The sequence below is a fragment of the Sorghum bicolor genome, chromosome 8 (genome assembly GCF_000003195.3).
Source record: "Sorghum bicolor cultivar BTx623 chromosome 8, Sorghum_bicolor_NCBIv3, whole genome shotgun sequence".
In the NCBI taxonomy this organism is placed as follows: Eukaryota; Viridiplantae; Streptophyta; class Magnoliopsida; order Poales; family Poaceae; genus Sorghum; species Sorghum bicolor.
Window position 1 is genome coordinate 19571886 of NC_012877.2, and position 72089 is coordinate 19643974.

General features: G+C 43.6%; 1 protein-coding gene across 1 annotated transcript; it reads left to right on the forward strand.

Annotated features, from left to right (window-relative positions):
* Window positions 16366-16962, forward strand: LOC110437533. Its single transcript, XM_021466004.1, has one exon. The coding sequence runs from the start codon at window positions 16366-16368 to the stop codon at window positions 16960-16962; it is 597 nt and encodes a 198-aa protein (XP_021321679.1).

The window sequence follows — 72089 nt, forward strand, 5'->3', positions numbered from 1 at the left end:
ACCTTACTTTGATTGCACCAATTATGCATATTGGAAGGTCAAGATGACCGCACATCTTAAGTCAATCAATAGAGAGGTTTGGAAGGTGACCGAAACAAAGTTTGAGGTTGCAAATGAGAATGCACCAACACCGGTTGAAGAGAAGAAGCTTCAATGCAATGACATTGCAATAAGTGCTCTTCAAGAAGCTCTTGACGACAAGACCTTTGACCAAATCAAGAACATTGAGATTGCTCATGATGCATGGGCAAAGCTAGAAGAAACATTTGAGGGCACCAAGGGAACCAAGACCGCCAAGGCATACATCCTCCAAGAAAAGTTCTCAAGCTTCAAAATGCAAGAGGACGAAAGTGTGTCGGAGATGTTTCACCGGTTGCAAGTCATTGTAAATGATCTCAAGGCAGTTGGGGAAGAACTGAAGGATAGTCAATTCTCTATGAAGTTATTGAGAAGCTTGCCCAAGAGATTTGACACATTGATCACCGTGCTAGTCAAGACAACTCTTAGTGAATCAACTCCCCAATAAGTCTTTCAAGAGGTGATGACCGACGATGCCTATAGAGAAGATGATGAAAAGGATGAGTTGATCAAGAAGAAGAAGGAAGGTTAAAAGAAGGATGATGAGAAGAAGAAGAGGGTGGCATTCAAATCCTCCACATCCAAGGGCAAAATCAAGCAAGAATCATCAAGTGAAGGAGAAACAAGCTCTTTTGATAGTGATGAAGATGAGGAGATGGCTCTTCTTGTCAAGAGATTTGGCAAGTTTATGAAGAAGAAGGGCTATCGGGCAAGAAGGAAGAAGAGCTCCTCCAAGAAGAATGATCATGCCATGAGATGCTTTAGATGCCATAGCAAAAATCATCTCATCGCCAAGTGTCCCTATGATAGTGATGATGAAGATGCTATCAAGAAGGAAAGAAAGAAGCAAAAGAAGAAGCAAGAAAAGAAGGAAGGCTCAAACATGAAGAAAGGTGATGCCCATGTTGCAACTTGGGATAGTGATGACTCCTCAACTGATGATGAGAGTACCAAGAAGAAGGGGCATGCTAGCATTGCCATTCATGGAAAAAGCTCCATCTTTGACACTCCATCATGCTTCATGGCTAAGGCCACTAAGGTATCATCCGATGATGAGAGTAACCACAGTAGTGATAGTGATAGTGATAGTGATGATGATGAACCAACTAAAGATAAACTAATCACTATGCTAGAAGATTGCACTCATCACTATAAAGAAACTAGAAAGGAGTGCAAGGCCTTGCTCAAGGATAAGAAAACCCTTATGCAAGAACTTGATGAGCTTAGAGCATCTTATGGGAGTCTAAAGGAAGACCATAAGAAGCTTCAAAAGGCTCAAGCTTGAAGAAGCTCATTCCTCTCTAGTTAACAAGTGTTAAAATGAGCCAACTAAAATTGAGAAAGCTAAAACTTGCAACATAGGCATAACATGTGATATCTTGTGTAAGCCTATTGTTATTGCTTCCACTAACCCTTCATGTAGCACATCTACATCATCCTCATCTAGTAGTGATAGTTTCACTTGTGACACCACACTAAAAGTTGAGAATGAAATTCTCAAGAAGGAAGTGAAAGAGCTCAATCACACCTTAGCCAAGGCTTATGGTGGTGAGGACCGCTTGCTTATGTGCTTGGGTAGCCAAAGAGCTTCTCCCTACAAAGAGGGATTGAGCTATAACCCTAAGAAAGGCAAGACCACCTTTGCTCCTCACAAGACTAGTTTTGTGAAGAACAATGGCCGGTATTGCAAAACTTGCAATCAAGTTGGTCACTTAGAGCTGTTGGGTATTCTTAACATCATTACTAAAACTAGACTAAGTTCTCTAAATCTAGTAACGGTGCCAAAAATGCCAAACCTATCCCTCACACCACTTAAGCCAAGTTGTCATCCCCAGCATGACATGAGAGACGCGGTATTGAAATATGCAATTGCTCTTCTAAATAAATAATGAATGGGATCTGCAAGCGCACAGATTAATACCGATGTAGCATTTTAACCGGGAAGTATTCCAGGTATCGTTATTTATATTTTTACCACTGGGAAGGGATTAGCAATCATCAATATTGATTACAGAATAGAATATGAGATTGAGCATCTATCATTGCATGTATAATTGAGAACATTATATCTAACTCTTCATACAGGGATAAGTGTCACATAAAAGATATATGAAATAATAATAGTGACAAGGATAACTAATCTGATCTAGCCACATAATAAATATGATAAGCACCTCAATTAGATACTCTAGAAAGTCATTAGCATGGTATTAGAACGAACTACAAGAATATTCCCTAAGTTATTCTTAACTATATAGTCTAGCATTATCATAGTTAGTGCAAGCATACTTAGCAATCATTGCGAGACAAGACTACGCCCATGCATAGTGATATTAGCAAAGAATATCAGAAACATAGCAATCACTCCCCTGTAATAATATTGCTCTGCCAGCCCAATACACGAGAGGGAGACTACATAAGAATCAATGAAGCTGTCACTATCACGAACCACCCCACGATCTGGCATATTGGGTACAATCGCAGATAAATACGGTATAAGCACCACGCTTACACAATATCTATCATTTACCCATGGATCCGATGGATAAACGCTATATGATCCTAAGCATGTATATAGATCTAATCTAACTAAGCCAAGTACATAACTATGATAAACTAAGAACAATATAATCTTGAATATAAGCAAGTAGAGCAAAGTCATAAGCAATATATTGAAGTAGAACAAAGTCATATTCATAACATTGAAGAACAAAGATAATTAGAAAGTAATTAGAAGCACAATTAGAGAATTACCAAAAATCCTCTTGACAGATCCGGAAACCAATCGAAGATTGACTCCTTCTAGTTCTAATCCTATGTAGCTATGCTAATCTAGATATCTAATTGATGTGGTGGCTCTAATCTTGATCAGAGGCTTCTTCTCCCTTGAAGAACAATGAATTAGGGTTGAGAGGCTCTCTCCTCCAGGGGCCAGGGGGTCTGGTTTTATAGTCCCTTCAAGTGAATATGGGCCGTTGGATCAAACCGACATAGATTGTATGGTTTAGATTCATCCTTTAGGTCGGTGGAGATCTCCCACGAAGCAGAGTCCTGATTGGACTCAGGGATAGGGCGAGCGCCCAGGGGAACAGGGCGGGCGCCCTGCCTCTGGCCCCGTTTCGTCTCCGCTTCGGTCTCGTGGCTTCTGGAGTCTTCTAGATGTAAGATAATTGCGCGGTACGTTAATATCTCTATGTAATCCCGATGTGTGGGCCTTTCTTCCATATTTCCTGATAACCCCCTGCAGAAATAGACAAACACCAAAACTCGTGGAATTCTGTCACATAAAACCCTAAGTCTAGATGTTGATTTCATTTGGATCCTTTTCTTTGTTTATTTGATAATTAAATTTGATACTTAAGGACCGTCAACAAGAGCAACAATGCATGAACAACAAACCCAAAGCTAATGTATCCTCAATTAAGCTTAGTTCTTTCTATGTGCTTACCAAGGATACAAACGGTGTTCATGCTAAGTTCATTGGTGCACCATGGATGGGCTCAAAGAACAAAGTCATTTGAGTACCAAAGAGCTTAGTTGCTAACCTTGGAGGACCCAATCAAGTTTGGGTACCTAAAAAGAATTGATCTTGTCTTGTAGGTCAATTACAAAGCCGAAGGAAGGCATTGGGTGCTTGATAGTGGGTGCACTCAACATATGACCAGAGAGTCTTGTATGTTCAAATCAATTGATACTAGTCAAAATGGTGGCTTTGATTCAATCACCTTCGGCAACAACAAGAAAGGCAAGGTCAAGGGGCTTGGTAAAATTGCTATATCAAATGACATGAGCATATCAAATGTGTTGCTAGTGGAGAGCCTTGGTTTCAATCTCTTGTCAATCGCACAACTTTGTGACCTTGGTTTCAAGTGCATTTTTGGTAGTGATGATGTTGAGGTGGTTAGTGTTGATGGATCAAACTTGATATTCAAATAATTTAGGCATGGTAGCTTATACTTGGTTGATTTCAATGATAGTGACAATCAATTGACATCTTGCCTAATTAGCAAATCAAGTTTGGGTTCGTTGTGGCATAGAAGGCTTGGTCATGTTGGAATGAAACAATTGAACAAACTATTGAGGCATGACTTAGTTAGAGGCTTAAAGGATGTCACTTTTGAGAAGGATAAACCATGTAGTGCTTGTCAAGCCAGAAAGCAAGTTGGAAATGCACATCCTAAGAAAAGTGAAATGAGCACATCAAAGGCATTTGAGCTATTGCACATGGATTTGTTTGGGCCAACAACATACACTAGCATTGGTGGCAACAAGTATGGATTTGTGATAGTTGATGACTACACTAGATACACTTGGGTGTTCTTTCTCTATGACAAGAGTGAATGTTTGTGATCTATTCAAGTCTTTTGTCAAGAGGGTGCAAAATGAGTTTGAAACCACTATTAAGAAGATTAGAAGTGACAATGGTAGTGAATTCAAGAACACAAGAATTGAGGAATTGTGTGATGATCTTGGCATTGGACATCAATTCTCTCCAATATACACTCCTCAATCCAATGGTGTAGTTGAAAGAAAGAATAGAACCTTGATTGACATGTCTAGATCAATGCTTAGTGAATACAATGTTAGTCATTCATTTTGGAGTGAAGCTATCAACATAGCTTGCTATGGTAGCAACCGTCTCTATTGCCATGGGAAGCTTGGGAAGACACCATATGAGCTATTGAATGGAAGAAAGCCCAACATTGCATACTTTAGAGTGTTTGGTTGCAAATGCTACATTCTCAAGAAAGGCACTAGGTTGAGCAAGTTTGAGAAGAAATGTGATGAATGATTCTTACTTGGTTATTCCACCACAAGCAAGGCATATAGAGTTTGGAACTTGGCAAGTGGCACATTGGAAGAAGTCCATGATGTTGAGTTTGATGAAACCGAGGGATCTCAAAGTGAAGTTCAAAATCTTGATGATGTGAGAGGAGATCAATTGGCAAATGCAATGAAGAACATGGATGTTGGTGACATAAGGCCAAGGCAAGTTGATGATAATGGTGACATTCACATGATCAATCAAGAAGTGCAAATTGATACAAATCAAGCTAGTACTAGTGGTTCTCATGATGATGATCAAAATCAAAGTCCAGCTAGTGGAAGCAATCAACTCCCAATGCTCCAACCTATAAGCATAGCAAGGGATCATCCATTGGATCAAGTCATTGGTGGTATTCAAAGTGGTGTGCAAACAAGATCAAGGCTAGCATCCTTTTGTGAGCACTATTCATTTGTCTCATTTGAAGAACCAAAGAGAATAGAAGATGTATTGAAGGATTCCAATTGGGTAAAAGCCATGCATGAAGAATTGAACAACTTCACAAGAAATCAAGTGTGGGAGTGTGTGGAGCACATCAATCGGCTTTTAAGATGAAATGGATGATTAGGAGGAATGGATATTATTGGCCGACCATACTTGGAGATTGCTTTAAATACTTCAAAGGATGCCAAGGATGTCAGAAGTTTGACAATATTCAAAGTGCACCCGCATCGGCTATGAATCCCATCATCAAACCTTGGCCGTTTCGGGGCTGGGCTATTGATCTCATTGGACAGATTTATCCGCCATCAAGCAAGGGGCATAAGTTCATCTTAGTTGCCACTGATTATTTTACTAAATGGGTTGAGGTTATTCCTTTGAAGAAAGTAACATCGACTAACATGATTGATTTTGTGAAGAAGCACATTGTCTACCGATTTGGTATTCCTCAAACAATCACTACCGATCAGGGTACTATGTTCACGTCGGGAGAGTTTGATGAATTTGCAATCGGTATGGGGATTAAAGTGTTAAATTCTTCTCCCTATTATGCTCAAGCTAATGGGCAAGCCGAAGCTTCTAACAAGGGGATTATTAAGCTTATTAAGCAAAAATTGAAGAAAATCCTAAAAGATGGCACACATTGTTGAATGAAACTTTGTGGTCATATCAGATGGCATGCCATGGATCGACCAAGGTTTCGCCCTATCAGTTGGTGTATGGGCACGATGCGGTGTTACCATGGGAAATTAAGATAGGATCTAGGCGGGTGTCTTTCCAAGATCAATCGGTTGCCGATGACTATGCTACTTTGATGAAAGACGAGTTGGACCATTTGGCAGAGCATCGGTTGAGGGCTTTGATAAGTATAGAAGAAAATAAAAAGAGAGTTGCTAAATGGTATGATAAAAAGGTAAAAGTTAAGGAGTTTGTCGATGGTGATTTGGTATGGAAATTAATTCTACCGATTGGGACTAAGAGTTCAAAATTTGGAAAATGATCTCCTAATTGGGAAGTGTTGACGGTCCATAATGTGCTCACATTTAACCGTCAACTAATCATGGAAAAGGATCCAAATGCAATCGACACCTAGACTTAGGGTTTTATCTGACAGAATTCGACGAGTTTTGGTGTTTGTCTATTTATGCAGGGGGTTATCAGGAAATATGGAGGAAAGACCCACACGTCGGGTTTACATAGAGATATTAAAGTGTGCGGCAATTTTCTATCATGTAGAAGACTCCAGAAGCCACGGGAACGAACGGGAGGCCGATCGGGCCCGGGGGCAGGGCGCCCGCCCTCCCCCCTTGGGCGCCCGCCCTAGCTTAGGAGCCAATCAGGCTGAGTCTCGCGGATTATGCTCCACCGCCTTTGAGGATCAAGGAAAACCGTGCGATTAAGGTCAATTTGATCCGACGGCCCACATTCATTTGGAGGGGCTATATAAGCAGGCCCCTGACCCCTGGAGGACATACCTCTTCTACATAATCAAAGCTAGGGTTTCAATTATTCATCCAAGTAGAGAGGATCCCTCTAGTTCATCTAGTTCTAGTTCTAGTTCTAGTTCATCTAGTTCTAGTTCTAGTTAGTTCTAGTTGTAATCTAGAAAATAGGGAGAGAGAAGAGGAGAGCGGAGGAGGAGCCGGATCTGTCGGATCTTCCTCAACATTGTACTTTTGCAGCAACTAGTTCGTTCTTGATCGGTCTCCAAGTTCTTCAATTCATAATTCCTGAGTTCTTTAATTACCTATATTTACATTCAAGTTATTTATTGGATTCCCGCTTGCATCAAGTGCTCTAGTCTTTGAAACGCTAGAGTAGTAATTAATAGATTAGACGTGGTGTTTAGTCTTGCAATTACCTGGAATTACACCCAATCCTGCGGATTGTTGTGGTAGCCCTAGGGTAGTGACAGCCCTAGCGGTCGACGTATTCCACCTTGTTTGGATCGGTGTTTGTAGGACCGTAGTCAGAGCTTCCTAGCCCCCTTCTCATCTCTTTCTATGGTTAGTGTTCTGATGTCCCAAAATAAATAATATTTGAAGTAATTCTTGATTCTTAGATCAACTAGAGAACTCTCAGGAAACTTCCTCTCTTCCCACCAAAAATACATATATAGTTATCCTTGGGCGATCTTGAATCTTAATTAGTACACTCACGTTCCCTGTGGAAAATCTATACTCTGGAATACTCCCGGGTGAAAGCTACATCGGTATCCGTGCGCTTGCGGATTTTTCTGTTTGCGTTTAAAATACCCAACAAGCTTTCTGGCGCCGTTGCCGGGGAACGGTAGCTGTGCTAGTTTCGAACCAAGTCGTCCGTGTATCCTTTTTCTTTTCCTTTTTACCACACTCACCTTACCATTTTCACCACACCACATGGATTTCACTCCAAACATTAATGAGCATTGAATTTATTTCATAGCCACTTCGTTTACTCCATGCTCATATGCAACATCTTCCCAATCTATTGGTCTCTCCAACATCACCACATTTGAGATCTCCAACCCCCTCTTCCTTTCTATTTATAAAAACTTTAAAAGGGCGGTCGTCGATGCATATGTCTATAATAAATATTGCAGATTTTGTTGAGTTGATCTTGATATAGGTCAGCGTTGGAGGGGAAACCACTTCACTGACATAAATTGATGGTTTCCTAAGGACAAGCTTAGTGTCCTAAAATAAGCACTGATCAGATCGTAACATGAGCTTTTAATTATTTACAACATTACCTTGTAAAAAAAATTCCTTCTGGTATTCTTGTCACTAACCTTTCGAGGATTGGAGCAAGAAGATCGGATGAATGACAAGCACAAGGTATGTCCAACCAATCATCATACAACATTGAATTAAATTCATCCAAACTTGAATTTTGCAAAATTCAGGCTTAGGGGAGTACTTTACATAAAAACATCCTTTGCCATGTTGCTATGTTGGTTGTCCCTACCTTTGAAACATGCTCAATTTGTTAAATACTAATCACACTACTTCATCTCCACTTGAGTAGATCTCTATAAATGCTCTCATGCTACCTTTATTTGCTTTAGTATATGTCTAGGTTTGGAGTAGTTTCATTTATCTCTTAATTAAGCATGGTGCTTAGTTTAGGAATGATGATCTTACTTCCAAGAGATTTTAAATTAACCATGGTGCTTAGGTTAAAATGCCCTCCTAAATCAAAATAGACATGGTGTCTAGGTTGAATTTTGAGCCGATAGTATGCTATAGTAGATATTGTATATTTTGTCGGACTAACCCCTATAGGAAAACTTTCAATATCGACCTAGGAAGTCCTGAGATAAACCCACATTGGAGACAAAGAGAGAGACACATGAAGGTTAACAATTTACACAAGGAAGGCATAGCTCACAAGAGATGATCCATGGAGGGTGCCACAAACACGTTGCATAACCACTAAGGAAAGTTTCCACAAGGTGATACTGTACCATCACTCTTCAAGTAAGGTAACATCTTAAGGTACTTGACTATCACTTTTATAAGCTTCTCCTTGGTTCTGGCGTTCACATGAATAAAAGAGACAAACATGTATGATTTACAACTCTAGATTAACCAACCCAATCGATTCAACATGTCTAGTCTTTCCACCTTTGTGATCCCACACTCCTAATCATATGAGCTAAAATGTTGCACACTCAATCTTTGGAAGATATATAAAAAACAACATAAATATAGATAGATTATCTTTCCATTAGGTTGAGCGATCTGATCTGATAAATGTTTTAAGTGCTACAATCATGATCTTATTATCCATCAACTTTGTCTTGCTCACTATGCTTGAGGTTAGAGAAGAACAAATACACTTTTAGTTCTATTGGTGTTTTCACCAACAGGGCCCATGCACTTGATCTCTGCCTTGTCTCTATGAGCAGGTACACGTCGAGCAAAATATGGAGGAGTTTTACAACTCCCAGACTCCACCAAGTGAAGAACCTAGATCTACGAGCACAAACACACTGGAGATACTGGACACTCAGGCAATCACTGCCCTAAGATGCTTGAGGACGTAAACTACATCAACAACAACAACAGCAACAACTACAACCGTCCTCAACAAAATCAAGGTTGACAGAGGCCTAACTACTCATGTAATTATCAAGGTAATAATTCTTACAATAATAATAATAATTTTCTACCTCTGAGAGAGTTAGTGTCTAATCAAGGAAAGCTAATGGATAACCTATCTAAGAAATTAGCATCTAATGATAAAATGTTAGAAAATATAAATAATAAAATGGATAATTTCTCTACTGCCATCAAGAATTAAATTAGCTTTACTAAAATGATTGACTCTTAGTTAAATCAACTAGCTGCTGCTGTTCCTGCTACTAACCCCGGTATACCATCACAACTAGAAGGATTAGAATCTTCAAATCTTGTAGACATGTTTGATGCAGGTAACTACTGGAGTAACCCCGTTGTGGAAGTAATTACTGACCTTCTGCCGGTCAAGAGAGGCGATCCAGGACGCCCCGTCATCCCGATCTCCATCGGCATGGTGGACTTCCCAGAAGCACTCTGCGACTTTAGCTCCAGCGTCAACATTATGCCCAGGGTACTCTATGAGAAATTCTTTACACATCCTTTACTAGAAACAACCAAGCGTTTGCAGCTTGCAGATCGGACATTAAGTTTCCCAAAGGGTATATTGAAGAACCTCTACGTCCGAGTTGGTACCTTGTACGCCCCAGCAGACTTCATGGTGATAGAGACTGGTACTGACGAGAGGGCACCCATCATCCTAGGGAGGCCATTCCTAAACACCTCGAGAGCTGTAATCTACGCTAGTGCTGCCAAGATCAATTTCTACATCAAGGGGTAGAAGGAGACGTTTTCCTTCAAGAACAAGACTACACAAATCTCAGAGCAATCCCGACATGAACCAAGGAAGAGGACCAATAGAAGAAACAGGAACAATCAAATGTGGACCGAGTCAGCTAAGATGGTCACTACAGTTCAAGGAGGTCAAGATCGTCGACTTAAGTCACCGTTCCTGACCAAAAAGGACGACCCAGCTCCAGATGGCATATCAGACATTCCGAAAGGTTGAAGGTTATTGACATGAGAGAAGACGAGTACGATCCACCCATCATCCTTGGGAGACCGTTCCTCGGCACTGTTAAAGCAATCATCTACATTAGAACCAGAGAAGTCCACATGCACTTCCCCTCTGAGAACATATGTCGCTATTTTACTGACCCTAACTATATAGTTGGAGACTCTAAGCAGGTCAGGACAAGAAGAAGACGACGCAACCGCAACCAGAGGAGGCAAATCATCAAGGACAGATGGGCAGACTACGAAGGAGAAGTGGTAAGGTCTAAAGACATATAGCTTGAACAGAACTATCCTGAGGAGACCGTAGCATCGAGTCAGGTGTGGAGAGAGAAGATAGTTATACACGAAGAGGAGGCGCCGCCGGAACCACCGACTACGCCATCCAGCGAATCTCAGGACGACTGAGAAAATGGAGAGTCCCATTCGGAGGACTTAAAAACACTGAACGCCTTGCCAAGAGGTAAACTTGGTAGTTATCCTTTTCCTTTCAATTATTTAAAATAGTTTGCTTAGTTAATCAGGTTCATATCGTTTTGAAAAGAAAATAAAAATGTTAAAAATAGTAAGCCCCATGTGAGTATGCTCATGGCATAAAACCCATAAGTACATTCACTGTGGTGGCGTAAAAATAAAATAAATATATTCCTGTCCTATAAAAATAAAAATATAAAAATAAATTTATGATCCTACCAAAGAGAGTAATATTTATTAGAGAAAGCTCGACATGATAACGGCTAAGAGATTTTATGCTAACACTTAACCAGTTCCACAAAGCTTTGTTGTCTATTTGAGCTCCACAGAATTCAAGAATCAAAGAAGACTAGCAGACAGAGGACATCCTAATCATCCTAATCGCTGTCAGGGTGCTGCCGACATTCAAATACATCTTCGCCACCTGCTAGCTACATCAAAAGAAATTACGTCAAAATCCAGCTTGAGGGAGAGCACCCCCATTTATCCAGCTAAGTGTTCAACTCACGTTTATACTTTACTCAAATAATAAAAAGATACATAATCATAAAAACCCAAATAAAGATTTTGTGCTTATATATATCTTTGCTTAGTTTGCTAAATAAATAAATAAATAAAGTTTGCTATGAACCCTCATGATAAGCTCTCACATGGAAATGATGAATAGTTGCTCTGCCATGACTAGTTCTCAAAATTGAAATCTCTCTCAAGTTTAGGCATGACTGTTATTAATTAAGATTTGCTCTAAACCTGAACTTGTGGGAAGAGTACTTGATCTAAAGTCTAAGTCGTTAACGGATACGATATGGGAAGGTTGAACTGTTGTTTATCTGTTCCTAAAGATGCTAGAATTCTGGAGAATTTTATCTTTGAAAATCTTTAAAATGTTGCATGATGAGTTCCTGTATGATGAGAGTTTAAAATCCTACCACAGCCATATATACATGATTATTAGACTATGAACCATACATTTACTTTTTACTGCTTATGAGCATTGAGTGTGGTCAAGCTGTGTAGACCCTTAGGAGCTTGTCATGCGGTTAAAATCAAGATTCACTTGCACGTTCATTCATACATCTGCTTCTACTCCGGAAGTACGCATCCACATACATCCACTCTTTTTCATATCCAGATTCACCCAAAATTATTCTACTCCTATCTAGGAGAGAATAGCCAAAAACATTATCCTATCCCTGTTATTCCCCGTAAAATGAATGCTCGGGATATTTTGGTTACTACCACTTGCTATATTATTTCAGGAGGGTGAGTGCTCTGAAAAAAAAAGTGAATACGAGGAAATAAAAAGGGGCAAGTGCCCAAAACCTCAAAAAAAAGAGAAAAAGTGAGACGAGAGGTAAAAATGGACAAGTGTCCGACAGTAGAATTAGGGGTACAAGATACCCACCTAAGAGAAAAAAAGAAAATGTAGAGCATCTCATTCTCCTCAAAAAGTTTCAAAGAGCAAGAAAGGTATGTATCCCCTCAAAAGAGCAAAAGTAGAATTAGACTTTCACCATTGTTTTGACTTATTGACTTGTTTCTCTGGATCCATACACCATACACCATTCATTCGCTACACATTCACATCTTGATTTGACTTATTGACTTGTTTCTCTGGATCCATGGTTTGACTATGCAATAAATGTCTTGTAAGTATGTATACTTTATCTCCCACCTATGAGCTCTAGATATCAAAACCTTATTAGAGTAGGGTGAGAGACAAGGCAATGCCACTATGCCTCATACCAAAAATACCACATACTTTGAGAGAAGGCATACACCATTACTGCCTTAGTAAGGATCCAGAAATACCACAAAAGAGAGACTAGAGAGAGTCATACAAGGAATCTCTGAGTTTTATTTGAAAATCTGCAAAAAAAACTCCAGAGCTATAGTTAATCAAAGAACAAGAGACATGACGCTTGACCAGACCGTTCTATCTTTTAACTGCTCAAGACACAAGTGACGGTTGCAAGCCCCATGGTGAAAGGAAAAATGAGTAAGTTTAACTCTTAACAGTTTACCTAACCCAGAGATGAGATCTTGTTTGAACGCATGTGCACCTTTAAGGCATGAAACCACTGCAGAAACTCTTGAGTCCATCCTTGCTCAGGGACGAGCAAAGGTTAAGCTTGGGGAAGCTTGCTGACGGTCCTTAATGCTCACATTTAACCATCAACTAATCATGGAAAAGGATCCAAATGCAACCGACACCTAGACTTAGGGTTTTATCTGACAGAATTCCACGAGTTTTGGTGTTTGTCTATTTCTGCAGGGGGTTATCAAGAAATATAGAAGAAAGACCCACACATCGGGTTTACATAGAGATATTAACGTGTGCGGCAATTTTCTATCATCTAGAAGACTCCAGAAGCCACGGGAACGAGTGGGAGGCCGATCGGGCCCGGGGGCAGGGCGCCCGCCCTCCCCCCTTGGGCGCTTGCCCTGGATCAATAGCCAATCAGGCTGAGTCTCGCGGATTATGCTCCACCGCCTTTGAGGATCAAGGAAAACCGTGCGATTAAGGTCGATTTGATCTTACGGCCCACATTCATTTAGAGGGGCTATATAAGCAGGCCCCCTGACCCCTGGAGGACATACCTCTTCTACAGAATCAAAGCTAGGGTTTCAATTATTCATCCAAGTAGAGAGGATCCCTCTAGTTCATCTAGTTCTAGTTCTAGTTCATCTAGTTCTAGTTCTAGTTAGTTCTAGTTGTAATCTAGAAAATAGGGAGAGAGAAGAGGAGAGCGGAGGAGGAGCCGGATCTGTCGCATCTTCCTCAACATTGTACTTTTGCAGCAACTGGTTCGTTCTTCATCGTTCTCCAAGTTCTTCAATTCATAATCCTTGAGTTCTTTAATTACTTATATTTATATTCAAGTTATTTATTGGATTCCCAATTGCATCAAGTGCTCTAGTCTTTGAAACGCTAGAGTAGTAATTAATAGATTAGACGTGGTGTTTAGTCTTGCAATTACGTGGAATTACACCCAATCCTGCGGATTGTTGTGGTAGCCCTAGAGTAGTAACAGACCTAGCGGTCCACGTATTCCACCTCGTTCGGATCAGTGTTTGTAGGACCGTAGTCAAAGCTTCGTAGCCCCCTTCTCATCTCTTTTTGTGGTTAGTGTTCTGATGTCCCAAAATAAATAATCTTTGAAGTAATTCTTGATTCTTAGATCAACTAGAGAACTCTTAGGAAACTTCCTCTCTTCCTACCAAAAATACTTATATAGTTATCCTCGGGCGATCTTGAATCTTAATTAGTACACTCACGTTCCCTGTGGAAAATCGATACTCTGGAATACTGCCGGGTGAAAGCTACATTAGTATCCATGCGCTTGCGGATTTTTTTGTTTGTGTTTAGAATACCCAACAGGAAGGTCCTTATCTGATAAATCGGTCTGCTCCTAGCAATGCTTATATTTTAGAAACTCTTGAAGGAGTTGAATTTCCCAGAGCATTAAATGGAAAATATTTAAAGAAGTATTACCCAAGTATCTGGGTTGATGCATAAAAGTTCAAATGCCGACAATACTCCTATCGGCTGGATGAAATGTATCTGAGATCGTGCATAATGTTTTTAAAAGTGTCGATAACAGTCATATCGGCTAGACTAGAATGATCAAAAGTTTCTAAAGGCATAACGAAACAAATTGCCGATGAAGAGCTTACATATTTAGCAAGGCTTGAATAGTCGATATGGCGCACAGACGGATCTGGTTGGCCTCTTCTATCTCTCGGGTGTCTTCATCGGCAGAACCCTTTATCGGTTTCAGCTTCTTCCTCATCTGCAGTGCTTTACGAGCCTGGGCGTTTCGTTCTTGCTGAAGAGTCTTGAGCATCTCAGGCAGTTGGCTTTCTTCTTGCTGAGCTTGGGTCAGGGCCTCTTCCACTTGTTTGAGCTCAGCTAGCAAAGCTTCCCTTCTTGCTGATAGGGTGGAAATCTTTTGCTTCAGTTCATCCCCCGAGGACTGCAGAATGCCGATGCTTTTGTGTTTCTCATCGGCAATGCGCTTTACTTGCATTACTTCCTCTGTGAGTTGGGCGTAAGTGGATCTATCGGCAAGACGCTGAGTAGCCTTTTGGTATTGGAGCTGGCAGCTCTCTAAGTGCGCAGCCTGGAATAGAACTTCTTCTGCATCGACTGGGATCTGGCCACGAAGAGTTTAAAAAAGCTTTGGCTGGATCAGAATCATCTACTAAGAGCATCTCCAACAGTTTGGTATTTTTTGTTTGCCATTTGTTGTAGTTTGCCAACTCCCAAAACGATATGGCAAATGGGAAAAAATGTCGTCTCCAAGTGTTTGGCAAAAATTAACTTGGCAAATAAAAAATATGTGGACCCTGAGTATTTTGGCGCGCGTGGCCTTATCTCCCGCGTTTTTTGGCGCCGCCGTCCGTAGAGAAATCTGCTGCGTGAGGAATCTGCACTGTAGTTCGTGGAGGGCCTGCTGCCCATATGCACGCCGTCCCATCGTGGTGCCATCTACCGGTCTGCTGGCTGCTGCGTAGTCGTGCCTCCTGCCCAGCAAGGCATCAATGGAGATGGATCCCACGTCGCAGCGCACTGCATCAAGCCGACGAGCACTGAAGTTCTCCAAGGTTCGTGATTCATAGATAATTGTTTGCGTTAGATGTTGTATTTTTTTGTTGATTGTTCTCAGCTGCGCAATTGTCATTTGCGGCAGATAAAAGCTTCTATATCACGTCTCCGAAGACAATTGGACGATGATTGTTTAGACGACGATGATTACTTCATCTTTACAGTTGCTCGAATTGTGCACACGTTTTCAAATAAAAAACGAAGACCTGGTGGTTCGGTCCCTGGCCATGTTGTTATTTATCGCGATAGAGAAGGCGGCCACCAGAGGATGTTTTAAGATTATTTGTCGGATAATCCGACGTATGGTCTAGATTTATTCCGTCGGAGGTTGTTGTTCTTTTACTTTAGATTGGTTCATAGTATTTGTTTAATTTTTATACAAGTTGTTGAAGTTTTCTTTTTTTCAGATTTAGAATGCGTAGGAATCTTTTTATACGCATAATGAATACTGTTGAAGGACACGATGATTATTTTGTGAAAAAAAGGAATGCTGCAGGTGTACTTGGATTGAGTTGCTTCCAAAAAATCACCGCTGCTCTTCGTATGCTCACATATGGGGTTCCTGTTGATGCTACTGATGAGTATGTTCGCATTGGCGAAAGCACTGCACTTGAGAGCCTACGTAGGTTCGTTGTTGCAGTTGTAGAAATATTTGAAACAGAATACCTGAGACATCCCAATGAGGCTGACACCGCCCATTTACTGGCACTCAATGAGAAAAGAGGTTTTCCTAGAATGTTAGGGTCCATCGATTGTATGCATTGGGCGTGGAAGAATTGTCCAGTTGAATCAAAGGGTCAATACAAGGGGCATGTTAACAAGCCAACTGTCATTTTAGAAGCTGTTGCGTCTCACGACCTTTGGATATGGCATGCATTTTTTGGATGCCTGGGTCTCATAATGATATCAACGTCCTTCACCGGTCTCCATTATTTGCAAACCTAGCAGAGGGTATAGCTCCAGAGGTGAACTATACTATTAATGGTCACGATTACAAGATGGGTTATTATCTCGCCGATGGTATATACCCCTCATGGGCTACTTTAATGAAGTCCATCTCTCTTCCTATGGGGAACAAGAGGAAATATTTTGACAGGGCACAGGAAGCAGCTCAGAAGGATGTTGAAAGAACTTTTGGGGTTTTGCAGTCTAGGTTTGCCATTGTTCGACAACCAGCTCGCATTTGGGACACAGAGACACTTGCATTGATCATGAGGGCTTGTGTGATCATGCACAATATGATTGTTGAAGATGAAATAGATCTGGATCCTAATGAGCGATTCGATTATGGTGGTGAAAATGTGCAACCTTCTCATGGCATTCCTACTTGCACACTAGCTGAATTTATTGAAGCACAGAAAAAGATCCGAAACAAGGAAATACATTTCCAGTTGAAAGAAGACCTCATCGAGCACCTATGGAACCAACATCCTGATTTATATCCTATGGAACCAGCATCATGAGTTACATTCTACGTAGTATTTTTATTTAAGTGTACTGAACTCTTTTATTACATACAGTTCCATGCATTCAGAGTCCGACTCCATGGACACTACTTTACATATGGATGTTATGCAAGGAATTTCACAATGATTCACTGAAAGAACAAAACCAAAACATAATTTATATGTACTGCGGTAGTGCCCTTAAACTTTGACAACTCGTTAAGCTTCTTTAGGATTAAAAGAGAGGTCGACAGACCCACCCCTCAAACCATAGACCATAAACAATAACATGTCTGAGCCAAAAAAGTATACCAGGTACATATTGTAAATACACCACAGCAGAAAAAGAATGGATCAAGGCCTTAACTAACACTTCGTACTTGATCATTGCAAAAGCACAGGAAAAGGTCATGCAGCAGCAGCATTCACATTGATCAGTAGCAGGTCACATAGCTCTTATTTAACTATATGTTGTTCCATATAAAATTGATGTTCTCTAAATGACAATTGAAATAAAAGTTTTGAAAAAATAATGTTCTAAAACTAATTTGTCATATGTCGTGCAATGATCTTGTTCTTCATTATCTCAAGCCACTGCAGCTGCATCGGGTCGAGGGAGGTCGTGTCCGCTAACATTATTTCTTTTTCCTCCTTCATCAAGTCTGCTTCAACTTTTTTTTCTTCATTTGACAATCGCTTCCTCTCAAGCTCAAGCGAAGCCTTCTCTACCTCAAGTAAAGCCTTCTCTACCTCAATTGAAGCGATGTACCTCTCCTCTCTCGCCTTCTCTCTTTCCCTGTCAAAAGCTTCCTTTTTCTCCCACATCTTGTCCAAAGCTTCAATGCAAGCGTCGCCGCCTCCCCGCCTCAGAGCTTCTTTTGCCTTCTTCTCTCCCATTGGCCTCTTTCATTGTTCAGAACTTGGCGCTGCTATCTCTTTCACTTCTTCATTGTTGTTGGCTTGTACATTGTTTGGCATGGAGTCCTTGTTTGTCTTCTGTTTTTTCTTATTAGATTGTTTCTGCTGCTCAGCCAGTTCACTCCTCTTTGATTTCCACTTGTCTTCATCCTTCAACCTGTTCCAACAATGTAGAAGAGTAAAGGACTTTTTCTCCTCGTCAACTCCTATGTACATCTCCAATGCTTTAGTAATCTGCACAAAAAAATATTGTTTATACCTTCAAAAAATGGACCAAATATTAAAAAAAATAAAAGAATAAACTCCGCAAACAAACCATGTCTTGGATAGTTAGTCCACTTTGATTTCTACCCTCAATTGCCTCGTAGCATGAACAATACTTGTTGACGTCCTTTTGAATAGTAAGCCACCTATGCATAATGGAACTCTCTGTCCGGACAGCTGTAGTTGTCTTGTTTTTCTCAAAGAAAGCACAAATTCTACTCCAAAATGATAAACGAGTTTGACTGGCCCCGTGAATGGGATCTTTGCTAACATTCAACCAAGCTGAGCAAATAACTATATCTTTATCTTTATCAAATTTTTTTGTCCTATGTGATGCACCCTTTCCAGCACGACGGCGACCAGCAACTTCAGTTGCCTCCACTTCCACAACATCATCTTGAACTTCAGAAGAAACATCATTACTAGTTTGCTGAGTGCCTTGTGTCACCGGAAAGGTCAATTCATTCAAGCCAGGAACATGAGCATCATCTGATGTGAGTATGCCCGTATAAAATCCAAGATCTTCCAATTGCCCGAATCTACAAAAATAGAATGACAAATGCTTAGTTTGATTTCCAGGCATCCCCTCTGCCAAAGCAGCCATCCTCCCCAAGCACACAGCCGGCTGATACCTTCAGCCTAATATTAAATAAAGAAGAAGATATCAAAACGTTAAAGACAACAGTCTGCTAATTTGCTACCTAGGCCTACGTGAGCACTTTTCATGTGCTGCACCTTTGATCCGGTTTAGATGTTTTCTTTTAAATTGGATCCGTAGCATTGAAATACCAGAGCTTTGAAAAAATACCATCAAAAGATTCAGCTATAGAAAAATAGCATTGAAAGGTTACTCTATTGTTAGTTTCTACCATTCTGTTAACTTGTCCATTGATTTGCTGAACCTGCTTGTATGGAAAAAAGAACACAGGGCTCACAAGAAGGCTGCCATGGCCAAATCCACGGCCATCAGTTGTTGGCACTGCCGTTGCTCATGTTCAGTCCAGCCATGGCCTACGGAGCTGCTCCCTTCTCCTTCACCACACTAAGCTTGTCACGTCATCCTGAGCTGCGGCTTGCCGTCCATCAACCATCATCACCAATTTTTCTTCCTCCTCTGTTGTCCAGCATAGAAGGAGTTCACCCATCGATCTGCAACGCTTGACCACTGCGGTTCGATTCCTTCGACAGTGAGTATCCTTGGACTCTCCTCCACCTTTCCCAACCCGTGCCCCTTCCTCCCCTTGTCTGTACTAAGCTGCTCTCGAGCTTCAGAGCCGCAACCATGGCCGCCAATGGCGCTCCGTAGTCCATACTCCCCTGCTTCCCCTCAATCCCCCATGCTGGGAAACCCCAAAATCAAAACCCATCATCCTGCTATCTCTCCCTGTACCCTCGGATTTAGGAATGGTAGCGATTGAAGCTCCCGTAAAAGCCAATGGTGAGCACAGCGTCGCCCATCTCCGCCTACCACCGCCTTCTCCTCCCCTCTCTTCTCCTCTCCGCTCCCAAATCCCATCGGAATTCAATTCCGCACCTGGCTCCTCCCCAAATCTGGCCATCTCCTCCCCATCTGCTCCCCATGGCCAACACAGGCACGCATCCGCTCCCCATGGCCATCTTGTGGGGGGATAGACCCATATACCCTTACGGCTAGACTTGGGCCAGGAGGCTTGGCCCATTACGAGACGAGTTCAAGGCTTGATCCGACAGCCTGGAGTTTCGCGCAAGGAAGCAAGATGTGGAGATCAAGCAGGATTCTAGTCGGTTAGAATAGGAATTGATATCGAACTATCTACGACAATTGTAACCGACTAAGATTAGTTTCCAGATCTGTAACCCTGCCCTTCAGACTATATAAGGAGAGGCAAGGGATCCCCCTAGGACATACGATTCTCTCAACACAAATCAATACAACCAGACGCAGGACGTAGGTATTACGCCAACTCGGCGGCCGAACCTGGATAAAAAGCTTGTCCGAGTCTTGCGTCACCATCGAGTTCGTAGTTTGCGCACCGTCTACCGATAAACTACTACCGTGGGTATACCCCAAGGTAGACTGCCGACCAGCTTTCGTCGACAGTGGCGCGCCAGGTAGGGGGTATGCGTACAGCTCTCCCGACGAACGAGATGGTCATCATCCCCGACTTCGTGGCCATGGCGGGCGACTTCACGTTCACCGTCAGCTTCAACAGCTTCACCGCCACGACCACGGAGGAGGTGTAGATCCGATCTGCACCAACCACTTCTTCATCGATGTCGGCGGCGGCTTCAACCACGCTGGCTACGACTCCAACTACTCCAGCAACGTCTCCGACCACGCCGACAACGCGTCACCCGCTTCTTTGCTACAAAGGGAGGCAGATCGACGACACCGACCTGCTCAGGCTATCGACCAAGTTGTTTGGCCTACTTGCTCTGACCACGAGTCGCAATAATAATCGCCGCGAAGAACGGCGCTACGATAGCCGCGACCACCATCACGACAACAAGTCAAGCAACTCTCCCGACCAGACTTTCGTCCAAAGATAAGTACAATTCTAATATTTTATTTATTTTTGGCATAATATTTTTAAGATTATTATTCTTCAAAACAACTTTTTTAGCCGACTAGTTTTTTCTCCTACACGAGCTTTCCAGAGCCGGTACTGTCTCCGACTCCTCCCTACACGTGCACGAGATCCGCCCTCTGCGTTCCGGGTGGTCGGCAGTAGCTCTCTGACGTGGCTGACAATCCTACGCGTGCCTAGGTTCCGCACCTCATGCTGATTATTGGCTAGACCAGAGCTGGTACAAGCTCTAGGATGAATTAACTACTCGTGCTAATTTTATAATAAAAAATCTAAAACTTATCTTAGTACTGATTTTTTATCTAAAGGTTATTTATACATCATGTACTACCAATTCTTTATATTTATTTTTCAGGAGTTTGGCCCAGTCGACAAGCTACGCTTGGAGACTCGTCGACTATTCCCTACGCTGTGCCCGGGGACTGCTCCGACCATTGAGCACGTTTACGTTCCCAACCACGCTCGGGGACTTGTCGACTACTCTCTATGCTGTGCTCGAAGACTGTGCCGACCACCGAGCACGTTTACGTTCCCAACCATGCTCGGGGACTTGTCCACCGGTCCCTACGCCGTGCTCGGGGCCTGTGCCGACCACCGAGCACTATACGCTCGGGGACTGTTCGACCAGCTCACCAATTTGAGAGTTTTGGGACTGTACCGACCACCGAGCACTATACGCTCGGGGACTGGTCGACCAGCCCACCAATTTGAGAATTTTGGGACTGTACCGACCACCGAGCACTATACGCTCGGGGACTGGTCGACCAGCCCACCAATTTGAGAATTCGGGGACTGTACCGACCACCGAGCGTTATATGCTCGGGGACTGGTCGATTAGTCTATTCAATTGCAGACGGACTGGTAAATTCAATTTTTTAGACCTTGCTACAAGGCTCATACTTCGCCTTCCAGCAAGCTCGGGGACTACATTGGTACGATGCATCTGGCGATGCATCTCAGTTTTAGAATTTCTTTGAGGACTTTTCTTTTGACCCTGGCACCACGTGCCTACGTCACCTACTACCAGGCTCGGGGACTAAGTGGGCACACTTCACCTTGCGGTGAATATGCTAGCTTTTTTTTTAGGTCCATGCTTTTCAGAAAAGTAAAGTGGGCACACTTCACCAAGAAAGAAATCTTTTTTAAATTTAGAGCACCATGCATTCTTCAAACAACCTGCTTCTTCGATGTCAATGTTGATCAACTGTTTTTTGAGTTGGTCAAAATACTGTTGCAACTGTTTGGACGACTTTCCTGCTTATTGAAGACGTCAAGCCTCACTGATCGAAGAAGCTCAAGACGGCGAGTTACATCACAATACATGGTGCTCGGGGACTAGCTGTGGGGGGATAGACCCCTATACCCTTACGGCTAGACTTGGGCCAGGAGGCTTGGCCCATTACGAGACGAGTTCAAGGCTTGATCCGACAGCCTGGAGTTTCGCGCAAGGAAGCAAGATGTGGAGATCAAGCAGGATTCTAGTCGGTTAGAATAGGAATTGATATCGAACAATCTACGACAATTGTAACCGACTAGGATTAGTTTCCAGATCTGTAACCCTGCCCTTCAGACTATATAAGGAGAGGCAAGGGACCCCCCTAGGACATACGATTCTCTCAACACAAATCAATACAACCAGACGCAGGACGTAGGTATTACGCCAACTCGGCGGCCGAACCTGGATAAAAAGCTTGTCCGAGTCTTGCGTCACCATCGAGTTCGTAGTTTGCGCACCGTCTACCGATAAACTACTACCGTGGGTATACCCCAAGGTAGACTGCCGACCAGCTTTCGTCGACACATCTCCTCCCCAAACCCGCAACAATGGAAACCATATATACATGGATGAACACAAGGACAAGGGGATCCATGGAGTACCTGGCTTGCGATGAAGATGGAGACGCGGGAAGCCTCGACTCCTCTGGGATTTCGCGGGAAACAGATGGCGGCGGGCGGCAGAGTACCTCGCGCGAGAGAGAAACCGCGTGAAGCACAGGATGCAAAGCCGAATCGCCTTTGGCATATATGCGCAGCGAAGAGGAGTATTTGCCAACTTGCTATAAATGTCAAGCCCAATTGGCAAACTGTTGGAGAGGAGATTTTGAGTGTTTTGGCAAAAACACAAGAATGCCAAACCTATTTGCAAAACTGTTGGAGTTGCTCTAACTGGGCTGTATCTTGATGCAGCAGAGCCAATAGGTCTTCCAGCTTAGCTTTAATATCTGCCGATGAGATTCCTACTGCTTGAGAGGAGCTTGCTTCTTCACCCTCGTCATCGGAGATGTCGATGGCAAAGGAGAATAAGCTGTCTGGAGAGTCCTGTTCCTGAAAAAGGAATAGAGATAAGTTATCTGATAATCAGATGTTGATAATAAAGGGTGAAGATCAGAAACTTACTTGCTTCAGAGCGATTTTGTGCCTCTGACGAGGGGATGCAGCTGGTACTATAGGTTGATCGACTGGAGTTGCCAATGGAACAATGTCAACTAAGAAATTACAAGAATAATTATAATTTGTAAAGATAAATCCATCGGTGATAATTCTATGGTCAGTACTTTACCTTGAGGGGTGCAGTGCTTGTTTGTCCTGGAGGAACAACCAATGATATGATCAGATCAGCTGGATCTGCAGTCTGCTCAAGCACATCGGCTGGTGCTTCTTGTGGCTGAGGTGCTGGTTGAGGAGGGGACGGTACTTGCTGTGTCTGGATTTCTGGTGAAGAAGGTGATGACTCTACATGGATCAGTGACGCTGGATGAGGAGGAGGAGATGGTGCTCTCCTCTAGCGCTTTGGCTGTGACTTGGTGCTCTTGGGGCCTTTTCTCTTGACTTGGCTGGGCTGGGGGGCATCAGCACTTGTTTGGGCGCTTCTGGTCTTTGCCGATTTGCCAGTTTGCTGTTACAACAACCAAGATTTCCTGAGTGAAAATGTGAAAGAATATTGATGAAATTTTCTGGGAAAAATAAAAGTTACCGATAAAGTTCCCGTGGCAGTCGATGTACTCTGAAAAGGTTGTGTGAGTACGGGACAAAATCGGTATAAACAAAAGAAATTAAGAGTCTACCTTGAAAGCCTGCGCCAGAGTAGTAGCAGCAACTGATGGGGACGTCTTTGACCGCTTGGTGGTTATCTTCTTAAAACGCACGTTCCGATGCATCAGAGCTGCTAGACTTGGTGCATTATGACCGATCAGAGAGGTTGGACCTGATGGGAGGAGTTCGATCGGTCTTCCACTCCTGCTGACTGTTGGTGCTGGGTTGTCGACCTGTTGAAACAAAAAAAAGAGAGAGTAAGTCACCGATAGGGTCAGAAGTAACAAAGGAACTGAGATGTCGGTCGAAGACTTACAATGTTATCGGGAACCATATAGTTGGGATCGATCATGCCACGGTATGTCAGAGCTGATGTGCTGAACAGGTGTTCTTTCCATTCTTCCCACCACTGTTTGTACACCTAAGTGATGAAGAGGGCCGGGATCCAAGCTGATAGATCAATATCTGTCGTATCGGCATTTGGTTGAAGCTGAGCTATCCTTATCCACTCAAGCCCACTAGTTATAGTCTCCCTAGGCTTCACCACATCGGCATAGCAGAGTCTGATCGGCAGCTGCCCAAAAGCCAGTTGACGAGCTAGTGCCGATGGGTTATAAAATTCATAAGTGGGGTTGGTGTTCTTCCCACTACCGAAAGTATTCACTGGGATAGCCCTTGGAGTGATGATTGTCATCATCAAGTCATTATCTTTGTTAAGAGCATCATCAAAAGGGTGAAAGGTAAGCGAGAATCTGGTTTCTGGATCTTCATAAGGCATCCATGCCCGCTGATCTTTGGGAAGACCATCATACAGAGTCTGGAAGAATCGGCTGACTTTGTCTTCATTACCACCAGTGCTGGGGAGGACTATAGCAGCCTCACCATAGTTCAGGGGTGGGCGAGTTGCCAATTCTTCGTCATTCAGTTCATGGCCTTCGGTGATATCTCTGTGGAATCGTTGTGCGAAGAGGTCGAACTGGAGGCGTTTGTGCATGTGGACATTAAGCCACATATTGATAAACCACCAAGGGCCTCCTAGGTTACCGATGGGTTGACCTAACAGGAGCTTCTTAGCCACTTGATGGAGGAGGTGATAAACAGAACCTAGTAGGTATCGGCCAAGAGGGAATCGGCCACCATCGGCTAATTTCTCTGTTGCCGATAGATAAACAGAAGTTAGCCCTACCGATCGGCCACAGAAGACAAATTTATCTAGCCACATGTTCAGAAAGGTGGCGTGTTCCCTTTGCCCAACTGGTCCTGTTTTCTGGTACTTCTGGATATACCCTGACCAGCCGCCGATGTTGCAAGTTTCTACTCTACGTTCGGGCTTGCTATCAAACAGGTGACTATCATCGGCAGTTGCTATTTCCAAACCAGTAAGCATAAGTACATCGGCAAGGGTAGGAGAAGCAGGGCCATGGCCGAACAAGAAAGCATTGAGGGTGTCTAACCAGAAATACGAGGCCGCTATCAATAGTGATTCATTTCTTTCCATATCGACAATGGATAGCCTGATGCGCTGGTCTAGTTTACGCTCACCCCATTGGACTTCATTTGAGTTACTGACTCTCAAAAACCAATCCTTCCATCCCTTAGTAGAACTAGGCCAAGATCGGAAGGTATCTTTCCACAAATCTAAGGAGAAATTATTGGCTCTAAAGGGGATTCTGTTTGTTTCCGCATTGATCAGATCGGTAGGATCTGGGTTACCCAACAGCCCGAGACATTGAAAGTGGGGTTGCTCGGTAGGAATCACAATTTTGTCAGTCAATTCCTAAAGGTTTGAAGGTTGGAATAACAGAAAAAGGGAAAATAAAAAAGAAAGTGCTGAGTAAATAGATTTGCAGAAGATAAAAGTACGGCAAAAGATAGAGAAGATGGGAGAGAATTGACCTCGAGGACAGTGAAGTTGACGGCCATTTCATCCTGAGGAAGAAGATCGACGATTTGGAGAACTACTGGGGCTCGCTGGAGTTCTTAGGCTTCTCGAACAATGTCGCCGCCACGAAGATGGGTTTGAGGATGCAGAATGGCAAGGTGGAGAAAGGGTGTCGAAGAAGAAAGTATTTATAGGACAAAGAGAGAAGGGGCATTTCTAACTTATCTGTTTGCCGTATCTGTGAAAATCGAGGGTGTTCAGGTGGATATGGTAACTGTTCGCACGATAATCAAGAGATTGTGCAGGTGATTTGACAGCAGGCGGTCATGAATTTGGGGGATAATTTACTGTGCAGGATCTCCCGGTCGGCCCATCGGTAATCTCTCTAACGGAAAAATTGCCGATGAACATATATTTAGGAGATTCGGTTCGAGGAGTTGAGGGATTCAAGGTGTATGCTGGAGATCCGGACTGGAGTTGTTCGGATTTGGCAATTGATTGCTGTCAAAGGGGAGTAATTGCGGAAAGGCATCATTACTGAAGAGAATTTTGGTGCATTAATGATTTTATACTCCAAAATTGGGGGGCATGTGTTGACACCGTTTTTGGACATGTATCTTCGGACACATATCTGGGAATTGATGAAATAAAGATCGGCAGGTGAAAGAGTGGTGACTGGTTATCAAGGGAGTTACCGATGGGAATTGATGCCGATGGCTAAAGAGCAGAATGTGGCCAAGTCCAGGGATGGTGATTGATCTATGCCGATGACTGATAATGGTGGTTGCCGATGCCGATGGAAGGTGGTTTGCCGATTGCTGATGATAACAGGAGGAGGCGTAGGAATTGCTGATAGGATGATGGCGGTGTGCCGATCGCCTGTGGTCGATGGATTAATGTTTTCCATAGCTATTAGAGTTTGTTTTGTATACAGATTCCATTCAATTTGGAAGTAGAATCCTAGTCGTGTCTGGTTGTAATTCTTTTGGATAGGGTATAAATATAGACCCTGTAGCAATGTAACAGATAACACAATCAATCAAATACAAGTTTTTATATCTATTCCAGCATCTACTTTTTCGACGATTTCGTCACCTTGCGTCTTTTCCTTTTACTTACGAGTTCTTAAGAATTTCTCGAGTTAATCTCGACGAGTTCTCGAGTTCCGCGTGAATACCTCTTGGCCGTGACATCCGGGCGCATCGCTGTTGTCGGGACCAAAGTATTCGAGTTACCACCTTTGTCGATTGTAAGGTCAAATCGGCTAGCACGCCTTAACATCAAATCGGGTATTAGCCCTTTGTGTTTGCAGATCTACTTTTGCACCAACAGCAGCATCGCCTACCCCTCCTCCGAGTGAAAGGATGAACGAGGGACAAAAACAAAGTTGGGAAGTCCTTGATTAACCCTTGCCTATGGGCAAAGGCTCAGGGGCTGCATCCACACCGAGGTAACAGGCACTGCATGTACAGAACATGCACTCTCTTCATCAAAGCTCCCACAAACTATGCGAATAGAAGCCCTTGAAGGAAGAAACCATTCCTTCAAGGCCTCGGGGGCTACACCCAGCGGGTGCACTCGTGTGCACCCCCCAAAAAAGGGCAAAGACCTTGATCTACCTGCATAACCCTCGAAAGAGCCTCTATAGGAGTACCCAAACTCCTCCATAGGCTCAGGGGCTACTGTTGGGTACCGCAAACTAGGATACCCTAATCTAGAAGGGAAAAAGCGGCAAAGGAAGACCTTAAGGTTAACAAATACCAGCCTCTTCTCAGCCCAATGGAGGAGCCTAGTCGAGTGAAGTGATAAGCGACTCGCCTGAACCCTAGTCTCGGACGATATCAGCGACTCGTCCAAACCCCAGTCTCAGACGAGATCAACGCCTCGCTTGAACCCTAGTCTCAGATGAGATCAGTGCCTCGCTCGAGCCCTGGTCTCGAGCGCAATCAATGCCTCGCCCGAGCCCTGGTCTTGAGAGTAATCAACGCCTCGCCCGAGCCCCAGCCTCAAGTGCAATCAACGCCTCGCCCGAGCCCCGGTCTCGGTGCCTAGCTTCCTACACACAACAAACCATATTGCAAACATGATGTAGACCATGCCTTCACCCGTGCTGCGACAGGGAATAACCTATACTATTCTCACAACTCCAGGCCCTATTACACCTTACCTCCATCACTGTGGATACGGCCGAACTGAGGACGAGACAGGAGATGTTAAATCATAACACTATCGCCATAACCCAAGTAGTCACCAATCCGCCGTGCAGGATAGGGGACGAGGCCTCAGGAAGGGCTACCACGACCTAGAACAAGGCACGACAAGGCATTACAGGGCAAGACATGGAGATCCACAATGCGAGGGATGACTCCCACGATCAACAGGGACGACCACGCCGCTCCCATTACCCCAAGGACGTAATGACCTGCTACTACAGCACCAACGCCTCGCTCCCTTCATGTACTAAGGATAGAAAACATAACTTACACATGTAAAACCTAGCTCCCCTTGTGACTATAAAAGGGGAGGCAGGGCACCATCTAGAGACAAGTCCAACATGATCAACACCTCAAGCACGTTGCCCTAGAGAACTCCCACGAGTACTTTGTCACCCACCAAGCCGAGACCTAGGACTACTTCCCTCTCTCACGAATAGCTTGTACCCCCTACTACAAGCACTTTAGGTGCAAGATAATACAGGATCCGACCCCCACACTGGACGTAGGGCAGCGTTAGCCCGAACCAGTATAAATCCTCTATGTTCTTCTTGCATCACCATCTGGGTTTAGGGACATACAGACTCGTTACTCGTTAGTGCCTAGATCACATGTCCTGACACTAACACAAGCAAAATGCAAGAAAAGAAGGTCAACAAGAACAAAAGCTGCTTATGCTACACTTGTAGAGGAAAGGGACACCTAAGCATGGATTGTCCCATGGGTAACACTCCTAAGCTCAACTCATCAATTGATTCAAATATGCTTAGAAGGCCCAAAAATGACATTTATGCTAGAAAGGTGATTGGTGCACCAAGTGCTAGCACAAAGGCCATTTGGGTGCCTAAGTCTCTTGTGACTAACCATGATGGACCCAACATAGTTTGTGTACCAAATTGTGCTTTATGAGTGTTGTAGGTACTTGAAGATGATATGATGCTTCAGGTGCTTGAGCAAGTTGATTGAAAATATTCACTCAAGCTATCAATCAATTCATATTGTATCTTCTTATATGGTTGACCCAAAGATAAATTAATGGAATTATTTCAAACTTCATATTCACCTTGGTAACTAGTACCTAACCCTTACTAGCTAGCCATTTGACTTGTGCAGTCTCTAGTAGTTCACAAGTCTGTGTGTATTTGTGCATTATTGACAGTGGCTAGAGTACCTTAAGCTTAAATGAATCATTCGTCATATGATGCTTTTAATGGCTCTCTAGTAGAGCAAGATCTTGTTCATATTGTAGGTAATGAGGAATCACCTTATGAGGAAATCAAGAAAATGGCCACTGGTGATATGAGACCAAAGAAGTCCAAGTTGCATAGATAAGGATATCCTCAGGTTGCTGCTACACCAATTCCGCTGACACCTCTAATGTGGCAGTGTCGCACCTCAAAGCGGCAGTGCCGCCCCTATGTAGATAGTGGCAGCTAACATTAGTCTAAGACATGGATGAAGCCTACAACATGATGATAAGCAAAGTGAAGATGAAGAGACCACCTCATCTAGTATATCTCAAGAAGGGTGGTAACAACTATATCTCAAGTGTAATTTATTTTAAAACTAAACTCCTTTGTGCCTTGTGTAGTCACTTAGGATAAATGAAGCACTTGGAGATATTCATTGGTTGCTAATCATGAAAGAAAAGTATGATTGGAATTGAATAGATCATCCACACCAAGCAACTTAAATCAAGAATTTCAAGAAAGCTCAAGTAGAGGCACTTATTATTCACAATTCAACAACTCTCTACTTGATGGAATCTAGTCATATGGTACATTTCCAAAATTCTGATTTTCATCTTATGGGCATCTACATGCTGCATGGTTGTATCTCTTGGTATATTTTAATTTGGTTACACTATTGTTTCCATGACCTAGACATAGAGTGAAAATCCCAAGTTCTTTAAAGAATAAAGTGTTATATGAGAAATTCAAATACTTAGAGCACTTATCAAAAGGGAATTTACTCTATGAGTAGAGTTGTGAGACTAACTATTTCTCTAAGTGATTTATGTAGTCTCACCAAAGGAGAATGTGTTTCTCAATTAGATTATGTGAAGATCATTATTCCAAAATCATGTGATATATTCTCTCTAGCTAATTTGCAATTGGTTCATCTACTTTAGCCACTCACCATAATACGGCTTAAATCTGTCCTTTTGGACTTAATTGATCAACCTTGCACATTCACACTTTCATTCCACTCAAAGAGTGTGCATGAGGCATCAAGAGATATTTAGTCCATATTATGAGGTTTCTCTATTTAGTGACCCACTTGTCATTCACATATAAAAGGTTACTAAGTGAGAAACTAGTGCTTGTGTTTCTAACGCCCTCTTGTGTTGAGCTTGCATAGGAAATCAATAAGAGGTTATGTTTGGCTTAATTGAAGAATTCACAAGCTTTAAGGTTACTCTTCACCTAAACCAAGGTGTTGCTGCTAAAGGCCATATTGATCAAAAATCTAAATTTGAATGAAATCAAGTTTAGGTTGAATTGGATGAGCTATATTAGAAGAATTCACAAGATGATAAGTATTGATAAAAGGGCTGAATGGAAATTGAATCTTGTGAATATTCTCAACCAAATCCACCTCAAGATTGGACAAGAAGCAAAGAAGAATTGTGAAATATCAAATTTATCCATAAATTTGAAAATCTGAATTCGCTGCCTTCAAGCATGGATTTGGAAGTCCAAACACTGATGAATTAACCTGAAACTTTATGAGCATGACACACATATCTAATACTTGTTTCTGTACAGCTCGCATGAAGATTGGTTAAGAAGAAAAATAGTTTTGAGTTGAATTCTGTCAGCTTCAGCAATGCAGATTCAGACCATAGCAGTTTTGGTAGAAAATTATTTTGACTAATCAAATGGAGTCCAAATGAGCTGAAATTTATGCAGAGTTAGAGGACTCATAGAAGAAGACCTCTACCAAATTTCATGCATATTGGACTACTAGTCTGAGAGATATGAATTTTTCTCTGAGGATGACACTGAAAACTGGCAGTTTGGGATTCGATTGCATTATAACAACAAGATTTAGTTGGCTCTCAAGTTGGTCATAAAAGATTTATTAAAACTGAGCAGCATGGGATAAAGGAGTTTCATTGGAAGAAAATAACTCATACAAGTCCAAATAAGTTGCAATCAGATTACAAGCAGCAGCAAGTAGAACAGAGGGCGGCACTGTCGGCCTTCAACGTATGAGCAGACAGTAACGAGATTTTGCAGAAAGTAAACTGAATTTGCAAACTGCACAATCCTGCAAAATCAACACAAGATTCAATTTGAAGACTGGATGCCATAAAAAATTTAGCTGAAACTAATTGGATTGCAGCAGCCTAAAAGAGTTCGAAATCAGTTGGAATACAGTGTAAACTTCCCTCTTGACCTCATATTGTTAATATGCTTAAGTGTACTTTGTGTACTCCTGTATGCACAAATTAAGAGGGAGTTTAGGCTATATCTTGTGGGACTATTGGTTTCTTTCAAGTACATGTTATGCAGTCTCACACATGAGGAAAAGGAGGATAGATGGTTCCAATGGATTCTCTTAATGCTTCACAATTATTCTAGGGGTCTTGGTCCTTATAAGCCAAGTGCTCCCGGTTTAGTATCGGATGCCCCAATCCTTTAGTGAAACTGAATTTGAAGGAATTGGAGAAAAGAATTGATGAGTGGGCTTTCATTGTTGTTTCTCCTCTCTAGAGCTCATCAAGTGTTCATGACCCATTCCTTTGATCACCCAGGATCTTGTCAACAAAGAGTGAGCTCTAATTATCCACATGTCATCAATTGAGAAATATATGGCCATCCAAATCATTAGAGTCTCACTTATGATGGTCATATCAATGAAAATCTGTGTGCTGATCTATCTACCTTGGTGGTGGTATGTCTTCTTGGCATAATTTCAATTATTGCAAATTTATGATGCCTTGACCAAGGTATAGGATGAACTCCTCTTGACTCTTAAACTGATTTAAATGCACTTTACAAGAAAACCAAGTACTTGCTGCATATATTAAGGGGGAGCCCATTCTACGTCTTGTGTCTTTGAGACTAACCTTTTCTTCTAGTGAATTTGTGTAGTCTCTTGGTGAGATTGAGTTTCTCATGGGTATGCTACATTAACTCAATCCAAATGGGTAAAGTTATCTATCATATTTACTTGGATTGCAATTTTACCTCTTAAGTAGCTACTCTCCATAATATAGCTTAAATTCCCTTATTTGGACTTAATTGACCAAAAGTGCATATGTTCTTGCCTTCCACACATATATGTATGCACTATCAAAAAGGGAGAATTTAGTCTATGTTATGAGGTTTTGCAATTAGTGACTTACATGCCATCCATACACAAAAGTTCACTAGTTGTGAAACTCTAGCATGTGCAATTTGATGCTATCTCTTGTCTTTGTTTTTTGAAGGAAAACTATCAAGCTTCGCTTCCCGGTGCTTAAATTAATAAAACAGAGAGAGTACAAATTACAAAGTTAGCAGGCAGCTAACTGAGAGAGAGGACAAACCTAGACTTACCTAAGGAAAAGAGTGGAGAGTAGGGCAAGACTAGGAGAAGAAGAGAAAACCTATTACAAACTATTGATGTAATCCATTATTAACATTCTTTTGTGCTGAGGTAATCTATGAAGGTGAAGTACAACTTCATCCTTAAAAACTCTCTTCCATCTAGACAACAGTGGAGCTTTGTTGTTGAAGATAAAATCATTTCTTTCCTTCCAAATGCACCAAGCTGCAATGATAAACAAATCCATAAAGTAGGGAACTGTGAAAATTCCTTTCTGATGTTGTAGCTTTTGGCTCTTTGTGAGCATTACCTAGGTAACAATATGAGATACAAGCTTTCATTCCAATTGGCATCAGCTTTTGAAGATTCCTTCAATTGGTGTTAAAATTGTGAAGAACATATTTCAATTGGTATTGGTGGATAAGCTTTCAATCTGGCATATCAAGAAATATGTCTTCAATTGGTATCTCAAAATGACAACAAGAGCTGATAATGGACTTTCAATTGAAATCAAGCACAAGTTTATGATATCTCCTTTAAGATGATGATCAAGAGAGATAGGCACAAATGAAGTATTTTTGTATTTTGCCAAGCCCATCAAAGCACTAAATTTATAATATCATGATCACAGTGGAGATTATGAGGTTTAGAACAAAGGCATATCGCTCCATGAACTCTTGTATTACCTTTGTGCTTCTAGGCCCTTACATGCTAGTGTGTGCATGTGTATGCAATATTTGAGCCACACCATGAGTTTGTTCTTAAGGTGACAATTAGAGAATGAGTTAGATATTTGGTTAATACCCCTGTGGTGATAAAGTGAGTTTGTCTCATGTTAAAACTATCATCTAAGTGAGATATGAGCTAAATATACTAACTTCTCAAGAATTTTGACTTAAAGTGTTGCATACTTTGTTTGGTAGAAAACTTAGGAGAGAAATCCTATGATGAGGGTCAGGCCTGATCTTCCGAGAGGTGAATGATAAATTCGATTTGTGGAGAACTCGATGTTGGCGATCCGGCTTCAAATCAGCACGATTCGAACCTTACAACTATTACACCACTGCTCTGTTGGTTATCAACCAAGCACAACTTGATTGACCTCGCTGTTGATATTTGGTAACGCCATCAGGAAATGATCCGCAAGCGCATGGATATCGGTGAGCACTTCACCCGGGAGGTTATCCAGAGTATCGTATTTATATTTTCACCACTGGGAGAAAACGTGCATCTGACTAACTAAATCTATTGCTACTACCCTTTAGGCTACAAACAATGTGATTCGATGTGAGCGATGTATAGAGAAGACTACAACTGTACTCTCGCTCTAACCTTGGTAAGGATGATCTACTGTTCTATTGGGGAGGCTCACGGAATCTAGACACCAAAAAGGATGTTCGACCCGCACCTATAAACCCTATCGATCCTACTAATGGGATGTGGGCTACAAAGGTAGCTCAGAAATGTCACGTTCCTCACTACTACCACGGTCCGGCTAGACAGGGGATATCTATGAGTACCCTAGCCCAAACACCACGTTTACGCTAGCAATGATTACTCTAAACTCAACCGGAAGAGATTAAAGTAAACTCATAAACCAAAGAACAATAAGAACAAAGAACTTACTAGAATTTAGAAGTCAAAATACTGAACAATCCTAGGAGCAAGCCTCGGGTTAGGAGACTTGATCCAGCAGGTACAACCTCAGAGTAGACACCGACAGGCCGGGCTTCCTCCAATCTACACCTCCACTCTATCTCTCTCAATCTAGTAGAACTAATTCTACTCTCACATTGGATGCTAAGCCCTATGAGGTTGGATCCCTAGAGGGACCTCTCTCTCTAAATCCTCTCTGGAAAATATGCTAATGAATAATGGGATTGCTCTTCTCCAGGGGCCAGGGGGCCTGCTTATATAGTCCCCTCAAGTGAACGTGGGCCGTCGGATCAAACCGACCTTAATCGCATGGTTTGCCTTGATCCTTTAGGTCTGTGGAGCATAATCCGCGAGACGGGACCTGATTGGTCTCTATAGCAGGGCAGGCGCCCAAGGGGGGAGGATGGGTGCCCTGCCCCCGGGCCCGCTCGGCCTCCCATTCGTTCCCGTGGCTTCTGGACTCTTCTAGATGATAGAAAATTGCGCGGTACGTTAATATCTCTATCTAAACCCGACATATGGGCCTTTCCTCCATATTTCCTGATAACCCCCTACAGAAATAGACAAACACCAAAACTCATGGTATTCTGTCAGATAAAACCCTAAGTCTGGGTGTTGGTTGCATTTGGATCCTTTTCTTTATTTATTTGATGATTAAATTTGGTACTTAAGGACCGTCAACAACTCCCCCAAGCTTACCTCTTGCTCGTCCCTGAGCAAGGATGGACTCAAGAGTTTTTGCAGTGGTTTCATGCCTTAAAAGTACACATGCGTTCAAGCAAGATCTCATCTCTGAGTTAGAGTAAACTGTTAAGACTTAAAACTTACTCATTTTACCTTTCACCATGGGGCTTGCAACCATCACTTATGTCTTGAGCAGTTAAAAGATAGAACGGTCAAGTCAAGCGCCATGTCTCTTGTTCTTTGATTAACTATAGCTCTAGAGTTTTTGCAGATTTTCAAATAAAACTCAGAGATTCCTTGTATGACTCTCTCAAATCTCTCTTTTGTGGTATTTCTGGATCCTTTCCAAGGCAGTAATGGTATATGCCTTCTCTCAAAGTATGTGGTATTTTTGGTATGAGGCATAGTAATATTGCCTTCTCTCTCACCCTACTCTAATAAGGTTTTGATATCTGGAGCTCATAGGTGGGAGATAGATAATACATACTTACAAGACATTTATTGCATAGTTAAACCATGGATCCAGAAGAACAAGTCAATAAGTCAAATCAAGATGTGCATGTGTGGCGAATGAATGGTGTATGGTGATGATGGTGATAATGGTGAAAACAATGGTGAAAGTCTAATTCTACTTTTGCTCTTTTAAGGGGATACATACCTTTCTTGCACTTTGAAGCTTTTTGAGGAGAATGAGATGCTCTATATTTTCTTTTTCTTTTCTCTCAGGTGGGTATCTTGTACCCCTAATTCTACTATCGGACACTTGTCCATTTTTACCTCTCGTCTCACTTTTTCTTTTCTTCGAGGTTCCGGGCACTTGCCCCTTTTTATTTCCTCGTATTCTTTCTCTCTCTTTTTTTCTTTTTTAGAGCACTCATCTCCTGAAATAATATAGCAAGTGGTAGTAACCAAGATAACTCAAGCATTTATTTTACAGGAAAAAACAGAAATAGGAGAATGTTTTTGGCTATTCTCTCCCGGATTAGGAGTAGAATACTTTTAGGTGGCTCTGAAGATGCAAATGAGTGGATATATGTGGATGCGTACTTCCGGAGTAGAAGCAGCATGTGTGAGTGAACGTGCAAGTGAATCTTGATTTTTAACCGCATGACAAGCTCCGAAGGGTCTACACAGCTTGACCACACTCATGCTCATAAGCAGTAAAAAGTAAATGTCTGGCTCAAAGTCTAGCAAGCATGTATATATGGCTGTGGTAGGAATTTAAACTCTCATCATACAGGAACTCATCATGTGTTATTTTAAAGATTTTCAAAGATAAAATTCTCCAGAATTCTAGCAACTCTAGGAACAGAAAAACAACAACTCAACCTTTCCATATCATATCCATTAACGACTTAGACTTTAGATCAAGTACTCTTCCCACAAGTTTAGGTTTAGAGCAAGTTTAAATTATAACAGTTATGCCTAAACTTGAGAGAGAGCTCAAACTTGAAAACTAGGTACATGGCAGAGCAACTATTTATCATATCCATGTAAGAGTTTATCATTTATGTTCAGTTTGGCCTAGACACTTTATTTATTTATTTAGCAAACAAAGCAAAGATATATATAAGCACAAAATTTTTATTTGAGCTTTTCATGATTATGCATCTTTTTAATTATTTGAGTAAAGTATAAACGTGAGTAGAAACACTTAGCTGGATAAATGGGGGTGCTCTCCCCCAAGCTGGATTTTGACGTAATTTCTTCTCATGTAGCTAGCAGGTGACAGAGGTGTATTTGAATGTCGGCAGCACCCTAACAATGATTATTATGTCCTCTACCGGCTAGTCTTCTTTGATCCTTGAATTCTGTGGAGCTCAAATAGACAACAAAGCTTTGTGGAACTCATTAAGTGTTGGCATAAAATCTCTTAGCCTTTATCATATTGAGATTCCTCCTAATAAATTTTATTTAGCAGGATCATGCACTTATTATTTTTATATTTTTATTGTAAGATGAAAACATATTTATTTTATGCCACCACAGTCAATATACCTATGGGTTTTAAACCACAAATCTACTCACATGGGGCTTTAGATTTTATGATGCAGTGCAACGAACAAATATTTTTGGTTTCTTTTCTAATGCTAATGTGGAAAAGTAAATATGCTAATGCAAGTGACGGAATAAAAAAGAAAAGGAATGCAGAAAAGATAAAAATGGATAAATACCGATTTTACCTTCCGACAAGGATCCAATATTTTAAGTCTTCTGGACAAGACTTCTCACCGTGTTCATCCTTTAGGTGCATCATTTGATTAGGTGTGGGCCTTGACATCTGCACCTCTTGATACGGTGTCACCCATGTTCTTTGTTTGTCTAGCAGTTCGAGGTGCGACATTGGCAGTATCTTGCTCAGTGTGTTTGTGCTCGTAGATCCACGTCCTTCACTTGGTAGAGTCTGGGAGTTGAAAAATCCTCCATGTTTCTCAAAATGTGTCCTGCTCATAGAGATAAGGCAGAGATCAAGTGCATGGGTCCTGTTGGTGGAAAACACTAACAGAACCAAAAGTATATTTATTCTTCTCTATCCTTAAGCATAGGGAGCAAGACAAAGTTGATGGGTGATAAGTTCATGAGTGTACCATTTAAAACATTTGTCAGATCAGATCGCTCAACCTTATGGAAAGATAATCTATCTATGTATATGTCTTTTTCTTTATATCTTCCCAAAGATTGAATGTGCAACATTTTAGCTCATATGATTAGGAGTGTAGGATCATGGAGGTAGTACTAGGAACAAAGATTAAAGGACTAAACATGCTGAATCAGTTGGGTTAGTTAATTTGGAGTTATAAATCATACATGTTTATCTCTTTATTTATGTAAACGCCGGAACCAAGGAGAAGCTTATAAAAGTGATAGTCACATACCTTAAGATGTTACCTTAATTGAAGAGTGATGGTACCATCTCACCTTGTGAAGCTTCCCATTCGTCATGGTTGTGTATCTTGTTTATGTACTTTGTCTCCTTCCATGGATCATCTCTCTATGATGAATGAGTTGTGTCCTTCTTGTGCAAATTGTTAAACTTCATGTGTCTCTCTCTTTATATCTGATGTGAGTTTATCTCAGGACTTTCCAGGTTGATATTGAAAGTTTTTCCTGCAGGGGTTAGTCTGACAAAATATACTAATGTCTACTCAAGCAGTTTTTAGTTCAGTAACCAAACTAGACTCCATGTCTAATCAGATTAAGGAAGGCTGTTTAACCTAAGCACCATGCTTAATTTAAAAGCCAATAGAAGTATGTGCAGTACTTCCAAACTAACACTTACTAGGATAAACAAAGGTAGCGTGATGGCTTTTATAGATATCTACTCAAGTGGAGATGAAGTAGTGTGATAAGTATTTAACAAATTGAGCATGTCTCAAAAGTAGGGACAACCAACATAGCAACATGGCAAAGGATGTTCTTATGTAAGGTATTGCCCCCAAGCTTGAATTTTGCAAAATTCAAGATTGGATGAATTTAATTCAATGTTGCATGATGATTGGTTGGGCATACCTTGCACTTGTCATTCATCCGATTTTCTTGCTCCAATCCTAGAAAGGTTAGTGTCACGAATAGCCGAAGGAATATTTCTACAATTATATTTATATGCTCAATACACAAGGAAATGTTACAAATAATTTAAAGTTCATGTTATGATCTGATAAGTGCTTGTTTTAGGACACTAAGCTTGTCCTTGGGAAACCATCAAATTATGTTGGTGATGTGGTTTCCCCTCCAACACCAACCTAAGCGTGCCTATATCAAGATCGACTCAACGATATCTGCAATATTTATTATAGACATATGCATCGATAACCACCCCTTTAAAGTTTTTATATATAGAAAGAAAGAGGGGGTTGGAGATCTCAAATGTGGTAAGGTTGGAGAGACCAATTGATTGGGGAGATGTTTTATATGAGCAAGGACTTGGTGAGGTATTTATGAAATAACTTCCATGCTCACTGTTGTTTCTCTCATTCTCAAACTCCAAGGATGATTCTTCATGAATGTTTAAATTTCCTCTAGGATTGTCTCTCAAGTTTGTTTTATCCATCCATTCAATGGTGATAGCACATGGATTTTTAATGCCCTCTAGCCATTGATGTTGCTCTTCTCGATCCTCCTTGTGGTCTTGGTGACTCTTATGCATGGGATGTCTAGAGAGATTCATAGGATCATCGGGAGGTTCAAGAGGAAGAGCATAGTAGAAATTATTAGGCTCAAGGATGGGTTTAAAGATAGGTTCAAATGAGTCATCAAAAGTGGGTGTAGAAGGGGAGAAGATGAGATTGTCTTCTAAATGGCTTCGCTCTCCTTCTATTGCATCACTTAAGATGCCATCCTTGAGTCTTTCTAGATGTCCATCAAAGGGATTGGATTTGAGATGCTTTCTAAGAGATCCCTTCTTAGGAAGGTTCAGACTATATGCACTTAAAGGTCTCTTATGAAGCAGGAAGTTTAAGCTCATCCCAAAATGAATTTCCAAAGGTAGAATTTCTTCTTCTCTTAGATTATTTTGGAGCACTACAAGTTTGGGTTGGATAGCCAAATCACGAGAATGAAATGTTTGGAAATCGGCTATTGAAACTTTCTTTCCTTGTCTGGGAGATGATTCCTTCTCTATCTCTAGGATTTTTTTATGAAGACTAGTGCAAGAAGGATGTCCCCGAATGAAGACATACGTTGCTTTACTAACAGATAAAGAAAGAAAAACTCTACCAAAGGTTATATGATTAAGACCAATGTGAAAATATCAAGGAAAAACATGGTCTTGTAGGGCTAGGTTTAAACCAGAATTTATAGAAAGATTAAAAGATTCCCTAGGTGTAGCTAAAAGTTCATTATCTTCTTGATTAAAAGGTAGGACCTCGGCTATAGAAAAGGGTTAGTTTTGACCTATTGCAATCAACTCCGGACACAAATCATAATTAGGAGCAAAGAAAGGACTTGTTGACTCCCATGGTCTATGCCTGGTCTCCGAAGGTGCAAAAAATTCAATAATAGGTGTGGAATTTGAGTTATCCATAAAGATGAAAAAAATAAAAAGATAAAAGAATAAAAGTATAAAAGTATAATACAAGATAATAGCAAGACTTAAAGTTATCCCAGCAAACCGTCTTTCTCTTCGACAACGGCGCCAGAAATGCTTGTTGATATTTGGTAACGCCATCAGAAAATGATCCGCAAGCGCACGGATATCGGTGAGCACTTCACCCGGGAGGTTATCCAGAGTATCGTATTTATATTTTCACCACTGGGAGAAAGCGTGCATCTGACTAACTAAATCTATTGCTACTACCCTTTAGGCTACAAACAATATGATTCGATGTGAGCGATGTATAGAGAAGACTACAACCGTACTCTCGTTCTAACCTTGGTAAGGATGATCTACTATTCTATTGGGGAGGCTCACGGAATCTAGACACCATAAAAGATGTTCGACCCGCACCTATAAACCCTATCGATTTTGCTAACGAGATGTGGGCTACAAAGGTAGCTCGGAAATGTCACGTTCCTCACTACTACCACGGTCTGGCTAGACAGGGGATATCTATGAGTACCCTAGCCCAAACACCACGTTTACGCTAGCAATGATTACTCTAAACTCAACCGGAAGAGACTAAAGTAAACTCATAAACCAAAGAACAATAAGAACAAAGAACTTACTAGAATTTAGAAGTCGAAATACTGAAGAATCCTAGGAGCAAGCCTCGGGTTAGGAGACTTGATCCCGCAGGTACAACCTCGAAGTAGAGACCGACAGGCCGGGCTTCCTCCAATCTACACCTCCACTCTATCTCTCTCAATCTAGTAGAACTAATTCTACTCTCACATTGGATGCTAAGCCCTATGAGGTTAGATCCCTAGAGGGACCTCTCTCTCTGATCCTCTCTGGAAAATATGCTAATGAATAATGGGATTGCTCTCCTCTAGGGGCCAGGGGGCCTGCTTATATAGTCCCCTCAAGTGAACGTGGGCCGTCGGATCAAACCAACTTTAATCGCACGATTTTCCTTGATCCTTTAGGTTGGTGGAGCATAATCCACGAGACAGGACCTGATTTGTCTCTGTAGTAGGGCGGGCGCCCAAGGGGGGAGGGCGGGCGCCCTGCCCCCGGGCCTGCTCGGCCTCCCGTTCGTTCCCGTGGCTTCTGGACTCTTCTAGATGATAGAAAATTGTGCGGCACGTTAATATCTCTATGTAAACTCGACATGTGGGCCTTTCCTCCATATTTCCTGATAACCCCCTGCAGAAATAGACAAACACCAAAACTCATGGAATTCTGTCAGATAAAACCCTAAGTCTGGGTGTTGGTTGCATTTGGATCCTTTTCTTTATTTATTTGATGATTTAATTTGGTACTTAAGGACCGTCAACACTTGCCAAGAAGGCTGCTCCTGCAAGTGAATCGAAGAACACAAGCAAGAATGTATAAACACGCAATCTGAAATTGCAGATATGAATGATGGAAATATTCAAATGAGGTTTCAAAAACTCAGTTCCAAAGGACTAATCGACACAGTGGAGGAGATCAAGAACTGCGGTCTGGATAACTATAAAAGGATTTGTCACCATAGTTACAATGAACAATTCAGTTTCTCGATGGAAAACTAAACTCTAAACAAAACCTGAGTCTAAGCAGCGGCGGCTGCATGGAATATAAAGGAGAAGTGACCTAGGGTTGGAGGCAACCAGGGGGAGGCGCCCGCAACATGGGCTTAAGGCCCAAATTCGATACATGACCAAGTTGGCCTAAAATTGGTGACGCAGCACCTTGTCGTTTAATCCACTGTTGACACTTCATAACGCAACCACCGGATATCGGCGACGGCGCCAGAAGTGCCCTGGTAGGGTAACTCTATTTACTATTGGATAATTCCGCAAGCGCACAGAATGTACCGCTGTAACACTTCACCAAGGAGTATTCCAAGGTATCGTAATTTATATTTTCCCAAGGGAAAGCGGCTAAGTGTGTTTAACAAAAAGGGGAATGAGATTCCTTGACTTATCTAGTATCAACTAGTGAATAAGGGTGGTAAATAACGAATAGGAAGGGTAGTGGTGAATCCAAGGTCCTATGCTAAAGGTAAATGGTAGAGTTAGCTAGGTGGGAGGACAACGAGTGAGTAAAGGACTCCTATGTATCTAACTTGACTTCTGTGACTTACTTTAATAGATAATTGCCTTAACTACGCTAGAGCCTTACTAACTGTGTGCGAGGGATAGCCGAGCTGGTAAGACGCTTAGAAGGTTTTTCACCTAACCCCTTACCGAAAGCGACTATTGGGCTTATGGACGCCTTACCTTTTAAGAACTAGCCTGTACGTGAGGAGAACCTAATGCCACCCACGATCTGTCACCTACTAGGGAGTGCGCTCCTACTTTCCGTTCAAGCCAGCGGTAATCAAAGGTAATCTTAAGTATGAGCACCACGCTCACACTTAATCCTACAACGCTAACTAGTTGCAGCTAGCTAGAGCTCCTATACAAGATAGGACGATGATGCACACACAGGAGTGGTTACAGGTCACTAACTTCACTAAGACAACTATATTACTAAAGTAAATGCACAACAAGACTAAAAGACTTGCACTAAGTAAGAACTCAGTAAAGTAAAGTAAGAATAATATATTAATAAAAGGAAAGTCTTACAAAAGTAGAAAGGTACAAGAGCTATACCAGACTCTCCAGAAGACGACTCCGGAGACCCCGAGCTTCGCTCGACTCGACTCTAACTCCCACTCTAGACTAACTACTACTCTACTTGTATGCTTGGAACTTGTAATGCACTTGGCCTTGGAATTGCACACTTGAAATGAAGGGTGGAGGCTGCCTTTTATAGAGGGAGATGGAGTAGGGGTTACTCCATCGCCACGTCATCGATCCGCGTGACATCTTCTCTCCACCCTTGGATCAAACCGACCTCACAACCGCCATTTGATCAACGGCAGGGGCAAATCAACATGTGGGACATGTGGGGAAGGTCGGTGGGAGGCCACCGACCCTGGAACCGCCTTTGATGTGGGGTCGGGCGACCCCACTTCTGGGCCTCTGGGCCCACCAGCAGTGTCCACAGGGGTCCCTTATGTCGGTGGACTAGGTGGCACACCTGGGTCCCACCAAAGAGGGGTCGGGCGACCCCCTCCCTGTGGGCCCAGGGTGTCACCTATTGTCCCCTCGATCTCCTCTTGATGATTCTGATGTTGGCTTTGTCAAATAATGTCTTGAATTTGTTGTTCCTGCATAAACAAGCTAAGAGTACAAGTGGAACTAGTTATGGATAAAATATGTTCATGTCATGTCGTTTCCTCTTGCAACCGAGGCATGTTGACGGTGTTTTGTATGTGGATTTCTATGGTATATCCACCGTCAACAAGATCCCCCAAGCTTAACCTTTGCTCGTCCCGAGCAAACAATCAAACTTAGCCTCGGTGGATCAGGTATTGTTACTATGTTCACATTTCAAGAGTACCATGTGTACAACAAAGTTCTTCTCTTTGCATGAAAAATTTAGCTATGTAAACTTACCCCTATTACCTTAGTCCCTTATGGGGCTTATGGCTTTTCCTTTGTCTTAGGTGGTTGAGAGACAGAACAGTTTGACTTGAGCACTAACTTTCTCATTCTTAGCAAGTTTCATATCAGAGGTTTTGTGATATTTTCAAAAGAAAGCTTAAATGTTCCTCTTATGGTTCTCTCATGTCACTCAAATGGTGTATGATTCCTCACCAAGGCATATGGTAAGAGTTGCCTTCTCTATTTCATCCTATTTCTAAAAGGCTTATGTGGAGTTCAAGGTAGGGATGAAAGGAGATAGCATACTTACTTTGCATGTATTGCGAAGTCAAAGCTCGGATCCTTGAAGATAAGTGTCATACTCCTAGATCAAGATGTGCAAGTGTGATATATGGTGGACTAGGTTGCTCCTTTATTTGATAGACTCTCTATGTATTGAGACATGGCTAGCATTTTTTTCTTCTTTTTTTTTATATATGAGCTTTCATGTGCTCAATTTTCTTTTTCTGTGGACTTGCGCATGTCCATCTTTTTATTTCATTTTGCCTAGCCCTTTTGATGTCTCATTTACCAAATAATGCTTAGAGAGATGTTCTAACATTTAGAGTATGGAGCAACCTATTTAGTGGATGCGAAATACATGTGGTTGCGTACTTCCAGTGTAGAAGCAGCATATATATATGTGGTGTGTACGTGATCTTGATCTTAGGAGCATGAAAAGTCTCTTAACAAGGGTCAACAAGACTTGACGACACTCAACACAAAGCAAATAGCTTATGTGGAAAGGTTGCAATTATGTAAAGTAGATATGGCTGTGGTAGGAATTCATCACCATTGAGGAACAATTAAGGTTTTGATCATTTTAAGAATAAATCTCTGATAATCATGCATGCTTAGAAAAATATTATAGTAGCTCTTGTCTTACTATCTCATGTCCCACAACAACTTAGACTTAGTTCTAGCACTTGCAACCCACAAAGTTTTTAGGTTCATGGCAGTTTAAGTGAGCTAAGTGATCCATACTTAGAGAAATACTAAGTTGTATACTAGGCACTAGAGAAACATTAACAAGCAACTAGTCATAATTTCCATGAGGGATATAAACATACATGAAGCATATATGCTAAAGGGAAATGCTAATAAATATTTATTTTTTTTTAAGTAAGAATGATAAAATGCATGAAAATAAATAGGATAGAATACTTACCTTAGTGGGGGAGAGGATCTCCCCCAAGCTAGATCTTCGCTCACTATGTTGGCGGGAAATTTTGGTACCATCCAGCCCAGCGTTGTGCGTCTTCCTCTCGCACACGTCGGATATGTTGGCCGTTTTGTAACGCCAGTTGCAATGTTGCTTCTTGCCCAATCTGCAATTCGCCCATGTCATTAATGAGACTGTCCATACCTGTGGGCTGGTGACGCCTAGCCCTGTCCCTTGGGCGTGGAGTGCGTTGTGGAGGTAGACCCATGGAGTCTGAAGCATCCACTGACATCGCTTCATCGCCCTCTTCAACGTCATGGTGCGAGGATCCTCCTTGCTCCATCTGGGCGGCTTGCATCATCCTTCTTGTCACCCTGCGTGTCCCTGCAACATCTGGACTTGCCACTCGGGCTAGTCTAATGGTAAGTGTGCGGACCCCATACAACCGGCGCCTCGCACATGGGAGAGGAATTTCGGTTGTATAGCCCGGATAAATCATTCTAAGTTCACCATTTGGATCTCTTATGAGCATGTTAGCATTGATAAAGAAGTTCTCATCTACCACTCCTCTAACATAGCCAATGTCTTCAAAATAATGTGATTCAAGTAATCCAAAAGTATCGGCTATTCGAGTAATAAAGGATGTGAAATAGATGGGCTTCCCATACTCAATAGAGTTAAGCCAATGGTTCACTAGCAGTTTCACAGGGGAGACCTTGATTTTACTAACCATGGCATAGAGAATTTTAAGTTCATCATCAATTAAAGTATCAGTTCCCATGCCAGGATATAGAGTGCACATGATCCAGAAGTGAAGAAAGCGCAAGGTTGGATTATGGATTTCAATGGGAGTAGGATTTGAACAATCATTAGAGCCAGAAATTGCTTTCCAGAATCTAATTTTATCGAACATTCTAGTGGCATGATCTAGATCAAGTTCACATTCATGTTCACACCCTAAAGCAGTGTTTAGCAAACTCCAATTTAATTGATGTTCTTGCTCACACATGCGAAAAGATATTCCATTATTTGTGAGTTTTAGGGTGCATAGAAATTCCTTAGCAAGCAATTCTTTTCCAAATTCAGGCACTTGCCAAAAACTACTCCAACCAATTGCTCTAAACACCTTATCAAATTCAACATCCATACCTGTGCGGGCCAAAAGGTCCGGATCGATGATGCTAGTGTGTAGGAAGAGACCCTCTCGGATGATGTAGTACCTTTGCAACTCTTCTTGGCTTAACATGAGGCCGCTCTCGGGCTCTCTCATCCTTGATGGAGGCTCGTAGGGTACCATCCCATGGTAACCTTCTTCTTCTTCCCTTCCATGAGCATGGTGAGAGCCTTGAGAAGAGCTCTCACCCTTTGCTTTCTTGAACTTGCCGAAGATATGCTTCTTCATCCTCCTACACAAGTGAGGCAAACCAAGCTCCTACTACTACTACTATGCAAGGGGAATCTTTTTGGGTTTTTGTTTTGATGACTATTTCTAAACTAAACTTGAGAAATGGCTTGTAACAAAGAGAGAAGAGAAAGGATTGTGAGCTCGAAATGGTTCTGGTGGTTTTGGGTGTGGAGTTGAGCTCACAATGTTGTGGTATTTATAGGGGGAGAAGGGCAAGTAGTGGACCCACAATATAGGGGTCGGCCGACCCCCCCTAGAAGCACTTTGAATTTGAGTTTAGCTTTATACAGGGAACCATTCTGCATGCTTTCAAGATTTTGCAGAGATGGTCCAAAATGGGGGTCGGCCGACCCCCATCCTAGCCCCTCCTCCACTTTAAACATTGTGTCATTGATTGTCCGGAAAAGTAAAGGCTAGGTGTGGACCAAAAGTTTTCAAATTGTTTCTGAGATTCCCTGTTTTAGTGCTTTGGAAAGGTAAAAGATGAATGGCAAAAGTGGAGACATGTCTAAAGTGATTCCTATGGACCATGGGAGCACTCAAGCATGCCTAGGTGACCACTTTGCAGAATTTAAGCTAGTGGAGTGGTCCCAAAAGAATCAAAGATGAAAGGAGCATCTTATGACTAAAGTAAAGGATCAAGGGACCACTCTTTTTCAAACTTTAGCTAGTGTTACAAGCATAGGACTCCATTGTGATTCAAATGGTGGCCAGCAGGAGGCAAGTGGGGCCAATACGGGGGTCGGCCGACCCCCACATTGGAGCTCCCAGAGCATCCAAGTGCTGGGTTGGAACCTCTATGACTAGCAAGGTTGAAATGTGGTGAAGTGGGCCCCAAGGTGGGGTCGGGCGACCCCCCTTTGGGAGCTCCAGCAGCTCAAATTTTTATGACAAGTTATTCTCAAGATTTTATTTATTATGGCTAAACATTTTGTCGAAATAAGATATGCAAAATTCAAAGTAAGAATGCAATTGAAAAGTGAATAGTAGAAATTGAAATGCAGAAAATAAATATGGGATAACTACTGATTTACCTTATCAGCAAGGGCTCCATGTTTTAGGTCCGTAGAGCAGGACCTCTCCATCTTGTTCATCCTTCGGGTGCATCAGATGGTCCCGGAGACGTGGACCTTGATTGCACCTCTTTCTCCCGCCATACTTGCTTGGTATTGATTTTTGGTTCAGCGGGTTCCTCTTCTTTCTTTTCGGCCCTTTTGGCCGACTTACCTCTCTTGTCCCTTCGGCGTCGGATGTGGCGAGGCTTAGTCGGAGGTTCTTTGTCCTTCACCTGCATGTTAGCTTTATAACCATTGAATGGACATTTTACCTTCCATCCTGGGAATTGGAGGTGAATCTGGCCGGACCCCACATAGATGACTGCATTGACCGTGTTGAGGAATGGCCTTCCCAAGATGATCGAGACATCATTATTGGATCCCATATCCAAAATGATGAAGTCGGCAGGGACGTAGTCGTCTTGGACCTTTACCAGTATGTCCCTTGCCAACCCCTCAGGGAACCTGATCGTCTGATCTGCCATCTGCAAACGAACAAATGTGGGGTGCAAAGGTCCCCCTAGCAAATTATCATAAGTTACCTTGGCCATGATGTTGACACCCGATCCAAGGTCGCAGAAGGCGTTGTGGAAGATTTGCGGTCCGATCTCACAGGTGATGGTCGGCAGGCCTGGGTCGTCCTTCTTGGTGATGAAGGGCGAATCCAGAAGATAGCTCCAGTTGGATTGTACCAGAGGCTTACCGAACCTCGTAGTAACTAGTTTAACTCCTTCAATTGGGTCCTCAGGTTTCCCTGGGATCTTACCTTGCTCGAAGGATGGGACAGCTGCTGCTAATTGAGCTAATTGTGTTTCTAGCATTTTGTTAAAGCTCAACTGATTTTTCATAGCAGAGTTAAAGCTATCCAACTTTTCACTTAAGTTTTCAAGGATCTTATCATTAGCCATCATTTTCTTGTTAATGCTATCATTGATTTTAGATTGGCCTAAGACAAGATCTCTAAGAGAAGGTTGGTTACCAAAAGAATTATTGAAATTTTGATTGTAACCATTACCTTGATTACCTTGGTAGAAGGGGCGCGAGTTCCATTGCTGTTGTTGGGGCCGGTACCCATTGTTGTTGTTGTTGATGAAGCTCACTTCCTCCTTTGTTTCAGGACAATTGTTTCCCGAATGATCATCTCCTCCGCACACTTCGCACCATGAATCAGATTCAATGGCCCGTGCAGTGGCGTAAGGTTGAATGGTCTCTTGCTTGGAACTTTCTTCCATCTTCTTCATTAAGAGGTCCATCTTAGCAGAGAGCATGTCCACCTCATTCAAGGCATGGACACCTCTTCTCTTGGGTTGGAGGCGTTCCTCATTCCATTCTTGGTTTATAGCCATCTTTTCAATGAGGTCCTTGGCATCCTTGACATTGTGTTGCAAGAATGCTCCTCCAGCGGCAGCATCAAGGTGACTACGGGCCAAACCGGTCAGGCCATGGTAGAAACCTTGGATTAGGAGCCACTCCTCTATCCCATGATGAGGACAGGCGCGAATGTACTCCTGCAGACGTTCCCATGCTTCGGGAATCGTCTCATCTGCTTGCTGTTGGAAGCTGGAAATCTTTCCACGAAGGGCGCTGGTCTTGCCCATCGGAAAGAACTTCTTGAGAAATGCATTGGCGCACCTCTCCCACGTGGTCACTTCACCCTTGTTGGCGTAGAACCATTGCTTCGCCTTCCCCAATAATGAGAATGGGAAGAGGCGAAGACGGATGGCGTCTGCGGCGACATTCTTGATGGTTAAGGTGCCGCACACCTCCAAGAAGTGTTGGAGATGGGCATTGGCATCCTCGTGTGGCTTTCCACAGAAGGGATTAGCTTGCACCATATTGATAAGCGCAGGCTTCAACTCAAAAGTCGCATCCCCCAAGTTAAGCTGCGGACCCGTGGCGACATTGTCAGCCGACGGCGCAGAGTACTCAGAGATGGTCTTCTGGGCCATAGCTTCTTTGATAACCGGTGCAGATACTCCTTCCTCTAACGGATTCAGGTTCGAGATGAACCTTTGAGGTGGAACTTGACGACGTCTAGTTCTCCTCAACAGTTGCTCAGGATCTTCAACGAAGTTTGACGGCAATTGGAAACCGCTCATACACTGTCAGGCTTCACAATAAAGGAAGACAAGACAAGTGATGGGTTATCCCTATCACTACTTGATAACTAGCAAACTCTGGATTCTCTTTTTGTTAAAACTCTTAGACAGACGCTTTCCCCGGCAACGGCGCCAGAAATGCTTGTTGACACTTCTTAACGCAACCACCGGATATCGGCGACGGCGCCAGAAGTGCCCTGGTAGGGTAACTCTATTTACTATTGGATAATTCCGCAAGCGCACAGAATGTGCCGCTGTAGCACTTCACCAAGGAGTATTCCAAGGTATCGTAATTTATATTTTCCCAAGGGAAAGCGGCTAAGTGTGTTTAACAAAAAGGGGAATGAGATTCCTTGAGTTATCTAGTATCAACTAGTGAATAAGGGTGGTAAATAACGAATAGGAAGGGTAGTGGTGAATCCAAGGTCCTATGCTAAAGGTAAATGGTAGAGTTAGCTAGGTGGGAGGACAACGAGTGAGTAAAGGACTCCTATGTATCTAACTTGACTTCTGTGACTTACTTTAATAGATAATTGCCTTAACTACGCTAGAGCCTTACTAACTGTGTGCGAGGGATAGCCGAGCTGGTAAGACGCTTAGAAGGTTTTTCACCTAACCCCTTACCGAAAGCGACTATTGGGCTTATGGACGCCTTACCTTTTAAGAACTAGCCTGTACGTGAGGAGAACCTAATGCCGCCCACGATCTGTCACCTACTAGGGAGTGCGCTCCTACTTTCCGTTCAAGCCAGCGGTAATCAAAGGTAATCTTAAGTATGAGCACCACGCTCACACTTAATCCTACAACGCTAACTAGTTGCAGCTAGCTAGAGCTCCTATACAAGATAGGACGATGATGCACACACAGGAGTGGTTACAGGTCACTAACTTCACTAAGACAACTATATTACTAAAGTAAATGCACAACAAGACTAAAAGACTTGCACTAAGTAAGAACTCAGTAAAGTAAAGTAAGAATAATATATTAATAAAAGGAAAGTCTTACAAAAGTAGAAAGGTACAAGAGCTATACCAGACTCTCCAGAAGACGACTCCGGAGACCCCGAGCTTCGCTCGACTCGACTCTAACTCCCACTCTAGACTAACTACTACTCTACTTGTATGCTTGGAACTTGTAATGCACTTGGCCTTGGAATTGCACACTTGAAATGAAGGATGGAGGCTGCCTTTTATAGAGGGAGATGGAGTAGGGGTTACTCCATCGCCACGTCATCGATCTACGTGACATCTTCTCTCCACCCTTGGATCAAACCGACCTCACAACCGCCATTTGATCAACGGCAGGGGCAAATCAACTTGTGGGACATGTGGGGAAGGTCGGTGGGAGGCCACCGACCCTGGAACCGCCTTTGATGTGGGGTCGGGCGACCCCACTTCTGGGCCTCTGGGCCCACCAGCAGTGTCCACAGGGGTCCCTTATGTCGGTGGACTAGGTGGCACACCTGGGTCCCACCAAAGAGGGGTCGGGCGACCCCCTCCCTGTGGGCCCAAGGTGTCACCAGTTGTCCCCTCGATCTCCTCTTGATGATTCTGATGTTGGCTTTGTCAAATAATGTCTTGAATTTGTTGTTCCTGCATAAACAAGCTAAGAGTACAAGTGGAACTAGTTATGGATAAAATATGTTCATGTCATGTCGTTTCCTCTTGCAACCGAGGCATGTTGACGGTGTTTTGTATGTGGATTTCTATGGTATATCCACCGTCAACATCCACGAAAGATCTGGAGCTGGGACCAGATCCAAATTGACGGCATCGTTGCTAGCCTCTCTCGTTAAGGAAGGCCTATGGCCTGCTCCGTGATTCTCGGATCGGCTGTTGAGGCGATCAGGAAAGCGATTTAGACCCGCTACGCTGCCGGCCGCCCGGCCGCAGCGTCCACGCCCCGGGTCTGCCATTGCAGGGTGGACCTGGCCACCGCCATATCGTCGGTTAGCCCGTTCAGGCACCATCGATGCTCCATACCGATAGGGTTTGCCGCGTAGGTTCCTAGTCGGGTTTCTTTGGTTCGTGGCTGTGTGTAGATTGCGCGGCGCACACTGTTTTTCTTTCTCCCTATCTGATCACCATGTCGGGATCGGGTTCGGGTGGGAAAGCTCTGGAGGGTAAGGGCGAGGGCTTAAACCCTAATGTGGAGGACATGTTCCGCAAACTCCAACTCACGGCGGAGGAAGAGGCGGTGCTGGACCTCAGCAGCGAGGATGAAGAGGAGACCATGGCACCCGCGATGTGGGCGCTGGTGGAGAAGATTCTATCACCAGTTCCGATCCATGCCGAGACGATCCGTTCGGCAATGAGGCCAGCATGGGGAAACCCGGTTGGACTGAAGATCAAGACTGTAGGTGAGAAGGGAGACAACACATTCATGGTGGAGTTTGGAAGTGCCCGAGATATGGATCGGGTTTTGTCTGGAGCGCCATGGATGGTGAAGAAGTATGCGGTGCTGTTGCAGGAGTATGATGCTACTCTCAGTGCTTCAAGCATTGTTTTTGACAGAATTGAGATGTGGGTGAGGATCCTAGACCTTCTGCTAGGATGGATGAATCGTGAGAAGGGAGCACGGGTTATGGACATGATCTGCAAGGTTGTCTCCATGGATGTGGACTCCGATGGCAAGGCCAGTGGAGCCTTCCTCCGGGCCCGTGTCTCCATTGAAATTGATAGACCAATCAGGAGGGGGATCTTCCTTAGACTGAAATGAGGAGAAGAACCCAAATGGTTCAAAGTACAGTATGAGAAACTGCCCTATATTTGCTTCTCATGTGGAAAGCTCGGTCATTCCGACTTGGAGTGTCCAAATCCTGCTGAACGGGATGAGGAAGGGAAACTCCCTTATGACGTCAAACTAAGGGCCCCAGAGGAGCGTCGCCGCCGGCCATAATCTTTTGCTGGGGCAGCTGCGGAGACTTTTGGGAGTGGATCTTCCTATGGTTCCAAGGCTTCCAAGCCCTCAAACCAGGCAGGTGAGGGGGCACCGAAATCTAACTCGCGTGACTCAGCGAGCGTTGTGGGGCATTCGGAAGAGATGGAGGTCCAGTCACCGTTGAAAAATGATGGTGGTAGGAAGAAGGTGATTGAGGATGAGAAAGAACGGGGGGCGAGCAGGCATCTCAATCTCCAGGAGGTTGATGGTCAGCACTCATACCCGCGTAAGCGGAAGTCGAAGGTGGCTTCCACCGCCACTCTAACACCCGGGCTGGATCTCCCACCAGGCGCCATGTTAGCACTGGTGCCGGTGGGACTGGTTAACTCACTAGTTAGTAAGCTGGATGGTGGGGCGGACAGCAGTAGTGCCAGCATGTTGGAAACCCTCAAAAAATAGAAATGCGGCACATCAGACAATGCGCGATCCGCGGCGGCTGCGGGTGACAGCCCCCGCCGGGCACAATGAATGTCCTCAGCCTGAACTGTCGGGGCTGCGGGCGGCCCGAGGCAGTTCAAGAGATCCACCAGCTGGTGGTGGAGAAGAAGCCCGCGGTGGTGTTCTTAATGGAGACAAGGATGGGGGAGGAGAAGGCTCTCGGCTTGGCTAGGCGTCTTGGTTTTCAAAATGCCATCGTTGTCAAGTCAGAGGGCCTTAGTGGTGGTTTAATGCTGATGTGGCATGGCAATGTCATGGTAGCGGAATTGACCAAATCGAGGTCGCATATTGACGTGATCTTGTCTTGTGATCACCTAAAAATCTCTCACTGGCGTCTAACGGGTTTCTATGGTGAGCCTAGATGGGAACGCCGGCGTGAGAGTTGGTACCTGCTGAGGTTTCTTCGAGCACAGTCGAGTGATCCATGGCTGTGTTTGGGGGACTTTAATGAGGTTCTAGCGATGGAGGAGCAGATGGGAGCTAATGAACGAGAAATGTGGCAGGTGACCGCTTTCCAGGATGTTGTTAATGACTGCGCCTTGACTGATCTTGGTTTCCACGGCCTACCCTACACTTGGGACAACCGGCAGGAAGGCGGTCGGAATGTGAAGGTGAGGCTGGATCGGGCCTTGGGAGACAATAAGTTTATGGAGCTCCTAGGTGGATCGGAGGTGTTTCACCTCCCTACGACAGAGTCTGATCACGCTGGGCTTCTGGTGGAAGTAAGACATCAGGAACCAGGGGCGCAGACAAGGCGTAGGCGCCACAAGCCGTTCCGGTATGAGAACATGTGGAAAACCCGTGGCGATTATCATGAGTTTGTGAATAGGACCTGGGACCCGGGGCCTGGATCAGCAAACTTGTCTACTGTGGCAAACGCCCTCTCAGCCTTGCAAGGCTCCTTTAAATCTTGGGACCGTGACATTTTTGGCTCTGTGACAAAGAAAGTGAAGGAGCTTAGAGCAAAGCTGGAGGAGGAAAGAAGGCACACTCTCTACCGGGGTCCTACGGATAGGGAACGATCAATTATGGCTCAACTAACCGAGGTCCTGGCAAGGGAGGAAGTGATGGCTAAACAGCGGTCTAGAATAACCTGGCTGCGGGAGGGCGATAGGAAGACTGAATTTTTCCAAGCTAAAGCCAAACCTAGAAGCAAGACCAATCGAATCAAGCTGCTTATGGACGTGGATGGTCATGTGTTCACTGATCAGGAGGACTTGGAGAGATTGACGGGCGACTTCTACCAGCGCCTATTCTCGGCGCAAGATGAACTCCTTCCTGATTTGGTATGTAAACATGTTCCAAGGAAGGTAACACCAGTCATGTGTGAGCTCCTTGGTGCACCTTTCTCTGAACAAGAGGTGGAAGAAGCTTTATTTTGTATGGCACCAAACAAGGCCCCAGGTGTGGATGGTTTCAATGCTGGCTTTTTCCAAACGCACTGGGACCTGATCAAAGGGTGTGTCATGGAGGCGGTTCTGGGGTTTCTGAATGGAGGAGAATTACCTGAGGAAGTTAATAAAACCCTTCTAGTTCTAATTCCAAAGGTAACCAATCCGCAAGACTTAACCCAGTACCGGCCGATCTCTCTTTGTAACGTGCTCTACAAGATCTGCTCAAAGGCGATGGCAAATCGACTTCGGCGAATTTTGGATGAGATTATTTCAATTGAGCAAAGTGCGTTCGTACCGGGTCGACTGATCACGGATAATGTACTGATCACGTACGAGTGCATACACTACTTAAGGAACAAGAAGGGCAAACAGGGTGATTGTGCCATCAAATTGGACATGGCAAAGGCTTATGACCGGGTTGAATGGCCATACCTGGAGTGCATCATGAGAGCGCTGGGCTTTCCTGAAGGTTGGATTGCCCTAGTGATGAAATGTGTGAAATCAGTGACTTTCTCAGTAAGAGTGAATGGAGTCTTCTCTCATGAATTCAAACCATCGAGGGGAATTCGCCAGGGAGATCCCATTTCACCCTATCTGTTCTTAATCTGTGCAGAAGGCCTATCGTGTATGTTGAAGAACATTGGCCCACAATATGTCTCAAGGGGGGTGAGAGTTAGCCAAAATGCTCCAGGGATCTCTCACCTTCTATTTGCAGATGACTGTCTGGTTTTCACACAGGCATCAAAGAAAGGGGCGGATAGTGTAGCGTCGATCCTGGATGAGTATCATAAAGGGTTGGGGCAACTTGTGAATAAAAATAAGTCAGCCATCTTTTTTATCACCAATTGTGGAGAAGAGAATAAAGAGGAGGTTCATGCTGGTTTGCAAATTGATACGGAAGCTCTGGGGGAACGCTATCTGGGTTTACCCACAGCGGCTGAACGAGGAGCAACTGATGTCTTTAACTATTTGCCAGCTAAGGTGCGTGTTATGATTGCAGGCTGGGCTGAGAAGGGGCTTAGCTGTGCAGCGCGAGAGGTGCTTCTAAAGGCCAATGTTCAAGCAGTGCCTACATACCCCATGTCGGTATTTAAACTCTCTCCGGTGGTGTGCCAAAAGCTAACATCGTCAGTCTCAAACTACTGGTGGGGGAGCTCGCTTGACAATCACAAACTGCACTGGCTTAAGTGGGAGAAATTGACAAGATCAAAGATTGATGGTGGTATTGGTTTTCAGGATTTTGCCTTGTTCAATCAGGCTATGCTCGGGAAGCAAGGATGGAGATTGCTCTCAAGACTAGACTCGTTATGTAGCAAGGTACTGAAGGGGAAGTATTATCCACACTCTAACTTCCTATCAGCTACTAAGAAATGACGAAGCTCGGCAACCTAGAGGGCAATTTTGCATGGCCGGGATGTCTTAGCTCGGGGGCTAATCAAGAGAGTTGGGCCGAGGAATATTAGTATCTGGGAAGATAACTGGATCCCTGGTGTGCGACCTCTCAAACCATTGGTTCGCATGCCTCGAACTACTGTGGAAAGGGTCCGGGATCTGTTCATATCGGGCACTCGTGTGTGGAATGAAGCGGTGGTTTTCGGCTCCTTTATGGTGCTGGAGGTGGCTGAAGTGCTGAAGATCAAACCGAGCACTCTAATTGAGGAGGATGTGATCGCTTGGGCTCATGAGAAGTGTTGACACTTGCTAACACCACTTGAATACTAGGTTGTCATCCCCAGCATGGCACTAGAGTGTACTACGGTATTTATACGCACACAGATAATCCGCAAGCGCACGTATACCGTTGTAGCTTTAACCCGGTTAAAGGTTTTATCGTATCCACAGGGAAACGGGAGAACCAACTACGCTCTAACTTAACCAAGATAAATAGATAAGTGTAAATAGGAAATAGGGTAGAATTGAATAAGAACAATACTAAAGGTAAGATAACAATGGGTGATTTTATGGGAATAGAGAGTAGAGCAATCTAATATATGGGCGATGGTAGCAGAATAGAGAGGATAACTATGGTTTCTCTACTTCAAAGGGGTACGTCTATGTCTGGGACGAACCACGTGATAAGAATACACCACAAAGGATGCTTATCCATAGGCCGATAAACCCTACCCATCCTGCTAACAAGAGGTGGACTACAGGGGACCAACGTAGCTGTCACCTACGCGGCCTACCACACGATCCAGCTAGACAGGGGATATCGACAAGTAATCTAGGTCTAAGCACCATGCTTACACCTATACTACAACTCTCACCTATAGCGTCCTATAGATTAAAGTACTCAAAAGAGTTGTGAACCAGAACATACGTGATTAGTAATTGCATAATGAATTAGAAGTAGATTACCAGAGTCATCCCATGAGCAAGCTTGATTAGAGCTTGATCATGACGAAGTACAACCGGAGGAAGAACCGACAGGCCGGCCTCTCCTCTAATCCTCCTTTGCTCTCCATCTCGCTACTATCTAGATCTACTCTAGTTTAGAGAAGAGAGGAGAGCTCTCATCCCTAAACCCTAGATTTTGCTCTGTCTATGAATAATGAATAATGATCAAGGGGTGCCTCCTCCAGGGGCCAGGAGGTCTGGTTATATAGTCCCCTCAAGTGAATCTAGGCCGTCGGATCAAACCGACATTGATTGAACGGTTATTCTTGATCCTTTAGGTCGGTGGAGCATAATCCGCGAAGTTGAACGTGATTGGCCGAAATAGGTGGGCGGGCGCCCTAAGGACTTGGGCGGGCGCCCTGTCCCTGAGCCCTCTCGGCTTCTGCTTTGTTCCTGTGGCTTCTGGAGTCTTCTAGATGATAGAAAATTTTGCGGCACGTTAAAATCTCTATGTAAACCCGACGTGTGGGTCTTTCTTCCTTATTTTCTAATAACCCCCTGCAGAAATAGACAAACACCAAAACTCGTGGAATTCTGTCAGATAAAACCCTAAGTCTGGGTGTTGGTTGCATTTGGATCCTTTTCTTTATTTATTTGATGATTATATTTGGTACTTAAGGACCGTCAACAAGAAGCATGGTGGGTATTCAGTTAAATCTGCCTACAGGCTTCTTAAGCACGATTAGTTGTAGAAGGCAATGGCTGATGATAGTAAACAAGCTTCAGCGTCAGGTGAACCCACTTTCTGGAAAGTGTTATGGAGAATGAATGTGCCTCCTAAGGTTCGAGTCTTTTGGTGGAGAGTGTTACATAATTCTCTACCATCAAAGGCGGAGCTTAAGAGACGACATGTGGCTAGAGAAAGTCATTGTGAAATGTGCGAAAGTCGAGATGATAGTCTATTCCATGTGTTCTTTGACTGCCCGATTGCGAAGCGATTTTGGGAGGAGGTGAAGAAGGAGACGGGGTTGGCAATGCCAAAGATATAGAGTGATACTTGGGCCCAGGATGTCCTCCGATTGAGATCAAGGATGATGATGCCGAGTGAAACAATCATCTGTGGTGCCTGGGCTCTCTGGACTGGCCGCAACACTCGTGGTCATGGGCGCAAATCTTGGGAACCAGGAGCTACTGCTAGGTTCGTTTCAAAACTGTTGGAGGACCTGGCATCCCTGAAGCTAGCGCCTGTGATGAGGCCAGCGCCGGCTAAAGCGAAATGGGAAAAGCCATCACCAGGGTGGTTCAAGATAAACACAGACGCGGGCTTTGATCGGGAATCAAATTCGGGCTCGGCTGGTGTGGTTATTCGAAATGAAGCTGGTCTGGTGGCAGGTGGATCAGCAAGATGGATTGAGAATGTTCCTGACACGCTCACAGCAGAAGCTATGGCGGCAAGAGAGGGTCTTGAACTTGTGGTGGAATTGGGACTCGACCGGGTGATACTTGAGGTCGATTGCCAAGAACTCTCGAAGCTGCTACTTAGTCAAAATTCGATCTCCTCATGTATTGAAGGCTTATGTTTTGATATAATAGAGCTAGGCAAGATGTTTAGTGAGTTTTGCATTAGATGGGTCAGAAGGGACGCGAACTCGGTGGCAAACTTCTGTGCATCCATAGTTTCGCCTACCGATCGCTGCCACTTCTGGTTTGATAATGTACCAGGCTGGCTAGTGGTCCTAGCAGATGCCCATTGTAATCTGGCCATGAATCAATAGAAAGCTCTATTACTCAAAAAAATTGACGGCATCATTGTCCCCTTTCCAACGAGTCCAAGATCACCTCGTTTTGATGTCGTATGAAGAAGTTATGATCAAAACACTGACGACGTGTTTGCTGAATCCGAGAGTGACGTGGTAGCTGAGTTGGAGAAGAATTGCAACTTGGAAAATACAATGGTGTAAACGTATGCAGCGTGGCGATGTCCTCATCATCCTATATGCTAAACTTTTACCTAACTCTTGCCCTCACTTATCTACCATTATTTCTTCCTTTCGGTAGAGAGACCCTTTTTGGAGATTAATGCCAAAGGGGGAGAAATATTGAGAGGGAGTGTAAGGGAGGAGAGATTGATATGTGGATTGAAAGGGGTAAAGGAGAGGCATATAAGATTTTTCAAATTTTTGTGTGGTGTGTGCAAGGATAGCTGATGCTTGATAAGGACCACTTATACTAGTGTGATGTTCTTGACTTGGGTGGTGGTTGCCTTTACTTTTGTGCTGCTCTGGCAAGTGCGGCAGTGCCGTCCTTCTAGTGCGGCGGTGCCGCCCTCAATTGGCCAGCAAACTTTGAGTGTATGACCTGCCATGAGCATCAGGTTTATCATGTTGACAGCTTGCACCCCACGGATGCTAAGATATAGAAGAGTTCCCATACTTCATCTTGAATATGTGCATTCGGCATTTAAGGCCAAAATTTAAAATCCAATCTATGCACACATTTAGGGGGAGCTCACTATATCATAGGATTCAAAATCTTAATGTTTATCAATCTCTTGTAAGCTTTAATTGTGTTGTCATCAATCGCCAAAAAGGGGGAGATTGGAAGTGCATCTAGCCTTTTGTGGGTTTTAGTGAATTGAATGACACCATGATTAAAGGTCTAATAAGTTTGCTAAGTGTTGAATAAGATATTGATTCTATTGCACATACTTGTGGATTGTGGATTAACAAGTATGTTCAAGGCTCAACAAGCAAGCAAACTTGATGATATGCCACATAGTGTTGAAATAAAGGCCAAATTGTGTATTGTTGTATTGGAGGATTATGGGAACAATCTAGCTCAAGCAAAAGACAACAATGCAAATGAAATCTATGGAATGGCTTCTATGTTGTGAGATATCATAGCATCATGAGAAAGCAAGCATATTTGGCAAATAGCAAAAGAGACATGAGTTGATGTTCTTGGATTAGTCTCTACAATGGCTTGCTTTTCATGAACATGAAGATATTGATAGTGAACGAGCTTTGATCAAGGTTGAAGAATGAATCAAGAATGCATAAGTGAGGAAATGACAAGCAAAGGTCAAATGATAAAGGACATGATTCATATTGGATATAAATTGGTCTCTACATTAGTTTGCTTGTATGGATAAAGATTTGGTAAATCACTTTGCAATAGGTTTGATCAAGCTAGAAGTATGAAGATAAAGATTGAAGTGAGTATTGAGTGTCAAGCTAAAATAGAGAGGATATAAGGAACCATGAATTGGCTTGACCATATTGATGCTGATCCATATATGTCTCTATGTGAGTCAAACTGAAGCTTGATTGATCTCAATATTTATATCTAGAAGATATTCAAGCAAGGACACGATATTGAAAAATGGTTATTCAAGGGATGCTTAATGTGATAAGATTTGAGTATGGCTTGATAAGGTGAAGATAGCAAGGAAAGGGCTTTGAGGGACTAAGCAGAGGTGAAGGGACAAGCGACAGCTTAAGGACCGAGGTACCATGGCTAAGGTGAAGAAGAGAGTACTTGCATTGAGTCTAGGAACTAATCAAGCTATAAAGAGTCATATTGTGTTGAGGATCAAATCATTAGTGGAAGTGACTTGAAGCCATGGAGATGAACTCATATTTGTGGAAATGGTTCAAGTCACGTGCTCAAGGTGTGTTTGCTCAAAGTAAGGAGACAAAGTTAATTGCAACCCTTTATGGAGTAATATTGAGAAGAAATGACATATGAATATATTGAAGACTCAAGTGGTTAAATTGGTTATATTCTCTTGTTCTTGAGTATAGGTATGTTGTACTATCAAGGAGGATGCAATACGAATGATAGACAAGTCTCAAGTGCTCAAACTAACCAAACCAAGTCCTAACATGAAAGAAAACACTTAGCACTCGAAACAAGCTTTCTAAAAAGTCCAAGATCATTGCAAACGGAGTTCGGAGTAAAAAGTTATGGCTTTTTCCGTGAAGTGACTTGTGCTGTTTTTGGGAGGGCGACAGTGCCACACTTAATGGGCGGCAGTGACGCCCCTGTACAGTCACAACAGCTAGTTGAAGTGGGATAAGTATATATACTCATCCCACGGCTCCTAGTCATGCTGCTGATGCTCCAGACATTCCCAACCCATTCCGAAGCCTCTCCCCAACCTTCTCTTTGTGAGAATGAAGTGCTTAGTGCACAATTAAGTGTTGGGGCTATGTGATTAAGTGTTAGAGAGCATATTAGAGCAATTGTAACCTTTGAGCATTTGCTGGGCTTCATCGATCTTTGTTGTGCATTTGTTACTCTTGGAGGTGAAGCCTCCTAAACGGCTAGGCGTCGCCCGGCGAGCTCCCGTGCTTGTGGTGAGCAGCGGGATAGTTTGTATCCCTCTCTTGCAGCTAGTGAAATAACCCCTGAGAACGAGGGCAAGGCAACTTGGTGGCAAGCCAATTCTTTTGTGGATACCTCAACAATGTGGACTTAGGCAAGCCTTGGTGGCGAGATAAACCATGGGATGAACATCGTGTCATCTTGTTCTTGTTTTACATGCTTGCAAGTTCATATTGTTGTTAAGGTACTTGTAGGGTTGTGGTCGATATACTTGGTGGTACTTGTTCTGCTGCATATAACTACTATTTAGTGACTAACATACTTGTAGGAAGCTAGGAAATTTATCTGATCTAAATTTCCTTGATTAAATTTTGAATTGTGCTAAGTCCCCTGTATAAGGGCGGCAGTGCCACCCTCCAAGAGAGGCAGTGCCGCCCTCTAATCTGATAGAGTTTTGAGTTGAAACTATGCAGATTTGTCACTAGATACCTCTAGTACATCTTCACCAAGTTTGGGCTCTGTTGGACATACGGTTGTAGAAAGTCTTGACGGTAAATAAACACTTTTTAACCATCAACATACCATGAGAAAGGACTTAAATCAGAATATTATCTAGCTATAGGAGTTATCACTAACAGAATTCCACAAGTTTTGGTGATTGTCTATTTCTGCAGGGGGTTATCAGAGTAAGAACAAAAGGAGGCCCACATGTTAGATTTACATAGAGAGAATATGTGAAACGTGAACTCAGGAATACTCCAGAAGACTCAGTCAGACACCACCTGAAAGGTGGGGCCCACATGCTATAGGGCAGGGGCGGCCGCCCAGGGGTTCAACCAATCAGGGTGAACCTCGCGGGTCCTACCTCCACCGACTTTGAGGATTAAGCTTAAGCGCACGTTTAAGTCGGTTTGATCCAATGGCTGTGGTGCTTCCTAGGGGGCTATAAATACAAGTCTGACCCCCTGGAGAGGAGTGAGTCAGATAATAAGAATTATCTGAGAAGAAGTAGACAGAGAGGGGTCCCTCGAATGGATCTATCTCTATAGGTTCTTAGCCACCATCTTAATTAGATCTCTATAGTTCTTTAGCATAGTTACATAGGAATAGATCAAGAAGGAGTCAAGTCAATCTTGGAGTCTAGATCTATCTTCAGTTCTTGGTAAACTCTTATTCTCTTTGTTATATTTTTATTAGTTCTTGCTACTATGAATATAACTTTGATCTATTTGATTATATCGGAATTGACTTTATTCTATTTGCTTATGTTCTCAATTATATTATTATTAGTTTACTTTGATTATATGCTTAGTGAAGTTAGATTAGAATTATGTTTATGCATAGGATGGTTTAGCGCTTACTCATTAGACCGATGGGTAAGTGATAGATATTGTGTAGGTGAGGTGCCTAGACCGTATTTATCTATGATTACCCCTTATAGTCCGAAGCTTGAGGTAGACCGCGAGAGTGACAGTCCTGTTGAGTCCTTTGTATTCCTTCTCCTAATTATAAGGATTGTAGAGCACCATTATTACAGGAAAGTGATTGCTATGTTCATGATATTTCTTGCTAATATCACTATGCATAGATATAACCTTTTCTAGTGATGATGCTAGGTGTACTTGCACTAATCATTGTATGCTTTGACAGTATAGTTAGAATACTTAGAATTTATTCTTGTAGATTGTTCTAATACCATGCTAGTGCTATAGACTTAGAGTAATCTAATTGAGATAATTACCATGTTTATCGTATGGCTATGAATTCTTATTTATCCTCTGTCACTTATTATTCATATTCATATATTTATCTTATGTGACACTTACCCTGCATGAGAGATAGATAAAGACATGGTTAAGGTATCCATGATTACATGTAGTGCTCATTGCTCATTATCCATTGCAAGTCCCTTTCCAGTGGCAAAAATATAAATAACGATAGCTGGAATACTCCTGATTAAAATGCTACATCGGTATTATCTGTACGCTTGTGGATCCTTTATTTATTTATTTATTCCTAGAAAAGCATATAGATTTAATACCAGCACTTCTACATCATGTTAGGGATGACAACCTAGCTTATGTGATGTTAAGTAATTTTGACGTCGTTGCTAGGGATAGGTTTAAGAGTCTATTTTTAGTAATTGCGTTAAGAAGTGTCAATAGAAAGGCAGTGCCACCCTAAGTTTTAATTTCTGTTTGAGCTGATTTTTTGTAGGCCTATTCACCCCCCCCCTCTAGGCCTTCTAGGCGACATCAAGGTCCTTTCACCCACCTCAGCCGCGGCGTGGACCTCCAAATCCCAGCGCCGATGTGCACACGACACCGCAGGGCGCGGTGCAGACATGGACATGGACAGCGTGGAGTGCATCTTCCTCCCAGACGCTTCCATGGACGTGGACGACATCGATGGCCACCCGCATCACGACCACCACGGCCATCTCGGCCTCCCACTCCACCCCGCCCACCTCCCATCCTTGGGCGCCAGCCGCACATTCCCCAAGGTGAATGCCGGGGGCGGCAGGGTGGGCCCGGCGGGAGCGGGAGCAGGAGCGGCGGGGGCAGTGAGCGCAGTGGGAGCAGGTGGGGGGCTGCCGACGACCAGCATGCACGAGCTGCTCGAGTGCCCCGTCTGCACCAACTCCATGTTTCCGCCCATCCATCAGGTTGGTGCCTTGCTCCCGGTGCACCGATTTTAGATGGGGCTGCGTGTGGATTTGGGGATCTCGGTGGGGGAAAGCCTCTGGCCTCTGGTGACCATTAGGGCGAGCAGCGTTGGGGGCGGGCCATCGGACGAGCAGCATCGGGGCATGGCATGTGCGGCGGCGAAAGAGGGCGAGCACAACGGTTTGGGAGGTGACGAGAACTTCGGTCAGAACTTAGGCAAGCCTGACCAGCGAAAAACGGACCCCCATCTCGTTTTAATGGAGCCAGGCTAGGACCTCTAAAGTGCCTTATCTAGGCATGACTTTGGGCTGTTTACAAGCAACCAAATAGCTAGAAGGTGGCTATCTGAAGCCTGGTTGGGAGTTAGCCACCCAACCAAACAGACCCTTGAAAGGTCCAAATGGCTAGAGGGGGGGTGAATAGCCTATTTAAAATTTCTACAAACTTCACTAAACAAGTGAGTTAGTAAAACAAAAGGCGAAGCAAATCTAGCACTAGCTCAACTAAGCTATGCAAGCCACCTATACAAATCTAGCAAGACGGCTAAACATTAAAACACAACAACTAAGAAGGCTACACAACAACTCTATACTAACAAGAACTAAGCTACACAAGCTAAACTAACAAGGTAGGCAAGTATGTAAAGAGAGAAGAGTGATTGTTATACCGACGTTGTAGAGAAGAGATATATCCAATCAATCACGTACACAATCACAAGAGAGACCTCGGCAAGAGATGACACAAGATTTTTTACCGAGGTTCACTTGCTTCCCGGCAAGCTACTCCTCGTTGTGGCGATACACCCACTTGATGGATCGCGAGCTAATTGGCAATCCAAAGCCAAACCCTCAGCGGGTGCCGCACATCCACTCACAAGATGGGGATCCTCCAAGCCACGAGCAATCCACTAGAGTAGCCAATTGCGATCTCCCGCGGGGAAGGCTCAAGAACCCCTCACAAGTCACTTGGTGAGGCTCGAAACAATCTCCAATCACGAGCTCAACACCACCGCTGCTCCAAGCCGTCTAGGGCGTCGGGAAACACCCAAGAGTTACAAGAAATCCGCAGCAAACTCAAGAATCAAGTGCCACTAAATGCAACTCTCAAAGCAATGCACTTGAATCTCACTCAATCTCACTAGGATGAGCAATCAAGCAAGGAGATGAGTGGAGGGAGTATTCTCTAGCTCAATGTATGCCTCAAGTATTCAAATGTGCAAGAGTTAACCCCCCAAAGCCGGCCACCAACTATTTATAAGCCCCTCAAAGAAACTAGCCGTTGGCTGTTTTTACTGGGCTCAAATCAGGAGCACCGGACGCTACTAAGTGAGCACCGGACGCTCGACCCCCTGCGTCCGGTGCTCAAGGGAAGGCCACATGTGTAACAGAACCGACCAAATTATAAGAGATTAAGCCTAATAGTGACCATTTGCATAGTCGAACCATCACGCTTAAGCCCATATAATCCCGGTAGTCCGTGAAATCTCAAAGGATTTCAAACCACACATCGCATACAGCCAAGATCGTAATAAGTTTAGCGGCCGCCATCCACAAGTACATCCAGATTACAACATTCATGAAACACATCGGAGTACTTAAGTTATTACAAACCAAGTTCTTCAAGTAGCGGAAGCTTCATAGTTCGAAATTACAACACACACGATAAGTCTGATACAGTGCCATAGTTCGGTCATTCCCACAAAAGCAAAGGAAGAGACGGAGTGACCATCGCCGTTGGTCTAGTCATCACCCATAGCTGGGTACAGACAGAGGATGCAATAACCATAGTACATTTGACCATCTGCAAAACAACATGGGAATAGGACCCTGAGTACGAGAAGGTACTCAGCTAGACTTACCCGTCATAAACTTAAAATAAAGACTCATCAAGGATCATGAAGGCTATTTAGTGGGGTAGCTGACAACCATTTTGCAAAGACCGCAAGGTTTTATTACCCTAACCTACATAAATCTTTTCTTCTTTTAATCTGCTCAAGTTGAAAGTATCATTACCTATTATCTAGGTTTGCTCCTGTGCTATTACAAGCAAGTATGAGACTATGATAGTACCTCATCATAGCATTTCTTGAACCATTCATCATTATAACCCAAGTGTTCCATAGTCCTTACTACGAGGACGAAGCTCATGTCAAGTGCTCACTATCCAGGAGCGATGGCGATTCGAATCGATTTCTAACCAGCTGGCGAATTTATTCCCCACACAAACCACACTCACTGATCAAGTGAGCTACAGGTCACCGTGTTGCACTATCCAGGACCAATTCGCGGGTTCGACAGGCACCGCCCGTACCCGAGGACTGTTCCGGCGACCGAGGTATCCAAGGTATACCAAGGTTGCGCGTCGCGCCCTCGTCGTTCTCCTCAACCATCACCAATACAGCGCGTACATCGAGCCGATTCCCGGCCCGGATAGTGCTCAGGCTTCGCGGTCGGAACGACTTATCCTTCCAGCTAAGTGTGGGGCATGCGTTCAACATGACAAGAGGGCCGTCAACGATCGGTCCTTAATCGACACAGGCAGGGGCACTATGGTCAACCCACCATAAGACCCTGCCCGGTCTCCAAATTCATTCCACAATTGGTCATCCTTTTCCCAAGCAACCAATGCTTAATCAAGCAGGTATCCACCTATATCTCGTAGGTGACAGGAAATCACCCGACTTCTACCGGACTAAGCAAGCTAAGCATAGACTCCGCGCCTATCTACATAGGACAAGGTAGATAAACGAGTAGGAATAACAAGGAATACATATGCAGCAACGGTATCAGGCAACTCCTACCACTTAAATGCAGTAGTAGAACAAGTATAGTGCATCACATAAGTTAGCGAGAATAGGGAGACTTAGAATGCTCCGGGGCTTGCCTTTCTCAAACGTGCTGGGTCGGTGATCCGGACACTCCTGCAGTTCCTCTCCGGGTTCCGGTGCTTCCGGAGGTTCTTGCTCCTGAGTCTCCTCTGGCTCCTCGGGTCCCACCTCGTTCTCCTGCGAGCCTGTATGATGCATGTGTGCTCATGAGTGGAGTGTGAGATGCCCGAATGGATGCTTGTATGAGAAGGTACCAAAGGACCATGTCATGATGCATGGATGATACACTTGGTCATGCTCATCACAAGGTATGCAACATCATCCAAGAACAGGCACTTGGATTAAACATCTATTGCATTCTCTTTTACAATTATTTTTCAAATGCAATCAGTAACCCACACGATGCTTCAAAGATACACCAAACCCAACTTATTCCATTCAACCTAGATATGCAACCATTCATAATTTTCTTTATTCATTTCTAGGCTCATTAAAATCACATGCAATTCTGTTCATCAATAAATTCCAGAAAAATTACAGGAGACTACTAGCTAATCATAAAGTCTACTGTAAATTTTTCATAATTTTTTTGGTTACTTATTTTGAGCCACAAAAATCACAAGATTAATTGATAAGGTATGTAAAATCACTCTACTGTGATATAAGTGTCAAACAACAGATTTCATATTTTTACAATTTGTCTAACATCATAAGAAACACCCACAAAATTTTCCAGATTTATTGCATGACCCATTTAATTATTAAAAATCATAAAGCACTGCCATGCAAGCATTTAAATTACCATAAATTCATTTATTCATCAAATAATATGTACCCACATTTTCCCAGTGAGCAAACACACATGCAAAGCCAACAAATCAAGTTTCACATTTTTCTGAGCCATATTTTATTTACTATGCATTTTCCAAGTTTAACAAAATCATGGATAAAATATATTCACACAGAAAAGTTACTCCAACATGACATGCAATTACATCAAACTGTAGATCTGGAAATATAGAGCACACCAAAATTTATTTCATTCAATTTGGAGCTGTAGAACTCAAGATATAGATTTTACAAACTTTAAATCAATTTCTGGAAAACACTTTTTCAAGAAAACCGACGAAAAAGGCTACGCACACCCAGATCTACACCCACCGGGGTACCCCTGCGACTGGCAGTGGGTCCCCGACCCCACCAGTCAGCGAGACCGAGAGGGAGCTCACCTCCGACGAGCGGATTTCGCTGGCGGTGAGGTCTCCGGCCACGGGGTGAGCACCAACGTGCTCCCCGCAGCAAGACGCACCCAGCGGTACCCTTGGATCGACCAGAGGACGGCCGGAACACCTCCGGCGAGCATGCATGGCGGCACGGCGGCGCTGCTCGTCGTGGCCAGGCTGCTCCGGTGCGGTAGAGCGTGCGCAAACGCCTCTCCGAGCTACCTCACCTTCCTACCGACCTAGCGCAACAGAGAACGAGCGAAAAGAGGCAGGGAAACGCTAGATCCGTCGCGGCGGAGTACTCCGGCGAGCTCGGGGTAACTCCGGCGAGCGATTCATGGCGCTCGACGGACTCTCACCTCGGTAGAACGTTCGCACGAGCTTACCCTAGCGACGGCGAGTGCCCTGGTGCTCTCGGCGTCGAGCTTGAGGCTCTGGTGCGGCCGGCGACGAGCGGCGGAGCTCTCTCCGGCAATGGCGCGCGGAGGAGCGGCTACTGCTGCGCGGTGCGAGCGAAGGAGGAAGGAGAAGGAGGGCGCGGGGGAGACAGGATGGAGGGAGTGGCCTGGGAGCCTGCGCCGGCGTCCCGACCAGGGGGGTTAGAGGCCGGCCGCGGCGCGTCCAACGCCGGCGTACGGCCACCACGTGGCCGGCGCCGGGTGGGGCAAGGCGGGCGCCGCGCGCGCGGGAGAGAGGGGAGGGGGAGCGGGCCGCGCTGCCCAGCTGGGCCAGAAGGGAGGCGGGTCGGCCCAGCAGCGCCTGCCCCCTTTCTCCTTTTTTTTTTGAAATTCTTTTCTCAAATTCTTTCTAAATTCATTTGGACCAATTTCAAATCATTTTCACCTCTTGCTCCCAAAAACAAAGTTGTTCCAAAACAAAAACTCTACAACTTTGCTTTAACAAGCAAGACCAAATTCCAAACAGAATTTGAATTACAAGTTAAAACTCAGTTCTAGGTTTTAAATAAATTCTTTTTGGATATTTTTGTATAAATTCCATTTCTCAATTTCCATAGCTCCAAAAATTGCACAAAAATATTCTAAATTCTTCTTACACATAAAGCAACCTAATTTGAATATTTCACAATTTTAGAAGCAAGCATCGTATTTTTAGCATATTTAAACTCATGAAGTGAAGCACATCAAATCATAATTTGAGAAGAGTGTCATGCTCATGATGCTTATGCTTGATGGGAATGCTTATGCATGACTTTGATGAGACTAAGTGCATGCTTAACACCTAGGGTGTTACAGCCCTCCCCCCCTTAGGGAAATCTCGTCCCGAGATTTTTGGGGTTACTAACCATTTCTTATGAAATTTTGGATAAACTGTTTTTAAGTAATCCTCTGTTTCCCAAGTGGCATCCCTATCGTCATGATGACTCCACACCACCTTGTATGTTCGAACAACTCTGTTTCGGGTTACTCGCTCCTTGGTATCCACAATCCCCACTGGCTGCTCTTTGTACTCTAGGTCTGCTTTTATCTTGATTCCTCGAGGTTCAATTCTTTGCTCCGGTACTTTCAGACATTTCCGCAGTTGAGACACATGGAAGACCGGAAAGATCGAGCTCATCTCTTCAGGTAACTGAATCTTGTAGGCCACTGGGCCTTTCCTTTCTAGCACTTGGTATGGTCCCACATATCTGGGTGCAAGCTTGCTTCGAACTCGGAAACGTTGAATTTTCTTCATTGGCGTAACCTTGAGATACACATAGTCGCCTACTTTGAACTCAAGTTTCCTTCTCCTCTTGTCAGCATAACTCTTCTGTCGTGATTGCGCTGCTTGCATATGTTGCTGTATAATCTGCACCTTTTTCTCGGCATCATTCACAAAGTCGATACCATAGTATCTTCTTTCACCAGGTTCCACCCAGTTTAACGGAGTTCGACATCACCGCCCATACAAAGCTTCGAACGGGGCCATCTTGATGCTCTCTTGATAACTATTATTATATGAGAACTCAGCCAAAGGTAACCATGATTCCCACGATCCCTTGGATGATAGCACACAGGCCCTCAGCATATCTTCTAACACTTGGTTTAGCCTCTCTGTTTGGCCTGAAGTCTGGGGATGATACGCTGTGCTTCTTATCAGACTGGTCCCCAAACTCTTATGCATGCGCTCCCAGAAGTGAGCAGTGAACTGCGGTCCTCTATCCGATATGATGGTTTTGGGGATACCATGCAACTTGACGATCTCAGCCATATATATATCAGCATACTCGGGAGGTCTGTATGTGTTCTTGACTGGAATGAAATGAGCCGACTTGGTTAATCGATCTATGATTACCCAAATCGAGTCATTCCCCTTCCTGGTTGTCGGTAAGCCGGTGATAAAGTCCATACTGACCTCTTCCCATTTCCACTCCGGAACTGATAACGGTTGTAACAGACCTGCAGGTTTCATATGGATGGCCTTAACTCTGCAACATGTGTCACAACGGGCCACATAAGCGGCTATTTCTTTCTTCATCTTGGTCCACCAAAAGTGGGGCCTTAGATCTTGATACATTTTGCTGCTGCCAGGATGAATAGAAAGCTTAGAGAGATGGGCTTCATCCATGATGCGATTCTTCAACTCCCGATCTTTCGGGACCACTAACCGCTGTTGAAACCACAGTACCCCCTTCTCATCAACCCGAAACTGAGTCTTTGGGTCATCTTTGATCTTCTCTTTGATGTGGAAAATACCCTTGTCTGTTTTCTGACCTTCAATGACTTGACTCTCGAGTGAACAACTGAGTTGTATATGACATAAGACCTCAGGATGCATAAGATTGAATCCATCTTCAAACAATGGTTGCACCACTTGATAGTGCGGTTTACGACTCAACGCATCTGCTACCACATTAGCCTTGCCTGGATGATAGTGAACCTCCAGATCATAGTCCTTGATTAACTCTAACCACCGTCGTTGCCTCATATTCAGCTCGGACTGAGTGAAGATGTATTTCAAACTCTTGTGATCGGTGTAGATGTGACACTTATTTCCTAGCAGATAATGTCTCCAAATCTTCAAGGCATGCACCACTGCTGCTAACTCGAGGTCGTGCGTTGGGTAATTGACTTCATGCTTTCTCAGCTGTCGGGAAGCATAAGCTATCACCCTGCCATCTTGCATCAACACACATCCCAGGCCACTCTTCGATGCGTCACAAAACACATCAAAAGGCTTCTCTATATTGGGTTGCGCCAGAACGGGGGCAGTGGTTAGCAACTTTCGCAAGGTGCGGAAGGCTAACTCACACCCTTCCGTCCAGACAAACTTATGATCCTTTTGTAGCAAACTTGTCATTGGCTTAGCAATCTTGGAGAAGTCAGGTATGAAGCGACGATAATACCCGGCCAGACCAAGAAAACTTCTAACTTCCGAGACAGAAGTTGGTGCCTTCCAGTCCATGACTTCCTGCACTTTTGATGGATCCACAGCAATTCCTTCTTCAGATAGAATGTGCCCTAGGAAAGGAACTTTCTTCAACCAGAACTCACACTTGCTGAACTTGGCATATAACTGGTGCTCTCGTAATCGTGTCAGCACGATTCTCAGATGTTCGACGTGATCTTGCTCATTTTCTGAATACACCAGGATATCATCGATAAACACCACAACAAACTTATCCAATTCTGGCATAAAGACTGAATTCATCAGATACATAAAGTATGCAGGAGCATTTGTCAACCCAAAGGACATGACAAGATACTCATACAACCCATATCTGGTGGAAAAAGCAGTCTTCGGGATATCTTGCGGACGAATCTTGATTTGGTGATACCCAGATCTCAAATCTATCTTAGAAAACACTCTGGCCTTGGATAACTGATCAAACAGGATATCAATCCTTGGCAGGGGATACTTATTCTTGATCGTCACTGCATAGAGTGGACGATAGTCCACGCACATGCGCAACGACTGATCCTTCTTTTTCACAAACAACGCTGGACAACCCCATTCCGACGAGCTTGGCCGGATGAACCCTTTTTCTAGTAACTCCTTCAGTTGCTTCTTCAACTCTGCGAGTTCGTTTGGTGGCATCCGGTACGGCCTTCTAGATATTGGTGCTGTACCTGGTATCAACTCGATTGCAAACTCTACCTCCCTATCTGGGGGAAGTCCTGGTAACTCCTCGGGAAACACATCAGGGAACTCACATACTACGGGTATGTGTTCTAGGGGAACTACCTGTACTGCACACGAAAGACTGGCGAAGTCCAAACGCCGGGGTAACTTGACCTGAAACACACCCTTCCCTTGCGGCTCTCTGAGCGAAAGGGTTCTATTCCCAACATCTATAACCGTGCCCCAGTCAGTCATCTTGTTCATTCCAATGATGACATCCAAAACCAGTCCTGGCATGACCACAAGGTTTACACGAAACCTCCGGCCACTGATATCCAAAGTAACTCCTGTTACCATTTTATTAGTCAACACATCGGCTCCGGCTGAGCTGATGCGATAGCCATAACCTAACTCAGTAACTGGCTGATCATGCTTTTGTGCAAATGCTTGGCTCATGAATGAATGCGATGATCCAGAATCAAACAAAACAACTGCGAGATGTTGGTTGACAGGAAACATACCAGCTGTCACCAGTTCTCCTTCCGGGATCTCCTCAATCGAGGTATGGTGCACACGAGCTGGATAGGTTGGCTGCTGCCTCTTGGGGTAGGGACATTCCTTAGCAAAGTGCCCCATCTTGTGGCAGTTATAGCACAGACCCTTGGGCGCATTGTTGACGGCAGGTGCTGCAGCTTGAATTGCCTTTGGCTTGGCAGGAGCTATCGCCACCTTGTACGGCTTCTGCTGGGTTGGATGCCCGGTGTTCCTTCTCTGCGGCGGTCGGAACCTAGCACCTGGGGCAGGAGGACGATACTGCTGTCGCCCTGTCACTGGTGCCCTGGACTGAGATGATCCTGCTTCAAAAGCCCTTTTACGTGACTTGGATGCACTGTAGTTGTTGTTATTGT

Bases quoted from the DNA above. Each gene is read 5' to 3' on its own strand.
- LOC110437533 (XM_021466004.1), top strand. From the start codon at position 16,366: ATGGCATGCATTTTTTGGATGCCTGGGTCTCATAATGATATCAACGTC.